Source organism: Sarcophilus harrisii, chromosome 3 (genome assembly GCF_902635505.1).
Source record: "Sarcophilus harrisii chromosome 3, mSarHar1.11, whole genome shotgun sequence".
NCBI classification, from domain to species: Eukaryota; Metazoa; Chordata; class Mammalia; order Dasyuromorphia; family Dasyuridae; genus Sarcophilus; species Sarcophilus harrisii.
In genome coordinates, this window is record NC_045428.1 from 365,445,838 (window position 1) to 365,517,926 (window position 72,089).

The window sequence follows — 72,089 nt, forward strand, 5'->3', positions numbered from 1 at the left end:
AAGCAGTTCTTCAGCCTCAGTCAGGCCTACAGTGGGCAACGAAATTGATTAGGCATTTGGGAGAGTAAGTCTGTCTGGGTACCTTTTGGGGTACCATCTGGTTCTGATTCTGATTATTCTGGTTCTGTTCTGGTCTGTTGTTAGCAACCTGTGGTGTCAGAATAAATACCGACGGGTTTAAAAGTTCTGAGATGGGTATTTTCTGGGAGGCTGGAAAATGTCCTCTGGGTATGTGTTATATGTTTATTTAATGTTGTAACTGTGTGTTCGATGTTCTGTGTGATTTGTCTATCTGCTTTGTTGGTTGACTTAGTAAAATGGAGCTCCATGTGTGTCTGTGTTAAAAGTTAGCAATTTTGTAAAAGATAAGAATTCAGCCTCTGTGTTGCAGGCTTAGAAAATATCAAGAAGTTTGAAAAATCTCTCTCTCTCTCTCTCTCTCTCTCTTTCTCTCTCTCTCTCTGTGTGTGTGTGTGTGTGTGTGTGTGTGTGTGTGTGTCTGGCTGACTGCAGCAGGCTGTGAGAAAAAGGGAGAGAAGGGAAGAAATTTTAAAAAAAAGATTGAAAGGTATTTGAAAGTTTGGAAAGTTAAAAATATATCTAGAAGAGCAGTGTACTAATATTTAAAGAAAAGAAGTTTAAATAGAATATCTAGGCATTCTCTGTGAAGGCAGAGAAAAGCACTAAATGGGCTTGGAAGTTCATTGAAGACCCTTTGGATTCTGGAAGGAAAAAAGGGAATTCAAGGTGAAACAAACTTCTCCACTGGGGCGGAGGTCTTGGAAACAGCCCGTAGTCTGTTTGCTGATGTAAAAGCTTTGTTAAGTTTTAAGAACAATGATTAAGGAATTTGGGAATTGGTTATTTGAAAATCTGCTTGTGATTTTAAAACTTTTAACCTGATGTACTAATTTTGTAAGTAAATGGAATTTCAATATTTTAAACGGACAGGAAAGTTTTTTTTCCCTTGAAACAGAGCCTATTAGAGTAAAGAGCAATAAAATTCAAAAGCTCTGGAGATAAGATGCTGTTAGAAGTTGTTAGTAGAAATGTGGTGGTGGTGGGGGGAAACTTTGAACCAAACTAATAGAGTTTGTTACCTTCTGAAATATATTGAGTTATTTGTTAACATAAGTTATACTTTAAATCCAGTTCTGCTGGACATGTGTGGATTTTATGGAAGTTTGGGCTATTCACTATATAGTGTAAATTTTACAGGTTTTTGAAGGAAAAAGAAAAGAAGGTTTGGAACTTGGTAGATTTGGGAAGAAAGTAAATAAGCTGATGGGCTAAATCTTGAAAAGGATCCCCATGTAGGACATTGAGTGGGGAACCTGAGGGAAGTTTTTTACTAGGGGGCAGGAGTGGGAGAAGGGAGTCCTCTCCCCTCTCCCCCCCGAGTATGTTCCTGCCATTTTTTTTTCTTATCTGATTACTGCCAGTGCAGCAAACTGTGATTTAAAGGAACATGCTTACTTTCAGGTTACTTGATTGAATATTTGTTTCTTGATACATAAAGGTTTTCTTGGTTGAGGAATATGGTCATAAATATGATCCATACTTTGGTAAGAATAATTCTAAAAGTTAATTGCTATTTTTAAGAAACTTCTTGAATTCTTATATGTGGAATTGGATATTCTGTATAAGTTTAAATTGATTGTATAGGGTCATCCTGAGGCTATTTAAAGGGCCTCTGAAAATAATAGTTTTTTCTTTGTCCTTTTGGAAATGTTTTTGTTATGGACAATATGCAATTTGGGATATTTTTCTATGTATTGGGTATTTTAAAAGCAAAATGATTTGTATGTATAATGTTCACTTATGTAACATCTACCTAGATATGATAATTGCTTTAAGTTGTAAACTTACTGAGACAAAATTTCTTTCTGTTATTACTATAAGGCTATGGTAAATCTTTGTTTAAGATTTATCAGAGATTTGATTAATGGAATTTGTTATTGGAGGTAAAATTTCTTGGGCTCATAGTTAATTAGTTAATGCTATTTGGGAGTTTTAAAGCTCCACCCTCTGACAGGTAGTGGGACAATTGATTGGAATAAAACTGGGTTAAGGCTACTTTATCCTGTATGTGCTGAAGGTTGAATTTTAACTGCTTATGTTATGTTATACTTATGTTCTTGCTTTTTTTCCTTGAACTGGTAATTCTTTGTTATATATTTTAAATCCTCTCTGATGTTCTTCTGCAGTCAAATGACAATGTTCTGTTTTGTTTCGTATTCTTTTTTGTTTTTCTTTTTTCTTATTGTTTTTTGAATAAATAACACACAAAAGATAGTTATTCTATGTTTTTGAGAAGTATAAAACTCTTACTAATCAAAACCAATTATCAGGGCCAACTCTCCTATTAGTATGCTGTATCCTTCTCCTCTCTTCTTCCTGTCCCAAGCAGTTAGTACCTACTGTGTCACTATATATCTCAGCTATGAATTGAGAAAAAATTATTCTGGTCCCACTTTTTTAATCGATTCTCTTCTGTATCATCCCTAGTATATTTTAAAATCACCTAAGCCACGTTCCCTTATTTTTGAGTTAACTTCAGAAGTTTAGCTTTCTTCTCTGAGCTATGTTGGGCTATAAATCATCTTAATTCAAAGAAACTTATTGACAATATGCAAAACTCTATTTTCCATAGATCTGCCACTATAGAAGTCAGTCTTTGGATAAACTGATTTCTATCTAACAATAAACTTTCATTTTGCAACTAATATTCGGGAATGAGTGAATTCTTTCACTACTATAACCTGCAGCTGATTTAATGGAGGTTCTCAATAACTTTTTCATAGCCACTAATCTCTACACCACCAGGAATCTAGACCACTCAAATAGCATCATATTATGGTGATCCATGCTGGGAAATCACGAATATCTGGACACTCAGAACCAATTTGGGTTTTGAATCGTTGGTGCAGTATTCTTCCAGGAAGAATACCTGCATCCTCTGACAAAGCCTTCTTTTGTCTTACTCTATCTCTAAGGTAAGGTAAGGTAAAAATAGTAATTATACTATACAAGTACTATCTCTAAAGATAGTGGGCACCCAGACCGGGTTTGGGCTGTGGGCAATATTCTCAGTGGGAAAGTATCTGCATTTTTAGGCAAAAAGGCCTCTTTTTATCACACTCTATATTTAGAGATATAGGACCAGGAAATCCGGAACTCTGGACAAGGTAAAAGACCTTTTTTTTCTTTCCCTATTCCCTATGCCCTACGCCCTAGTGGACACCCAAGCTAACAGTCAGGCTTTGGTTGTTGTTAGAGCTCTATGCTCGAGCACAATTCTTTCGGAATTGCTGTGGATTGACAAAAGGCCTCCTTTTGTCTCACTCTCTGTCTCTAGAGATACGAGAAATGCTGCAAGAATTTGGGAAAACTGTCCACAATCTAGAAACACCTCTGCCTCTAAAAATCCTTCCTTGAGCAGAGATACTTGGCTTGAGGAAACTCCCTCAGCCCAGCCCCTCCAGAGACAAAGGATCTTCCTTTGCATCTCAAGCTCTCACCAGAAAGCCTTGCACTCGGGCAGGAACTCCAAATCATGAGGGGAAGTATCTCTTTCAACACCCCCCACCCCAGACCAAGGAGACAGAAGGCCGTTCTGGGGACCCTACCCCTCTCGGGGGTCCCAGGCCAGCACTCTCTTTGATCTGTTTTGGGGAGATAAACAGAGAAACTTAAGAGAAGTCATGTTTGAACCTTTCTCCCACTCCACTGTTAAATATAATGGAGTCTCTAATGGTCAGGCTGTAGCCACAAGGAGAAAGGTCACTGGATTGAGGTGAGCTTGGAGAATATGTTTCTACCCATGGCTGCTACTCCCTGGACAGGGGTGAGCAGTCTCTCCTTCAGCGAGATTTGGGAGTTTATATGAGCTCCCCCTCCCTCAAGTTCCAACATGGAATTGCCAGAAGAGCCCTCGCTATTTGGGAAGCACCGGGTAAGTGCATTTTTCTCCCCTACCCTCAAATTTTCTCCTACTTTTCTTTGATTATTAGATGAGCCATCAGCATTCTTAATGCAGTCCATAAATGGCACCTGATGGATTTCCTGCAAAACGGCCCCATTCTTAAATGTCCTCATTTCCATTCTGGAGAACACCCCACTTTTAATCTGCTCCTGAGATCTGTTTTCTCTAGGTGTCAATCCAGGTGATATAGTGTATTTGAAAACATGGAAATCCTGGGGATCCAACCCTTTAGGTGTAAAGTGGAAAGGCTAGCATACAGGGTCCTTCTGACTACTGCAATAGTAGTTAAACTGGAAGGATTCCCCAGCTGGACTCATATTTCTAGAATTAAAAATGCTGCTTCTGTTACTTCTCCTTCAGATAGCCCAGAGTACTCCTGTGAGCCCACTGAGGACCTGAAGTTTCTGTTCCACAAGACTCCTGGAAAAACTCTGGAGAAAGAAGGCTCTCACTCTAATCTCCTTCCTTCCTCATTATGAGGATTCTACTCCTGTTGCTTTCTCTCCAGCTTTCCTAGTCATGCTCTGTGGGCCCTCCTTCCCCCGCTCTCCACCTGGTGCCTGACTCCTTTCAAACAACTTAAGGAAATTTGAGCTGTGCACTGAGAGAATCTTACAAAAAGCTGCCTGGATGCAAGACATCTATGAGCGGTTTCTCACCCCTCCCCAGTCCTCCTCGGGGTAGAATTCTTGGATATGGTCCCTACTGGCCCCTATACTAACTCCTCTTTTGATTATTATCCTTTTGCTCATACTCGGTCCCTGCATTTTCAGATTGCTCATGAGATTTGTTTCCTCTAGGCTTCAAGCTGCAAACTTCCAGCTTCTCTTGCAACCTGGGGATCCTGAGACAACTGATATCCACATCCACTGGATGCTTTGGCTGCTGTTTTCAGATCTCGTTTCTCTCTCCCAAGCATAACTTTCTCCTCTTCCCCATTAAGGTCAGCTCTACAGCCATTTCCAGCATGAAGTACACAGAAGACTTTTGACCCTTTTCCCAAAAGAATTTGTGCTTATTGTTTGAGGGGGGAGATGCCGAGAGCAAAACTCTAACCTGAGACAGCCCTGTAAGTTATATAAAATTACCACCAAAAAGTTATATAAACTCAAATGATCTTACATCCTCTGGAGACAGGAAGATGAGTCTCCAGAGAATGTCTCTTTTCATATACAAACTCAAATGGTCTTGCCTATTCTTGGATTCCTGTATAAAAACAAGCCTTCAGAAAATGTCTCTTTGCAAATGTCTCTTTTTCTCTCTCTTGAGAATGATACTGTCCACCAAGAAAGCCTTTATCTTGGTGTCTCTTTAACAATAAAAACCTTTTTTTTTTTTTTTTTTTTTTTATCACAGCCTTTGAGTAAGTGAATTTCCTTTGATGCAAACCTATGCCTTGGAGAACAAGGAAACTCTCACCCATTCCTGCTACACCTCTCATCATGCCCAACTCCATCTATTAAGAAAAAGCAACAGACTAGATATAAATTTTGAGATTGCAAAGAATTTTTTTTTTATGAATTTAAAATATAGTTTGGAGAAAGGTTGGATAGGCTCCCCTAGTTATCAGAAGGTTGTGAAAAACAGTTTAAGAACTTTGATGCTGCTTTGCTCCATCTCTTCTCCTGTTAAGGGGATCCACAAGTCTCTTTTGGTTCTGCTTGATCCATCAGCTGATGAGGGGAATTGTTTGAATGCTCTAAGCAATGAGGACCTAGAGGCAGTCTCAGGTTCACAGCAGGGAGAGAGAAAATTAGAGGAAATGCCTGTCTTCTGTCCTTTGCACTGCACTCAACAGAATTTGCCAATATACCATTTCATTTGAGCTTTACATCAACCCTGTGAGGAAACTGAGGCAAACAGATTAAATGATATGTCTCAGCTATGTCTGAGACTGAATTTGAAACTCAGGTTATCTTAACTCTGATAGTATCCAATGAGTAATGGAGATCACATTGTCTATTCTCCCTGACCCATCCACATATATGGAGTAAAATATTAAACCTCAATAAGCTAAATGAAAGAATACACAAAGCATTTGTCAGGGGGACTAAGCAAAGTTGATAATATCCTGGATGTATAAATTCTGGTATATTGGCCTAAAAAAAATCAATCAGTCCCTCCCAGAAAGGCTCCAGAGATCATAGTAACTTCCCAAAGAAAAATATGGGAAATGAGTGTTAACAGGATTTCAGAGGATGGAAACATGATTTCTGATTGGGAAATGGAACTAGTTCTTTATTGAAACCTCTTGGGAAGGTGCGAGGAGAGGCAGAGTACAGGGAGTTAAGGGAAGTAGAGATACTTCATGGCTGTGACAATTTCCATGAAGATATTCCTTCATGAGGAGTTAAGTGAATCTAGAATTAGTAATTCCTGGGTCCAGATCTGGTCTAAAACATTTAATAACTGTGTGACTTTCTTATTTAACCTCTGTCTGCCTCAGTTTCCTTATCTATAAAATGAGTGCTATAATAACACCTCACCTGATTCTTTTTCCTGCCAATACAAAAATTCTTCTTGTTGAATGTCCTTTGTCTCAAAGAGGACCACGACCTCAGGGAGTAATAGCATGGCAAGTAAATTGGATTTAAGTGAGAGAGAGCTGGGCAAGGTCACTGCCTAAATTTCCCCTCCAGAATCCTCTGGGGCCAGTGGCCATTTATCAAGACAGAAGATGGCCCTAGAGGCAAGGTTTTTAACAAGTCTGTTTGACTGAGACAGTTTGACCAGGAGAGGGGCATTGACAAGATTATCTTGTCTTTAAGTGGACCTTTGTTGCAATGGTCCCTTGTTGAGATCCTTACATTGATAGGATTATCTTAACTCCACAGACATTGTATCTAATCAGGAAATCAGGAAATCAGAGGATGGATGGAGGTGTTATTATAGCACTCATTTTATAGATAAGGAAACTGAGGCAGACAGAGGTTAAATAAGAAAGTCACACAGTTATTAAATGTTTTAGACCAGATCTGGACCCAGGAATTACAGGAATACAAGACTCCCACCAGGCTAAAAGAATTAGCTCTAAGGAGGAGAAGTGGGGTTGGAAAGTACAGTAGAGTTAGGAGAGATACTGCATAGCATATAGGAAGGGAAATACACCATGGGGCTCAGTGCCTTGGCAGGATGACTCAGGAGAGGCCAGTGGCCATGAGGTGGCCCATGGGTAGATTTTGTGGGGAGAATTTGACCCCAGAGATATGACTGGGATTTCTGGTTGGACAGGCAAGAAAAGTAGACTTCAGCTCCTGCTTTGTGTTTCTGGGTGTGGGGAAAAAAAAACAAAACTTGGTTCTAGATGTAGAGTTCCAGTCTCTTCACCCTTATGTTTCTGGAGTTTTTTGATTGGGATTTTAGATAAGTAATCTAAAATTTAGGATTGAAAACTGAATACTAGTTATTTTCATGAAGGCAAAGTAATTTTTGATCCTCTTTCTAAGATTCTACTGCTTAGCAATTCAAAAAACTTTTAAGAAGTTTGTTAGAACTTCAAGTTATATGAAAATGATTATTTCTACCAAGGTCTCCATCTGTCTTCAGGAAATTATTTAATTATTTAAGTGCATAATGGTTTTCTTGTTTAATGAATATTGTAACAAATATAGTCTATAGCTTTCTTAAAGTACCTAGAGCAGGATTCTAACCTGACAGTCCTGCATCTAGCTTTGACTGTGCTATACAGCCACATGGGATAGATGAGTTTAAGATCTAAAACGTGATAAGTGAAACTGAGATGAAATGTCTTGGGACTGTAACTAATATTGTTTTGAGTTTCAAATTTGAATATGATTGTCTGATGGATCTTTAAGTCAGTAATCCGCCATTTGGGGAAAACGCCCTAAATTACTTTTAAAGGCAGATGTCTTATCTGGGCAAGAGCTGGGAGGACAACTTTAGCCTCTGCTCAAGTTGGGATTCTTCTGACTCAATTTCCCAGTTCTGTTTCTTTGTTTCCCACCTGATTATTCCTGAGTCTGGCTATAAGGTGGAATTGTTACTGCATGATTGGTTGTCAGAGCTAAAGATGCTTTATCCTAAGCATATGCTTTCAGGCTAAGGCCCTGAAGGATTGATTTTAATTCTATTATACTCAGGTCCCTGCTTTTTTCTCTTATAGCAAATTTCTGTAATCAGTGGTCAGTAGAAGCTGTGGTCAGCAGAAGCCATGAGGCCAATACAAGTATATAGTTGATATCTTGATCTGCAATTCAGCCCTGAAGGCTTCTCTAACTGCTGCCATTTAAAAAAAAAAAACGCTTAACTTTCTGGCTTTTCTTTATCTGCTGGTCCATTTTGCATGCTAGCCTGTTAAGTATTTGGGCCACCCCTCCATCTTCCTTTTGTTCATAAGAGATAAAAAGCAGACAATCTTATCACACTTTGATCTGGCAAAGATTTTCTTTTTAAAACCTTGAAAACTGAACAGATTTCTTCCCTACCTTAACCCTATCTAAAACCTTTTTCTCTGTATTTTGATGAAAGGTGGGGCCAGGGTCTTGACTCAGTCCCTAGGATTTGGTCCCAGACTCTCAGCTTACTTGTCAAAGAAATGATGTCTTTGGAGTTACCCTCCCACCTAGAGCAATGGTTGCTATAATCTTTCTAACTGAGGAAGCCCCTACTATCAGTCTAAGCCAACCATTGGAGGTTCTAACACCTCACCAGGTTCAGAACATTTTTGCCCTCTTAATTTTAGAACTGGGGAAAGGAATGAGAATGAATATCTGTATTGACTCCTAATATGCCTTTCAGTTTTTACATGCTCATGGAAGCTATATGGAGATGATGTGGGTGTGGTCCCTTTAAGAACTGATTATTCCTTTCTTTCTGATTCCAACCCCTCCTAGTTAATGCATTATCAATCCAGGACCTTTTGATTCACAAATCCTGGACCCTTTGAATTCCAATAGAAGATCTGGGCCTGTCCCAGCCCCACTTGGATCTGAGCCAACTTGGGACTCCACCTATAGGCCCTTCCAGCTGAATCTCTCATTATAAAAGAGTTAAGCTGGAATACTCTCTTTGCAGATGTTCCAAACATGCCAGCCTTATGCCTGTTATGCCAGGACACTCTGTCCACTGGAATCCTGTTTCCAGTGCCATTCTTATCTCTACCTTCACCTATTTCTTTATACTTTAACCTTACTTCCAAACCCCATAATAAATCTCTTTTATCAATATAGCTTTTCAGGCCAATAAATTCCTTTGTTGGGGATTTGCACTGCTTCTAGACCTCATTAACTCCGTATCCTTGCGCCAAATCCAAAGGGGTTGCAGGGGAGCTCTATTTGACTCCCTGTACCCCGAACCTGACACTAGACCTCAATTAAACCCTAATTTCATCTAGGTACCCCATATCTAGACCTCATCAGAGACATAGGGGATTTTTGATAGCCAAACATTCCCCCCAATAAGTATGCAGGAGAACAATTACTGCAAGCTGTTTCTGGACTTAGAAAGGTTTCTGTATGTTTCCTAAAGGACAACAGTAAAGGGATTCACTTTAGGCCAAGGGAAACAGGCTTTGCAGATTCAGGCCCATGTTGCTGCCTGTTTTCCCCTGACCATAGCACCTTTAATTCCCCAACTCCTGACTCCTACTCTCCAACATATAACTTCCAGGCAAGTAAATTATGAAAAGGCTATTAAAACCCTCATCCTGAAGCCTATCTTGAGGAGGGATACATACTCAGGGGAGGATTGGCAGATGGATTTTTAACATATGCCCCTAGTAGGTGTTTAAACTGCTTTTGTTTTTTGTTAACACCTGTACTAATTGGGTAAAAGCTTTCCCTTGTAAGACTGAAATGTCTGTAGAGGTTTTGCTACAGGAGATCATACTCTCTTAAGGCCACACTGTTCCACGCATTGCCTCTACTTCTTTGAAGAAACAAAAGCAAGAATTTGGGGGAAATGTTCTTTGGTATTTATTCTGGGAAAAAATTGTCTGGATGAGAGACATTCATGATAGCCTCTTCTCCCTCCTCCCCCCCAGCCCAATCTTCTTCTGGGTGGGGTTCCTGGTTACTGTCCCTTGTAACCTCCATACTAACTCCACTTTTGTTTATTCCTTTTTTTTTTTGCTCATATTAGATTTTTTTGCTTTAAGCAGCATTATTCTATCACCCACTTGCTTATGCACTTAGAGTTGACATAATTATTTTTTTAAAAGGTTTTTCCTCCCCTTTTTTAAATATCTTTTTGGGATAGAGACCCAATGGTGGTATTTTTGAATCAGAAGTTATATATAGTTTCATAGGCCTTTGGGCAGTTTCAAAAAGCTCTCCAGACTGGAGAGCTACACCCACAGTATATTGCTGTTCCAGTTTTCCTATATTCTCTTCAAAATTTATCTTGTCCAAACGTATTTTATCATATTATCATGTTATCCAATTTAATAGGTATAAAGTGCTATTTAAGAGCTATTTTAATTTTCTTTTCTCTAATCAAAAGTTATTGTGAGCATGTTTTCATATGCCTATAAACAGCTTTGATTTCTTCATCTAATAACTGTCTGTTCACATGCTTTAACCATTTGGCAATTAGAGAATCAATTATATTCTTATAAATTCAGCTCACTTCTCATACAGTTGAGAAATGAAGCTTTTATCAGCGATATTCATTGTAAACATTTTCCCTTAGTTTTATACTTTTTTTCTAACTTCAGTTACATTGGCTTTTGTTTGGGCAAAACCTTTTCAATTTTATGTAATAAGAAATTATCCATTTTATAGTTAGTACTACTCTTTAAATCTTGTTTGGTTCTAAATTCTTTACTTATCCATAAATTTGACAAATAAACTATACCATGTTCTCTCAATTTGCTAATGGTATCACTCTTTTTAAAAAAAATTCTTAATTTTCTGTTTATTTTTTAAAAAGCAGAAGAGGAAAAAAGACAGAAAAAAAAATGAAATAAAATGAAACAATACCTTGTCAAGTGCCCAGCAGAACATCAGAGAGGATTCAAAAAAACATAACAATAAATTTCCAGATCAAGAAAGAACATATAATAGTAAAAGAAATCATGTTCATGAGAGTTCATCTTTTCTGTGTTTCCTGTAGGCTGTTCTCTGATATGCACTATTTAAACTTTACTTTCTTTTCCCCTTACATTCACTCCATCTACCCTCAGCAGTTAATAGTTAAGCACAAAGTTACTTAATTGTTACACACATACACATACACATTCACATCAATCCACAAGCTCACACACATATATGTTATTTATATACAAGCATACATTGAGCTATATGCATATATATCTACATATACTCAGACACACACATATACAGATTCATTTATCCATATGGAAACATGGATCTAAAACAATATTAATATTATTCCATTAGCACATATAATATAGATTTCTTTCTTGATTAAATCTTTAAATTTGATTTTGTGGAAGATCTATGATTAATAGTTGTGCTTTTTTTTTCTGATGAATTCAGAAAAATTCTGAATTTTTCTGACTTTGTTGTGGTTGTTTGTGTATATCTCCTTTCCTATTCCTGCTAATTCTTTTACTTTAATTCTACTTCTTAACTTAACTTACTATTACTTAACTTCCTCCACTCATGGATTCCTCCCTTGTCTCTCACCCCTCTTTCCACCCCCCCCCCTCGGCTTCCCCTCTATCCATCCCTCCTTGCTTATTTCTTTTTTTTCCCCTTGTTTATTTCTTTATAAATTTTTCAGGGTGCTATACCCTTCATGTTATATATGTAAGGTTGCCTATTTGACACATTCTCTACCTGAGGTTTTGTAGTATAGTTAACCATAAGCCCTCCTCCCCTCTCTCATACCTTTGTATTAATTATTCCTCTGCATCTCATTTGTATAAATCTTTCTTTTAAGCTATCCAATTAATGATATTAATCTTAAACATGTTATAGATTCTATGTAAAAAACTATAAATAAATGTCAGTGTTAAATTCTTTTTTGCCCCATAATCTTTTTTTCTTGGATCGTTTTTATTTTATTTCATTTGATTTTTAAATTCTTCTATACATTCTCTCTGGGAAGGAAGCCATTTAACGTTACTCTTCGGGGGTAAAAGAGGCTTTTTTTTTTTTTTTTTTTTACTTCATTGTCTTCCACTGAAGATGAACTCAGTCTTCCCTATTTCCATAGAAAATTGCTATGGTGAGGTACTTTCTTCTTTGCCAATTCAAAAAAAAATTTTTTTAAATAAGAAGTATTAGTGTAAACACTTCTAATCCATGGGATGAAGGGATGTACTTCTAGCTTCACTTCAACTCTCCCTATGCCAGGGAACCCAAACCAAAAACTCCCCATCCTGGAAGTGACCAAAGCCAACGGGATCCCTGCCCTGAGTGCTTCTGCACTCCATGGGTATGCTAGTTCAAGCACAAGACCATGTCTCTATACGTTCCTAAGAAGTGAAATTCATTCAGTCTTCCTGGACTGAGACCCCCAAATCCTGGAGTAGTTCAGGAAGTGAAAGTCTCCCTGGTTTCTTCTGAGGCTCCAGGCAAATCTAGTTACTCTTTGGGATTTCCACTTGCTGCCTATGTGGAGCTAGTCTGAAGGTGTTTGCACTTGACACTGGTTAATCATCAGTCTGGAGTCTTTCTTCTGATCCTGCATTGTGCCTAGAGAACTCCTCCTGTTCTTCCCAAGTCTTTTTCATTTATCACCAGTCTACATTTGCCCTGAGATGAAAATTTGTTCTGTTTGTGAGGAAAATCTGGAGAGCTTGAAATTTACTGATGTACTCCAACATTTTTCCTAGAATCCTCTTCTGGTATCACTCTTCACATAAATTATGTACCCATATTGAAACTTATCTTGATATATTGTTATTTCATACCTATTTTCTACCAAACCATTTTTCCTTTTTTTCCTTGAATTATGAGTTGTTCTAAAAGCTTGGATCTTTGAGTTTATCAAACTCTTCCTTACTATGATCCCTTAATAATATACATTGTATACCTAATTTCTTAGCTAGTACCAGGTTGTTTTGATAATTATTGCTTCATAGGAGTACAGCAATGTGGTATAGCTAGACCACCTTCCATTACACTCTAAATTTGATTTTTAAAAATATTTTTGACTTTTTTTTGCTTCCAGATGAATTTTATTGTTTTTTTCTAGATCTATTAAACATGGAAATAATAGAACTCCCTTAATTGTACATGGGCAGCAAAATGTATGCACACAATATATTTCTTTGAATTAATGTGATTTATGGCACAACATAGCTCAGAGATAAAAGATGAATTTCTGAACTTAACTCAGAAACCAAAAAACATGGCTTAGGTGATTTTAAAACATACTAGGAGTGATACAGAAGACAATCAACCACAAAATGGAATCAGAATAAATTTTTCTCAAATCATCAATGAGATATATAGTGACAAACTAAGTACCAACTGTGCTTTGGACAGGGAGAAGGGAATAGGGGAAGGACACATAGCATACTAATAGGAGAATTCTGATAATCACTGATTTTAATTAGTAAGAACCTGGTAGTCCTCAAAAACATAAAGTAACTATCTTTTAAGTGATTGTTGGGAACATTTTCTCATAACAATGAGAATTAGAGGCAGTTGACTGAATTTAATTTTAAAGGAAAAAATAGAAAATACTGAAGTTTTAAAAAAATGATACTCTTCTTTCAGTGTATATGTAGAGTCTTCCAGATTCTGAGAGAAGATTAAGAGGAAAATGAAATATATTTAACAAGGGAAAAGATATCTACTTATGGAATAAATAAAAATATAAATTTAGTAACCCCAATCTACCCTTTCGTAACTATTCTCAATGCTCAAGACTGGGGGAGGGGGAGTAATTTCCCCTGCCTTTTCTGCTTGTATAGCATTTGATTATAAAGGAAGAATTTTGATCTCATTCTAATTACTAGGAATATTATTGGGAGCATTATTATTAAAAGGTAGATTGCATAAATTTTCCTTCTCTAGAGATCCTATCTTCATAGACTGAAGTAATCCTAAGGGATCCACTGTACTCAGTTGTCTCCTTAGGATAGAAATATCTCCAAAGAAAAATAGAATCTCCTCTTCTCTTAAAGTGGGCAACTCAGAGTAAGAGGGTGGTTCCTTTGCTTCTTTGAACTTGCATAGTTTACTGGATAGAGCCCAGTAATAGTCAAGAGAATATGTGGATTCTTCTCTGGAAAATTCCATTTACAAATAATTTAACTAAAGAAAAAAACAAAAGAAAGCAAACTTACCCTTCAATTTCAGTGTCCTCATTGTAAGAGGACAATGGCGATTTCTGTCCTCCCCAAGTCAGATTATTCTAAGTATCAAACTATTTTAAAATAGTTTCTAAGCTAAAATTATTTGCTAAAGTAACATGTAAATATTTTAAGCTCTAAAACGTGGAGAAAATTTTTTCTTTAGTTTTCATCTCCTGAAAGCAGACCAAAATCTTCTCTGCTCTTCATAGGATTCAGGTAAGTGCCCAAATAGTATGAGATTTTTATGATATTGAAAATAAAAAATAATAATCTTGGAAAGAGAATGACATACTTACCTTTAAGCAGAGCTATCACTGTCTCAAAGGTATTTAGCTACACTTTTAACTCATTTAACAAAATGAGAACAGAGATTAGCTATAGCTTTTAGTTCATTCAAAGAAGGTTATTTGGTAACTAATATTCTTTTTCCCTTTTCACACATATCTTACAATTTGTGTCAACTATTCTATTTTTTCTGTCTTTAGACTGATAGTTCAAATACCATCCCCTTTTCAGAATATTCCTTGGAACTCCTTCTACTCTACTGATAGAATAGTAAGTAAAACTCAATATCCATTCACCCATTACTCATTTCAGTCAATGATTTCCAGGAACTAAATTCAGAATTATTATTATTTCTTCTTCTTCTTCTTCTTCTTCTTCTTCTTCTTCTTCTTCTTCTTCTTCTTCTTCTTCTTCTTCTTCTTCTTCTTCTTCTTCTTCTTCTTTCTTCTTCTTCTTCTTCCTTCTTCTTCTTCTTCTTCTTCTTCTTCTTCTTCTTCTTCTTCTTCTTCTTCTTCTTCTTCTTCTTCTTCTTCTTCTTCCAACTTCTTCCAACTTCTTCTTCCAACTTCTTCTTCTTTCTTCTTCTTCTTCTTCTTCTTCCAACTTCTTCTTCTTCTTCTTCTTCTTCCAACTTCTTCTTCCAACTTCTTCTTCCAACTTCTTCTTCTTTCTTCTTCTTCCATCTTCTTCTTCTTCCAACTTCTTCTTCCAACTTCTTCTCCCTTCTTTCTTTCTTCTTTTTTTCTTCTTCCTCCTCTTCTTCTTCTATTTCCTCTTCTTTCTTCCTCTTCCTCTGCTTGTCTAGGGCTAACTGACTTTATCAAGGGAGGTAATAAGGCTTGTCCCAACAAATATCAATAAGCAGCAGAATGTGAATCTCAATTCCAAAGAGTTTTCTAAATACCTTCACCATTGTAGAAAACCACAATGCCATTCTAATCTGTCTGAAATTCACATTCTGAAATTGGAGTATATGAATTTGATTTTAAAAATATACTTTGAAAAATGTATTTCAACATAGCTGGCTTCCTTTGTTATTCTGTTCCTTATGTTATTCAACATAAAGCCTATGTTGCTTTATTTTATATCTTTTTTTCTTTCTTCCTTTTTTTTTTTTTTTGGCTGAGGCAATTGGAGTCAAGTGACCTGTCCAGGGTTACACAGCTAGGAAGTGTTAAATGTCTGAGACCAAATTTGAACTCATTTCTTCCTTATTTTAGGGCTGGTGCTCAATGTACTGTGCCACCTAGCTGTCCCTATGTTACTTTATTTTAGGCAAAGACATATATAACATTAAAAAGTACTCTTGCCCAGAATAACATGTATAAGTACTAAAAAAAAGTATCACAGAAGCCCCTGAAAATTATTTTTAAAGGACAAAGGGCACTATAACATTAGTAGCAAGTGCATGTGGCTTATATTATAAAATAGAATGCAGGCAAATTACATTTTATAAACAAGAGCATATTTCTTTCTAAACAAAATTACTATTTCTATGAGCTGCTTGAGCTTTTAGTGTTGTTTGATTAAAAGTAACTGTGGGTTCTCAGAAATGATTTTAATTTTTATTAGTTCTCTGATATTTTTAAAATGATTAATTAGAAAATAACCAATAAAAGCAACAAAAATGTTTAAATTGAAGATGATGCATAGCAAAATTAATATTAGACTGATCTCGGGAAATGTTTTTTGGAGTCTTGACTCAGGCACCTTCTAACTATGAAACCCAGAGCAAGCCACTTTACCACACTGAGCCTCATTTCCTTTATTTATAAAATGGGGATAATACTTGGAGTACTTAGCTCAATAGATTGTTTTGAGTCAAAAGTTTTGTAAAGCTATAAGTACAAAAATTATATTTATTATCTATTTTGAATCACTTGGTAAAACACAAATGTCTTAAATAACACATTCCATAATTGATCCCTTAAAAAACAAAATTATTTCAGATACTTCTCCGACTTTCTTTCTTTTTTCTTTCTTTCTTTTTTTCTTTCTTTTGTTGGATAGGATATGTGTCACTAAGTCAATTAAGTGCATTAAAAAACTTAACAAATGAATTTCAACTTTTCTAAATGAGCACATTGTAACATAATTATTTACTTAAAACATATATATTTATATACTTACAATTATCCAGATATATATGTATATAAGTAAATATGTTACATGTTCCATTTATAATGATAGAAATCCTTTGTAACATAGTTAAAGACCTAATCCACTTGGGGATTTTTGTTATTATAAAAGGAAAAAATATCAGGAGACAAATATTTAATGAATTTTCTTCTCACACCCTCCCTCTTCACTTACCTCTCAAAATTACAGAGTGGAACAGAGAGTATAGACAAGAAGGAAAATAAAACAAGCAGAGGAAACTAGATGTAGTTGATAGAGCACCAGTCCTGAAGTAAAAGAGGATCTGAGTTCAAATCTGACCTCAGATACTTAACACTTCCTGGCTATGTGACCCTGAGCAAGTCACTGAATCCCTGAACCTCAGAAAGAAAAGAAGCACTCACTAAGTCCCTCTAATTTTCTAGGCACTGAGGTCAATGCTTTAAAAAATCTCATTTGTTCTACCAAACTTCTCTGGAAAGTTGGTGCTATTCTTATCCCCATTGTACAGATGGGAAAATTCATGCAGACAGAAGTTAAGTGACTTTCCTAGGGTCACATAGTAAATAATTATCTAAGCCTGGATTCAAATTCGGATCTTCCTGCAGCACTTTTTCCACTGCTCTGCCTAGTTACCTCTAAAAAGCAGCAAGATAAAATTACAGTTTTAAAACAAATTTTAAAAGCATTAATTTAAGAAGTGGTTCATAGGCTCTACCAGACTTCTGTAAGTTCAGACATTCAGATAAAAGACAGATGTTATACTCATTGTAGAGGTGAAAAAGCTCAAGGTCAAAAATTTAAGTACATTGGCCATATTCACCTGGTAAATAGAAACAAAGAGATAGGACTAGAAGTGATACTTAGTACATGTTTAAATAGTGAAAATGGATTGATTAGACAACATGTTTTCTCACTGATTAGGTCTTCCATCATTCCTAGTTAAAATTTTGATAAACAAATTTGTCTTTGGCACTGTCCATTCATAGCATGCTTATCCTTTCTGTGTATTAACTTCTTGTTCTCAAATTATTCTTCTGTAAAATTGGGAAATTGGAATAGAAGATTTCTAAGGAAAAATTGATTTCAATTTTTTACATCTATGATTAGAGCATAGAATATCTTTTACAATTAGAATGAACCTCTGAAGTCATGAAAGAAAAGTCTGTGCCTCATTCTTAAATGTCTTCTGAATACAACTACTTACTCCACATGTCAAGCACATCTACCCAAACACCTTAGTCTAGAGGAATTTATCACCTCATATGAAAACTTATTCTGAGCCTAGACAATTCCTAGGTTACATTAGCCAAGCACTTTGCTTTCTGTTATCTGCATGACTTTATTAGACCATAGGTGATATAATTGCCTTCTTCATGGGTTTGCTTTCTTTGCAGTTTTTTTTTTCCTTTTTTGCCCCATTTAACTTCTGAAATTCTTTATTAGAGATGTTGTAAAGGGAGTTCCATTACATGATTATTGAACTGAATGTGCTGAGATGAAGTTGTTTTCAATTTTTCAGTTTTATAATTCAATTAATATGTTCATGAGATGCATTACTTAGCATTAGTATGATAAATGAAAGGAAAGGGGAGGAGTGAGTGTGGGAGAGACAGGATAGAGACAGATGGAGAGAGAAAGAGACAGATGGACAAAGCAATAGAGACAGAACATAAAAACAATTTTTGGGTTATTAAGATGTTTCTCTTGCATCTCTGCAGACTTCCAGCCTAATTACTGGAGAAGAATAGCAATGGGAAATAGCACCATTGTGACAGAATTCATCCTCTTGGGCTTAACAAACCAAACAGAGCTCCAGATACCACTCTTCCTTTTGTTTCTAGGAATCTACTTAGTCTCCATGGTGGGGAACCTCAGCTTGATTTTATTAATCTGGGTCAGTTCTCAGCTTCATACTCCCATGTACTATTTCCTTAGTAACTTGTCATTCATAGATCTTTGCTACTCCTCTGTCATTACACCCAAAATGTTGGAGAACTTTATATCAGAGAAAAATTTCATCTCCTATTCAGGGTGCATGGCTCAATTCTTTTTCTTCCTCTTCTTTGTTATTGCTGAAGTCTACATGCTGACAGCTATGGCCTATGATCGTTATGTTGCCATCTGTAGACCCCTGCTGTATAATGTCACCATGGTGCCATGGTTCTGCTCCCTGCTGGTGACAGGTGTATACATAATGGGGGGTATTGGGGCCATTACTCATACAAGATATCTAGCCAGACTGTCATTCTGTGGGGACAATATTATCCATCATTATTTCTGTGATATTATTCCTCTTCTGAATCTCTCCTGCTCCAGCACCTACATCAATGAGCTTTTGGTGATGATTATTGGTGGATTTAATTTGTTGACTACAACTCTGCTCATCTGGATCTCTTACACTTTCATTCTTGTGAACATCCTTCGCATATCATCTGCAAAGGGCCGTTATAAAGCCTTTAGCACCTGTGGATCCCATCTGGCAGCTGTTTCTGTTTTTTATGTTTCCATCTTGATCATGTATTATATACCATCATCCAACAGTGTGTCCCAAGAAAATGTAGCCTCAGTGTTTTATACCACAGTGATTCCCATGTTGAACCCTTTGATCTACAGCCTGAGGAACAAGGATGTGAAAGATGCACTAAGAAAAATCATAAAGATCAGAATGTTTCAAGGTCCACATAGCAAATAACAAACCTTTTTTTTTTTTTTTTTGGCTGAGGCAATTGGGGTTAAGTGACTTGCCCAGGATCACACAGCTATGAAGTATCAGGTGTCTGAGGCCAGATTTGAATGCAGATCCTCCTGACTTTAGGGCTGGCACTCTATCCACTGCACCACCTAGCTACCCCACAATAACAAATCTAAAGATCATTAGCATATTGACTTCCCTTTAACTTTTCTTAAGTGAAAGAGATTCCCCTCCAGGTTAGGCCTCATCTTAGACAACACTATAATGAAGAAAAGTATATTTATTAGTTCTCTGTCACTGCTGCTGTTTCTGTACTAGACTAAGTCCAGGTATATATAGTTTCTGTCTCCATAACTGTATTTTCATCTCTCTTCCTTCCCAATTGGATTTACATTTTGTAATCCAATTATTTCAAGGATTTGCATTCATAGAAGGATTGTGGTAATAACTTTGCCTAGGTTTCAAACTGGAGATTTCAAATTCCAAATCTTTAGGGATCCTTCCAAGTTTTCTGACTATCATGCTATATAAATGCTCATTACATCTTTCTTTACCCACTGTCTTTATACATTATAGGTTTTTAATAAATACTAATTGAATCACATTTAATTGAGGAGTCACTTTATCTAAAAAGAGATATTGGATCTATTTGAAGATTTTTATAGTAATAGTAGGAAACAGATAGAAACTCAAATAACTTAACCCAACTATGAAATAACGGAAGACACCATGTTTGATGAGAAGAAGCTTTCAGTTCCTAAGGTAAAAAAGTTTCAGGAGAGCAGTAAACTGAGGGAACAAGAAGAACTTCAGAGTACTGTCTGTGAAGGACTGCTTTCACTGGCTCCAGTTCACACTTCATTGCCACGTATAAGCCTGATTCAGAGGAGTTTCGACCTTCTATAATCATCGGAAATGATCACAGAAATTTTATTATTTTGAGACAAATGCATTCAATGCAATTGATTCCAGGATCACTAATCTCTAGAGTAAAGAAATTTTTAATGGGTATCTATTTTCATTCATTTCCTTGTTAAATTTGACTTGAGATAATCATTGGACAAATAATAATCCTCCCTCATCTAGACTAAACAGCTCAGAGAAAAGGTCATTCACACTTTTGCCTGGTAGCTCTTGAACTATTGAACATAGACCTTCATTTGTTCTTATGTCCTCAAAATTGTCCAAAACTTTTCCTGAAATGTTCCAATAATCACACATTTGAAGTACTGTCATCAAAATCTTGTCAGTTGACCATTGCTATGGCAGTAACCTTTATGAATTATTCTCACTTTTTAAGAGATTGAAAAAAATCATCTGACATATATACTATACTGATGTAACTGAGAAAACAAGACAAGTAACCAAATTTCATATACTTAAACCAAAAAAGTAGTTGTTAACTGAGGAAGATATGTGTGTGTGTGTGTGTGTGTGTGTGTATACACATATATGTGTGTGTGTATGTGTATATATATATATATATATATATATATAAATTAACACTTACGTATACATTAATTCAGGGAGATGGGGTTCTGTTTCCTTTCCTGTAATGTACGCTTAGAGGATGGAAAGAAAGAGAGGCATTGCTTGCTTTTTTTCCCACCCTCTTTTTTTCCATTCCTGGAACCTAGTGAGAAACATGAGTATAGCATAATGAAGGATACTTTACAATGTTACTTTTTATAGCTGCTCAGATTTTAATAACAAAATTTCAACTCTTCATGACAAGTTGATATTAATTTTGTTGATTACCAAGGGTAATTCTAGAAGCTTAAAAAATAAAAACAAAAGTAGATACAATATTCACACCTTGTCTAGAGTTTACATGTTCCTTGAATCTCTGACCTTTTGTTCTTGCCACAAACTGGATTTAGGAAAGATTTTTTGGCTTTTCCATTGAAAAAAAATTGACATCCTTGTTCTTTTCCTGTTTCAATTAATCATAGCCAGTAAACTTTATGCTTTTAAATGAATGGATATAATAGATAAATTAAGTATTAAGGATTTACTAAACATTGTGATTGGGGATATAGCCTTGGTGACATAAATACAAAAGTAAAATTGCTGTTACCTTCAAAAAGCTTACATTCTGATTGAGGGAGTCAACATATATAAAGAAGGTAGAGGAGAAATGAATCAGGACAATCTGTACCCGAGATAACTTTAAAACTGACATTTCCATTCTGGCAGCTATTCTCAGACTGATAGTCTTTCCTCCATAATCAATTCTTCCAAGATCTTTTTGTAATGATACTTACAAAAATCAACAAGAGAAAAGATAGGATATGCCATCCCAAGGAGCAAGGATTTACATATTATCAACTATTTTGCTCCTCTGAAGCACTATCATTTTAGAATTCCTACATTTAGTTTATAGTCTGTATTTTAAATTTTATATTCTTAAAGCCTAATTTTTCTTTTTATTTAATTTTCTCCATTACATATTAAACAACAGTATATTATTTCCTCTGTCAGCCAGTTCTGATGAGAGTAATGTTCACGTACTCCCTCTCTTTTTCTCTTCTTCCCCTCCACTAGAAAAGCTTTTACTTTCTTGTCTCTTTTATGGAAGACAATGTACTCCATTCTACCTCACTCTTTCCATTTCTCCCATTATATTCCTCTGTTTACCCATTAATTTTATTTTTTTACATGTTATTCCTTCATATTCAACTCATACCTATGCCCGCCATCTATTTACATACCTTTTAATTCTAAAAGAAAGTTCTTTTGAGTTATAATTATCATACTCCCATGTAGGAGTATGAACAGATAAATATTTTTGAATTCCTTATGATTTTCCTTTCCTTAATACCCACATAGGCTTCTTCTGAGACCAATATTTGAAGTTTCAATTTTCTATTCAGTTCTGGTCTTTTCATCAAAAATGTTCAAAAGTTCTTTATTTCATTGAATATCCAACTTTTATCCCGAAAAATTATACTGAATTTTCCTGGGTAGGTGATTTTTGTTTCTAATCCTAGGTCTTTTGCTCTTCAGAATATCACATTCTAAGTCCTCTGATCTTTTAATGTAGAGACTGCTAAATCTTGTATTATCCTGACTAAATGGATTCTTTCTGAATGCTTACAGTATTTTCTCCTTGACCTTAAGAGTTCCAGGATTTGGTAATAATATATATGGGATTTCTATCAGAAGGTGATTGATAGATTCTTTCAAGTTCTATTTTATCCTCTGGTTTTATAATGTTAAAACAATATTAAGCTCTTTATTTCTTTAAATTTTGAAAAGAGTTATACATGCTTGCTAAATGCAGCATCAGTTCATATAAATTTCTCCAGACTTTTCTAAAATCAGCCTGCTCATCATTTTTTATAGAACAATAAGATTTCATAACTTTCATATGTAATAACTTATTCAGCCATTCACCAACTGATGGGCATGCACTCATTTTCCAATTCCTTGCCACCACAAAAAGAGATGCTACAAACAATTTTGCCCATGTGGGTCCTTTTCCCTTTTTCATGATTTCCTTGGGATAGATACACCATAGTAGCACTGTTGGATCAAAGAGTATTCACAATTTTATAGCCACAATATAGGTCACAATTCCAAATTGTTCTCCAAAATGACTGGATCAGTTCACCACTCCATCAACAATGCATTAATGTCCCAAATTTCCCACATTCCTTTCAACATTTATCATTATCTTTTCCTGTCATCTTAGCCAATTTGAAAGATGTGAAATTGTACCTCAGAGTTGTTTTCATTTTTATTTCTATAATTAATAATTACTTAGAGCATCTTTTCATATGACCATAGATTGTTTTAATTTCTTCACCCGAAAATTGTCTGTTCATATTCTTTGACCATTTATCAATGGGGCAATGACTTGTCTTCTTAAAATTTGACTCAGTTCTCTTTATATTTTAGAAATAAGGTCTTTACACTGATACATTGTTGATGGAATTGTGAACACATCCAGCCATTCTGGAGAGTAATTTGGAACTATGCTCAAAAAGTTATCAAACTGTGTATACCCTTTGATCCAGCAGTGTTTCTACTGAGCTTATACCCAAAGAGATACTAAAGAAGGGAAAGGGACCTGTATGTGCCAAAATGTTTGTGGCAGCCCTGTTTGTAGTAGCTAGAAGCTGGAAAATGAATGGATGCCCATCAATTAGAGAATGATTGAGTAAATTGTGGTATATGAATGTTATGGAATATTATTGTTCTGTAAGAAATGACCAGCAGGATGAATACAGAGAGGATTGGCGAGACTTATATGAACTGATGCTAAGTGAAATGAGCAGAATCAGGAGATCATTATATGCCTCAACAACGATACTGTATGAGGATGTATTCTGATGGAAGTAGATTTCTTTGACACAGAGATCTAACTCAGTTTCAATTGATCAAGGATGGACAGAAGCAGCTACACCCAAAGAAAGAACACTTGGAAATGAATGTAAATTACTTGTATTTTTGTTTTTCTTCCCAGGTTATTTATACCTTCTGAATCAAATTCTCCCTGTGCAATAAGAGAACTGTTTGGTTCTGTACACATATATTGTATCTAGGATATATCGTAATCTATTTAACATATATAGGACTGCTTGTCATCTGGGGGAGGGGGTGGAGGGAGAGAGGGAAAAAATCAGAACAGAAGTGGGTGCAAGGGATAATGTTGTAAAAAATTACCCTGGCATGGGTTCTGTCAATAAAAAGTTATTAAATAAAAAAAAAGGTCTTTATCAGAAACCCTAGCTGTAATAAATATTTTGCCACTTTCTGCTTTCCTTCTAATCTTGGCTGTATTGATTTTGTTTGTGCAAAATCTCTTAATTTAATGTAATCAAAATTATCCAATTTGCATTTCATAATGTTCTGGATTTCTTGTTTGGCCATAATTCTTCTCTTTCCTAAAGATCTGACAGATGAACTATACCTTGCTCTCCTAATTTGCTTAGAGTATCACCCTTTAAACCTAAATCATGTACCTCTTTCAGCGTTATCTTGGTATGTTATGTGAGATATTGGTCTATGGCTAGTTTCTGACATACCATTTTCAAGTGTTCCCAGAAATTTTTGTCAAATAGTGAGTCCTTATCCCAGAAATTAGAGCCTTTGGATTTATCAAATAGGAGATTACTATAGTCATTGATTATTGAATCTAATTATAAGTGGATTATTATGTACCTAATCTATACTACTGCTCCACCACTCTATATCTCAGATGGTACCAATTGGTTTTGATGACTGCTGCTATATAATAGTTTTAGGTCTGTCTGATACTCTTAGACCACTGTTCTTTTTATTTTTTTATTAGTTTCCTTTATATTCTTGACCTTTTTTCCATATGAATTTTGTTGTTTTTTTTTTTCTTGCTATAAAAATATTTAATTTTGGCAGTTTGATCGGTATGGCACTAAATAAATAGACTAATTTAGGTAAAATTTTCATTTATTATTATATTGATTTGGCCTATGAGAAAATTATACTTTATTAATTGTTTAGCTCTGACTTTATTTGAAAAATGATTTGTAATTGTGTTCATATAATTCCTAGGTTTGTTTTGGCAGGTAGACATCCAAGTATTTTAATTTTTTAGTTATTTTAAATGGAATTTCTCTTTTTATCTCTTGCTGTTGGGTTTTGTTGGTAACCTATAAAAATGCTGATTGATTTTTGTGGGTTTATTTTTTTTTCTGCAACTTTACTAAATTCATTCATTGAAGTATTTTTCGAAACAGTCAATAACTATAGCAATCCAGTGTTTGACAAATCCAGAGACCCCAGATTTTGGGATAAGAACTTGATGTTTGACAAAAATTGCTGGGAAAATTGGAAACTAGTATGGCAGAAACTAGGCACCGACCCACACTTAACACCATACACCAAGATAAGGTCAAAATGGGTTCAGGACTTAAACATAAAGAATGAGATCATAAATAAATCAGAGGAACACAGGATAGTTTAACTCTCAGACCTGTGGAAGAGGAAGGAATTTATGACCAGAGAAGAACTAGAGATCATTACTGATCACAAAATAGAAAATTTTGATTGTGTCAAACTGAAAAGTTTTTGTACAAACAAAACTAATGCAGACAAGATTAGAAGGGAAGCAATAAACTGGGAAAATATTTTTACAGTCAAAGGTTCTGATAAAGGCCTCATTTCCAAAATATATAGAGAATTGACTCTAATTTATAAGAAATCAAGCCATTCTCCAATTGATAACTGGTCAAAGGATATGAACAGACAATTCTCAGATGAAGAAATTGAAACTATTTCTAGCCATATGAAAAGATGCTTCAAGTCATTATTAATCAGAGAAATGCAAATTAAGACAACTCTGAGATACCACTACACACCTGTCAGATTGGCTAGAATGACAGGGAAAGATAATGCAGAATGTTGGAGGGGATGTGGGAAAACAGGGACATTAATACATTGTTGGTGAAATTGTGAATACATCCAACCATTCTGGAGAGCAATTTGGAACTATGCTCAAAAAGTTATCAAACTGTGCATACCCTTTGATTCAGCAGTGTTACAACTGGACTTATATCCCAAAGAGATCATAAAGAAGGGAAAGGGATCTATGTGCACAAATGTTTGTGGCAGCCCTCTTCATAGTGGCCAGAAACTGGAAACTGAGTAGATGCCCATCAATTGGAGAATGGCTGAATAAATTGTGGAATAAATTGTCATATATAAAGTAGTTTTTTAGTTGATTCTCTAGAATTCGCTATAAATCAAGTACAATAAATCAAGGTTTTATTGCCTCAGACCCTATTCTAATTTCTTCTATTTCTTTTTTTTTTCTTAATGCCAAAGCCTACATTTCTGGTATAATATTGAATAATAGTGTTGATAGCAGGTATTCTTGTTCCATCCCTAATCTTTTTGGAAATACCTCTAGCTAAGCCCCATTCATGTAATGTTTGCTTTTTGGTTTTAGATAGATGCTGCTTATTATTTTAAGGAAATCTCCATTTATTCCTATGCTCTGTAGTGTTTTTAATTGTAATGGATGTTGGAATTTGTCAAATGCTTTTTTTCTTCATCTCTTAATGTAATCATATGATATGGTCAATTATGCTGATGTTGTTTAGTAGAATTCACTTGTTAATCCATCTGGTCCTGGAAATTTTTTCTTAGGGAGTTCATTTACAGCTTGTTCATTTTTTTCTAAAATTGGTACTCTTTAAGTAATTTATTTCCTCCTCTGTTAACCTGGGCAATCTATATTTGTATAAGTATTCATCCATTTCAATTATATTATCAGATTAATTGGCATACAGTTGGATAAAATAGCTCCCAATTATTGCTTTAATTTTCTCTTCCTTGGTAGTGACGCTTTTCATTTTTGACACTGGCAATTTGATTTTCTTCTTTTCTTATTCTAATCAAATGAACTAATGGTTAATTTATTTTGTTGGTTTTTTCATGAAACCAACTCTTAGTTTTGTTTACAAAACCAATAGTTTTCTCACTTTCAATTCAATTTTCAAATTTTCAAATTCAATTCTTACTTGGGATTTTTAATTTGTTCTTTTTCTAGGTTTTTTAGTTACATACATTGATCTTCTCTTTTTCTGTTCAAGTAAGGATCTAAAGATGTAAAAGTTCCCCTAAGAACTTCCTTGGTTGCATCCCATAAATTTTGGTATGTTGTCTCATTATTGTAATTCTCTTTGATGAAATTATCAATTGTTTCTATGATTTGTTGCTTCACTGACTCATTCTTTAGGATTAGATTATTTAGTTTTCAATTAATTTTTGTTTATTTTTCCCTGACTCTCTAGAGATTACATGTGATTTTATTGCATCATAATCTTAAAAAATTCATTTACTATTTCTGCCTTTCTGCATTTGATTTTGAGATTTTTAATACCCTAATACATGGTCAATTTTTGTGCGGTTTCCATGTACCACTGGGAAGAAAGTATATGCTTTTCTCTCCCCATTCAATTTTCTCCAAAGATCTATCAGGCCTAACTTTTCTAAAATTCTATTTATCTCCTTAATTTCTTTCTTGTTTATTTTGTGTTTCAATTAATTTAATTCTGATAGAGTGAAGTTGAGATCACCCACTGGTATAATTTTGCTGTCAATTTTTTCTTCCAACTCTCTTAACTTCTGTAAGAATTTGAATGCTATACCATTTGGAATATATATATTTACTATTGATATGACATCATGATCTATGGTAACCTTTATCAAGATGTAGTTTCCTTCCTTCTCTCTTTTAATTACATTTATTTTTATTTTGTCTCAATCTGAGATCAGGATTACTACCACTGCTTTTTTTTTTTCAGCTGAAGCATAATAGATGCTGCTCCAATCTTTTACCTTTACTCTGCTTCAAATGTGTTTCTTGTACACAACATGTAAGATTCTGGCTTTTAATTCAGTCTGTTATCCACTTTCATTTTATGGGAGATTTCATCCCATTCACATCTATAGTTAAAATAATTAACAATGTATTCTCCTCTATCCTATTTTTCCCAAGTGTTATGTGATTTTAGGGAAAAGTTCAGATTCGCTTCTGTTAATGATGCTCTCGGACTCAAAGTGAAAGTAAAATTTAATTACACAGTACATGGATTAGAGTGCTTACAATATTAATTACACAATACACGGGATAGAATGGTTACAATAACAATTAATACAGCAAATAATACATAAAAGACAAAGAATAATGAGAATTATGATTAGAATAGCAGACAGAGAGAATACATCACCGATCGGGGGAGCTCCAACTGTAATTGACTTGCAGTAGCTGGGAAACCCCGATAATTGAGCCTTTGAGTCCAGAATGGGAAAATCCTAGGCAGATCGACCTCTCTGTAGGTGAGGTTTCAAATAGAGAATGCATTGACCACTTTTTATAGGAACCAGGACAAAGAAGGCTTTGAGCCAAATAAAGACATCATATAAGACAGGGAAGTGCCACCAAGGGCTCCACGTGGTTGTGATCAAGTGTTGCATCGACAAGGAAGCCAGTCCTTATCGACACCAACAGTTCCAAGGAGTGGCAGAGTTCCTGGAATTATGTAGTTGGAGCTAAAACACATGTGGTACATTCTCAGCTTATAGGTTAAAAAATGGTCAAGTTCTCCCAAGAGAAGGAGCTAAAACATATGTTCTTATGGGTTAGAGAACAGTCAGGTTCTCACAGGAGAAGGAGATAAAACATATGCTCTTAGGGGTGAGAGAACAGTCAAGTTCTCACAGAGGGAATCACATCCTACCTCGATTAGGTTCACATGGGGAAAGTCATGTCCTTACAATGATTTGAAATGAACTTACTAATAATATAGGGATTTCTTATTCACCAAGTTATGCTTATCTCTCTCCTTTCCCCCTTTCCCTCATTACCAATGTTTTGCTTGTGACCACTACCACCCTCAATCTGCTCTCCATATTTTCAGCCTTTCCCCTTTGTTATCCCTTTCCCCTTCTACTTCTCTTCTCCTTTCTATTAACTTCCCCCTTTCCTTTCCCCTTTCCCTTCCTACTTCTGTATTGGGTGAGACAGGTTTATATATCAAACTAAATATTTATGATATTCCCTCTTTGAGCCAAATCTGATGAGATCAAGGTTCAAACAAAGCTCACCCCTCTTCCTTCTTTACTTCAAGGTAATAGATTTTTTTCACTTTTTTATGTAATGTAATTTACCTCATTTTACCTCCCCTTTCCTCTGCTTTCAGTACAATTTCTTTTCTACCTCTAGTTTCTTTTTTATATCATCATAATGTAGTCAAATTATACTTATACCCCCTAAGTATGTCCCTAACAAATATACAGTTCTCAAAAGTTACATACATCATCTTCCCATGTGGGGATGTAAATATTTTATCCTTTAAAGAGCGTATTTTTTTTCCTTCCCTTTTTTATCTTCTTATGCTTCTCCCGAGTTCTGTATTTGAAGAGCAAATTTTCCGTTCAGCTCTGGTCTTTTCATCAAAAATAATTGAAAATCCCCTATTTCATTGAAGCCCATCTTTTTTCCCCAGAAAAACAATGCTTGGTTTTCCTGGGTAGTTGATTTTTGGCTGCAGTACAGCTCCTTTGCCCTCCAGAATATCATATTTTGAGCTCTTCAGTCCTTTAAAGTGGAAACTTTTAAGTCCTGGATAATCCTGATTACGGCTCCTTGATATTTGCATTGTTTCTTTCTGGCTTCTTGCAGTATTTTCTCCTTGATCTGATAATTTTGTAATTTAGCTTTGATTTGGAGTTTTTATATTGGTGTTTCTTTCAGGAGGTGATCAGGGGATTCTTTCAATGACTATTTTACGTTCTAGTTCTAGGATATCAGAACAGCTTTCCTTGATGATTTCTTGAAACATGTTGTACAGGCTCTTTTTTCATCAGGGTTTTCTAGTCCAGTAATTCTTTGATTGTCTCTCCTAGATCTATTTTCCAGATCAGTTGTTTTTTCCAATGAGGTATTTTACATTTTCTTCTATGTTTTTCTTTTTCTTTTTTGGTTTTATTTGACCAAATTTTGATATCTTATTGAGTCATTCACTCATTTGTTAAATTCTATTTTCAGTGAATTATTTTCTTGAGTTAGCTTTTTTACTTCCTTTTGCATTTGGCCACTTGAACTTTTAAGTCAGTTTTTTTCATTTTATGAATTCTATTTTTTATGGAGTTGTTTTCTTTTTCCAATTTGTCAAATCTATTTTTAAGTGATTTTTTTTCAGTATGTTTTTTTTTTTTCCATTTTGCTAATTGTATTCTTAAGGAGTTGTTTTCCTGAGACAATTTCTGTGTTTCCTTTTCCACAGTTCTCATTTCCTTTCCCCATTTTTCTTCTAATTTTCTTTTAAGATCATTTTTGAATTCTTCCAAGAGAGCCTTTTGAGTTGGAGATTCATATCTCCCTTTGAAGCTTCATCTGTAGAGGTTTTGCCTTTAGTGCCCTCAGAGTTTGAGGTCTGTTCTTCCCTGTCTTCATAATAGTTATCTATTATTAGAGCTCTTTTTGCTTTCTTTTTCCTCATTTTTAAAGGTTGAGTTCTGCTCTTAGAGAAAAGGGGAGATTATTTCAAGCTTCCTCTACAGGCCACATGGGTTTTATTTTGCCCAAGGGTCATGTTATTGGCTTCCTTCTTGTGTTGGAGAGGCATGGCCAAGTCCCACTTGTTATGCTGGGCTTAGGGGGCTCACTGGTTTCCTTTGTAGTTGCATCAACTAATCTGCTGAATTACTGGCTTCTTCTGAAGCAGGACAGAGTAGCCAACCCTGCTTTATTTTGGCTAAGAGCCTTCAATTGGAATTTGTGCAAGCTGGGACATCTTCAACTGGGTCTCCTTGTGCTGGGCCTGCACTGGACCATATCTCCCCCTGCCTGATTGAGGCTGATCCTTCATGAAGTCCTTCCAAGATATCTTCTGCTGGAAATTTGTTACAATTCAAATATTTATGGGTTCTCTTACTCCAAATCAATTTGGAGGCTTGATCTGGAGTTGATTCTGAGGGAAACCAGAAAGAGCTCAGGCAAAGATTTGTGTACTCTGCCATATTGGCTCTGCCTTGTACTTGTATTCTATTGTACTACTACTGTACTTGCATCTTGTACTTAAAATTATTTCAAGGCTTTGCTCTCATAGATCATAATAATGACTGTTTTGATTTCAAATTGGAAAAGTAAACAAAGTCAGCTTTAGGAATTATTGCAAGTTCTCTGATTTTGATACAATTGTTTTAAGTAATTTATTTGACTATTCTCAACAACCTAAAAGCCATTTTACTACACTTATACTTTTAATAGGCAGTATTTGATAAATCAAATGAAAGTAAAAATTGATTCCCATCATAGTATTTAATAGTGAAATCATATACATTAAGTCTTTAAGATATTTTTATTGGATTCAATTGAGTGACACACAGTCATAATGTGTTCTATATATCTTTCTTTCTTCTTGTCTTTGTCTTTGTTTTTATTTTTAAATTTACTTGTCACCACACACTTTTTCCTGAGTAGAAAGTAGTCATTGAGGACAGTGCCTATTTTTTTAATGCATACAGCTAGTAGCACAGTAGATAAGAGTTCTGGGTTTAGAATCAGGAAGACGAGTTAAAATTTGGCCTAATTCACTAACTGTTTGATCTCCACAAGTCATTTAGCCTCTACTCAACTCAGTTTTTTCCACTATAAAATATGCATAAAAACAGCACTACCTCCCAGATTTGTTGTGAAAATCAAATGAGATAATATTGAGTAATGTGTATAACACATTTACTGGTTACTATTCAAATGCTTATTCCACCTTCTTTCAATCCCTAGTGCCTTGATACATATTAAACTTTTAATAAATACTTTCTGAATTGTAGTTAATTGAAGAGCAACTTTATCCAAAAGGAAATGTCATACTATTTGAAGGTTTTTGTAATCCAAACAATTAGATCCAATTGTGAAAGAAAAAGTGAAGAGAACTTATGCACAGGAGATTGTATGTTCTGCATAAAAAAGCCTTCAAATATATGTAGGAGAGCAGTGAGCTAAGGAACGTCATAAATCTATCTGAGGAGATTTTTTTTGCTGACTCCCTTCTACAAATTCACTATCACTTATAAGCCTGAGCTCTTCTCCCCTTATCAGGAGAGGAGTTCTGTTCTCTAGTGAACAGAAATACTCATGGGAATGTCATTATTTAGAGACAAAAATAATACATGCAATTGTTTTTTTCCCAGGGACTCCAACCTCGGGAGTGAAGAAATACTGAAGAAGCATTTTCTCATTCATTTCCCTAGGCAAATTTTCCCTGAAATAGTAAGGCAAATAAAAATCCTCTCTTATTTAGACTAAGCAGCTAAGAGAAAGGATTGGATTTTTCTTTTTTGCTTGAGCCTGGTAGATCTTGAGCTATTGAGCTGAGACTTTTTTTTCCCTTATTATGATCTTAAAATTATGCACCATTTTATCATCATCAAAATCCTGCATTTGACCATTGCTAAAGCAATAAAAAATTATGAATTTTTCTCACATAATAAGAAATTGTGGGAAATCATCATCACTCCTTTGAGTCTTCTAATCCTGACAGGAATAAGGTGAGTAACCAAATTTCATATGTTTGAACTAAAAAGTGGTTGTCAACCAAAGAGGCTTAAGAAAGCCTGAGACACACTGATGATTTGCTTTAACTAACTTAATAAGATTGGATTAGAATCAAATTCCTTTTGAAAACCTTTTGTGTAGTGTGTGCTTAGATGATGGAAAGAAAGAGTCGTCCTTCTTGTTTCTTTCTTCCATCATCTTTTTCATCCATACTTGGAATGTTATGAGAAATATGTAGATCGCATAATGAAGGACATTTTACAATGTTAGTTTTTTAAAATGCCCAAATTTTAGTAACAAAATTTCAGCTATCCATGTTGATGTTTATTTTGTTGCTATCCAGACTTGAGTGTTACTGTGAAGGCTTTAAATCAATAGAAGAACAAAACAAAAATTTACAATATTGACACTTTGCCCTGGCTCACAGGTTCCAGGATTGCCAACAGATATACTTCTCTATATTCCCTGTGAGAAGCTGCCTTTTTTTCTTGCCACAAACTGGACTCAGGAACACATTCTTGGCTTTCACATGGCAGATATAATATCATATGTCTTTTTCTATTTCAATTGATCATAGTCAGTAAGATCTAGAATTTCAGATGAATGATTAAAGGGATAAATCAAACATATTAAGCATTGTGTTTAAAGAGTACAATGCACTAAGAATTTGAAATCAAAAGTAAAATATTCCCTGCCTCTAAGTAGCTTACAACCTAACTGGAACCATCAACACATACAAAGGAGGTAGAGCAGGGACACAGAAAGACAATTTGTCCTGATAGAACCTTAAGCCTGACAATCCTATCCTAGCATCTATTCTTAGATCAAGTCTTTCCTCCAGACACAGTCCTGCCAATTGTATTCCTTTACTGTTACTTCCAGAAATCATTAAAGGAAATAATAGAATACCCCACCCAGAAAGTTAGGGGCCACATATCATTAAATATCATTAACTATTATACTCCTCTCAGGCACAATCATCTCAAAGCTCCTACCATCAGCTAGCAATATGCATTTTAACTCTTTAAATTTTACAGGTCTGATGATTCTTGAAAGGTGAAAGTCATCCAAGCATTATTATTGGAACTTTTCCTCAATGTATACAATAAACTTATTCCTAAAATATTGCCTATAAATTCTGATTGTTTTTTCTTAATTGCTTCTTACCCTCTCGTGTGTCTGTATATGTGTGTATACACACACATATATGTTATAATGTTATATGTTCTGACCTATCTCCTTTTCTTTCTCCTCATCTCACATTAGAAAAAAGCCAATATTTCATATGCATAAACACATGCACACATGTCACATGCATGGACATAAAGTGGAGTTTATTGAATAGGGCTGGGTGATATGCTCAGACCTTTATTTTAGAAAAATCACTTTAAGAATTGGGTGGAGGATGGTCTAAGAGGAAGTAGCTTGTGGCAGGTAGAACAACTAAACGTATATAGGAAATGTTATAAAAGTAAAGGACTTGGCAACATAATAGATTCACACATATAGACACATATATAATATATACATGCATGCACACATGCATATTTGTTTATTTAAACCATACTTAACATACTTCTATGTTTCAGTTCTTTCTCTAAATTGAATGGCATCTTTCTTCATTAAACTTTTGTCAAAATATACAGAATATCTTGGTCATTCACAATTATTCTTTGAATAATATTGAGGTTGGTTAAATGATTTTGGTCATTTCACTATTATTTCATGCAAATCTTTTTATGTTTTTCTAAAATCATTGTGCTCTTCTTTTCTTACAGCAGAGCAGAATTTCATCATAATCATATACTACAACTTTTTTTTTTATTATTCCCCAGTAGATGTATATCTCTTTAATTACCAATTCTTTTCTATGACAAAAGGAGCTGCTATAAATATTTTAGAACATAGAGGACTTTTCCTATTTCTCTAATCACCTTATGAAATAGACCTAATGGTGGCATTGCTGGATTAAAGGTGCTAATGTTTTAGAAGTCTTTTCCTATCAGAAGTAATTAGAATTGAAGGATATTTATAAATGACATTTTTTTAAGTTTTTATTTCATTGGCTTTTTATACCACAGATTTAGAGCTGAAAAGAAATTAAAGTTAATTTAGTCTAGCTTTGTTTTTAAAAATGAGAAAACTGAAACCTTCAGAGGTTATTTGATCATCCAATGTCACTCAAGTACTAAGTAGCAGGATTAGGATTTGAATCTAGATACTCTGCCCTTGGCCTTTTTGAGATAGCAGATTTTTTTTCTCAATAATTTTGAGACACATATGACATTAAGGATGGGATCCTTTCATTCTAGGTACTTTTATCTCTACCTACTAGAAAACAGAGTGTAGATACTTAATAATAACTTGTTGGTTTATTGATTAATTCAATGTATTTTATCTAAATTCCAACATTTGCTGGGTTCTGCAAATACTAGCTACTGAATCAATGTTTTCTGAATAATGGAGTAAAATAATTAATATTTTAGGTGCCTTTTAGTTTGGAAAGAAAATGCTTCCAAACTTTGGGTGACATTGATTGCTAGGCAAAAGTATCTGAAATTTACTCACTGTACAATATTGTGTCACTAACAACTTTTAAGGAAAGCAGAAACATACCCAGATATATGCTTTAGAAAGATGATTTTGAAAGTTTTTTAAAAGCAAAATTGGAGGGGAAAGAGAACAGTAGAATTTTGCAATAATCCAGAAAAGCAAATTTTTTGGCTTATATTCCTATGGGAGCAATGAGAATTTCAAAATGAGAAGTACCCTGACAGAGAGGGCCAGCCTCCTATTTCTGATAAATTCCAACTCTGAGTGCCTAGAAAAGTCATTCAATTTCTTTGTGGCCTAAGCAATCTTGAAAAGAACAATTTGCAGATTAGTTGCATATTTATTTTCTCAAAGGAAGTCTCAGTCAGTTCTCCAAAGCTATAACTTCACAGGTCTGTAAATCTCCCAGAAGTTGGAATAGGAAGGAGAACTTTAAAAATATTTAATTACTGTTCTTTTAGTTATTCACATTTTTTTCCCTGCAAAAATATCATGAAATGGATTTGTCCATTTTTGGGAAACTATGCCTTTATTTTTTGGTGAAAATAATATTTTCACATCATCTACAATTTGCAAGAGCTATTCCTTTTTTAATGTTTTTTTTTAATTTTTCAAAATATAAGCAAAAATAGTTTTCAACATTCACCCTTGCAAAACCTTGTGTTCCAATTTTTTCTCCCTTCTCCCCCACTTTCCCCTAGAGAGCAATTAATCTAATATTGGTTAAACATGTGCAATTCTTATAAACATATTTCTACATTTGTCATGCTGCACAAGAAAAATCAGATCAAAAGGAGAAAAAAAACATGAGAAAGCAAAAAAAAAAAAAAAAAACTTCAGGGAAACAACAAAAAAGGTAAAAATACTGTTTTGATCCAAATTCACTCTTCACGGTTCTCTTTCTCTGGATGCAGATGGCTTTTTCCATCACAAGTCTACTAGAATTGGCTTGAATCACCTTATTGTTAAAAAGATCCAAGTCCATCACAATTGATTATCACATAATCTTGGTACTATGTATATTGTTCTCTTAGTTCAACTCACTTCACTTAGCATTGGTTCATGTAAGTCTTTCCAGACTTTTCTAAAATCATCCTGCTCATCATTTCTTAGAGAACAATAATTTTCCATTACATTCATATACCATAATTTATTCGACCATTTCTCAACTGATGAGCATCCATTCAGTTTCCAGTTTCTTACCACTAGAAAAAGGGCTGCTACAAACATTCTTGCACATATGAGTCCTTAATCCTTTTTATCATGTCTTTGGGATACAGAGCCATTAGTGGCAATGCTGGATCAAAGGGTATTCACAGTTATATAATTCTTTGGGCAGTTCCAAATTACTCTTCAGAATGGTTGGATCAGTTCACAACTCCACCAGCAATACAGTAGTGTTCCAGCTTTCCCACATCTCCTCCAACATTTATTCTTATCTTTTTCTGTCCTCTTAGTTGATCTGAGAAGTATGAAGTGGTACTTCAGAGTTGTGTTAAGTAGCATCTCTAATCAGCAGTAATTTAGAACATCTTCCCATATGACTAGAAAGGGTTTTACTTTCTTCACCTGAAAATTGTCTGTTCATATCCTTTGACCATTTATCCATTGTATTGTTATAAATGAGTCAATTCTGTATATATTTTTAAAATGAGGTCTTTATCTAAACACTAGATATAAAATTTTTCCTTAGTTTTCTGCTTCCCTTCTAAACTTAGCTGCTTTGGTTTTGCTTGTACAAAAACAAAAAAACTTTTCCAGTGAATAATAGAGAAGAAAGAGAGAATTCAGCAAAACAATAATGTAAAAAACTTAGCACTAACACACACCAATAGTTTCCACATATTAAAGAAGGCAAAGAGGTATTTTCTCATGTTTCATTATTGGGACTGGACTTGGTCATTAGAGTTACACATCATTCAATTTCTTTGCAGAAACGTTGTAATCATTGTATTGCGTGTGCATGTGTATTCTTTCTTTACTTTGCAAAATTTTATGTCTTTTTATATTTTTCTCAGTAGTCATCATATTTATGATACCTTTGGTCTTGAGTGCTATAATATAATTAACTTGTTACTTTTGTGTCTTGAAGAATAATATTTTGGATTCTCCACTGACATTTTATGTAATATGTTTAAGTTATTACACCACTTAGATTTTATACAAAATATACTTTTAGATTTCTTGAAATGTAAAAGTTAGATTTTTCTCACAGTTTTCTGCAACTCCAATAACTATTAATTTTTCTCTGTCTTTTTATTAGATCTGTCATAATTGTCACCACTATTTATGAATAATTCTGTTTGAGTAATTTTTTGATTTTCCTTTTTGTTTTGATAACATTTCCATTTCTCTGTTCTCCAGAAAAAGCTTACTTTATGTAATATTCATTATCTTGTTTTATCATCATCTTGTTCTGAAATGCCTTAATTAGATGCAGTTCTTGCTTTATTTCATCAAAATGTTTGTTTTGGGAGTAAACAAAATTTATGTGATAAAATGGATTAGATGATAAAATATCAAAAGCTCCCTCAAACTTATAATCTAATTTTATATTTATAGTTTATGACTTTTGGGGGTCATAAGAAGTACAAGAAGTTATTATATTTTTGTAATATCATAGGTCAACAGCATGGGCAAATATTTGTTTAATAGTATTATTTTCTTGCATCTCCACAGATTCCCAACTCAAATTTCAGAAGACATGAATACAGGGAATCATTCTACAGTGACAGAATTTCTCCTTATGGGATTAACAGACCAGCCAGAACTCCAGATCCCCCTCTTCTTACTTTTCCTACAAATATACATTGTCTCCATCATAGGGAATTTGGGCTTACTTTTACTTATCAAGATAAGTTCTCAACTTCATACCCCCATGTACTATTTTCTCAGTAACCTGTCTTTTATTGACTTCTGTTTCTCCTCTGTCATTATCCCCAAAATGTTGGTGAACTTTGTATCAGAGAAGAACATCATCTCCTACTCAGGGTGCTTGACCCAGTTCTTTTTCTTCTGTACTTTTTGTATTGCTGACTGTTTCATGCTGACAGCCATGGCCTATGATCGTTATGTTGCCATCTGTAGCCCCCTGATCTATACCACAACCATGTCTCAGAATACTTGCTTCTTGCTAGTGGTAGGAGTATATATTATGGGGATCTTTGGAGCCATGACTCATACAAGTGCTCTAACCAGACTGTCCTTTTGTGGAAACAATGTAATTAGTCATTATTTTTGTGATGTTCCTCCCCTTTTGAAGCTCTCCTGCTCTAGCATTTATATCAATGAGCTTTTGGTGATGCTTCTGGTTGTGGTTAACTCATTGATAACCACATTACCTATCTTGATCTCTTATATTTTCATTCTTTCCAGCATCCTTAGGATCCATTCTTCTAAAGGCAGGTCCAAAGCCTTCAGTACCTGTGCATCCCACCTGGCATCTGTGGCTGTCCTGTATGGCTCCATTATTTTTATGTACTGCCAGCCTGCTTCGACCAGCAACATCACTCAACAGAAAGTGTCCTCAGTGATCTACACCACAGTCATTCCCATGCTAAACCCTTGGATTTATAGTTTGAGGAACAAAGATGTGAAGAATGCACTGAGAAAAACCAGGAAGGGCTGGACACTCTCCTGGTGTGAGTGGCACAATTAAAAGTCACTGAAACATTAAACTTATTTTCTGCTCCTTCACACTAGTCAAGACACACATCAGATGTGAACAACATTGCAAAGATAGGGATATCATATTTTTTCTTGACAATTTCCCTTCCTAACTTGGTTACCTCCTGCCCAATTCCCAACAATTTATGGCACTGGGTTTTTTCTCTTTAGAATATCCTAAAGTAATACAACACACCATGTTTTCTGCCTAAATTGGCCTATTCCATATCTCACTGTCTATGATCTCCATCTCATATTGTTAACAGTGTTAAAAATCAACTTGACCAACTCTTCCTTGATAAAATAAAATACAGAAGATTGAATCCTGAAATTCAAAGATAGCTAAGTAGAAATTTTACTCACCTGTAATGTAGAAATGTGGGCCATAAGGAGTACTGTGATCCCAACATTTAGCTAAGGAAAACCAGTCACATATCAAGGATAATGTTTGAACTGCATAAAATTTAGGAATTTTCCCAGAATTATGAAATACCTTTACTTTTATCCAATTTTCTCTGGGATTCAATGACAAATTTCTAAAATATATAATTTGTATCTTTTTCTATTAAGATTCTTTTTATAAACCTTTTTATCAACAAAAGTTGTGTGGAGTTTGCTACAATCCAAGACAACTCAGAAAGTCAAAAAGAAAGATATATGAGGCTTGGGTGAAGAATGGACTGCACCACAGATAATGGAAAGACTAGATATAGGCCCTGGATATAGTTGCAATGGTAGTAATACAATTTTGGGTGCACTCCTATCATAAAAACTTAGGGGATTGGAAAACTGGTCTGAAAATTACTACAAGGGATCCCAACACTGAGTACAAGGCCAGGAACTGATAGGTGATTACATGACTCACATCCATTTTCAGGTCACAATTCCAGGGATTGGAAAGGAAAAGAAGATGCTTGTAGTTTCTAGAGAGAAAAAGTTCTTTTTGGGCAAAATCCAAAAGGTAGACTAGAAGAGTATTGGCCATAACTTTACCTCTCATTACACAACTTTGGAAAGCTTTAAAAAACTCCTTAAACCCCCACTGAAGGGTTCATGAAAATAGCAGCATGAAAAAAACTACTCAAAACAGCAATTTCACTTTCTTCAACCAGATGTATGCAGAGCTCAAATATATCAAGAAAGAGGCTAGAAAAATGAAGAAACAAAATATAAAAATGAATCTGAGCATACTATGCTACAATGGTGATAGGAGAAATCAAGGCAGAAACTCAGAGGATAACAATGACCTAGAGAGCCAAAGTAATAGAGTAAAGCCGGGAAGCTACTTGAGCTATTCTAATTTCCCTTGACAGCTACATGAAATCAAGCCTCTAAACAGAGTCTGATAGAATGAAGCCATTCTCTAGTTCAAGATAAATTGGAAAATCTTCAAGAAAGGTCTTCACTGGGGTGAAAAGGAAACTCTTTTTCCTTTGCTTCTGAAACCTCAGAAAAATTCTGGGAAACCAAGCTGTTTCCTTGAAAGAGCAAGTAAAGAAGCGGCACTTCTGCTCAAAACCAAGGCTCAGAGCTGCACAGGAAGGATGGTAGAGTGTTCCCTTTACTTCAGGAGCAGAGTAAAAATAAAATTAATCAGAACAAATACTAACTGAAGAAAATCACACATTAAAAACTAGAGTAGGGCAAATAAAAGCTAATGTCTATATGAGATATCAAGAATCAGTTAAACTAAAAAGAATGAAAAAATGGAAGAAAATGTAAAATATCTTACTGGAAAAACAACTGATCTAGAAAATAAATGTAGAAGAGACAATTTAAAAATCATCGGTCTACTTGAAGACCATGATCAAAAAAAGAGCCAGGATAGCATTCTTCAAGACATCATCAAGGAAAACTATACTGTTATTCTAGAAACATAGGAGGGAATAGTTAATGAAAGAGTCCACTGATCACTTAAGGAAAACTTTAAGAAACATCTTGCAAAACTCCAGAACTACAATTTCGAGACAAATATACTGCAAGCTGCCTGACAAAAGCAATTCAAATATCAAGGAACAATAATCAGGATTACCCAGGATCTGGCAGCTTCTAAAATAAAGTATCAGAGAGCCTGGAATATTATATTCTGGAAGGCAAAGACTCTAGAGTTACAAAGAATTAACTACCCAATGAGACCTAGCATCATATTTCAGGTGAGGTGATGGATCTTCAATGAAGTAAAAGACTTTCAATAATTTCTATTGAAAAAAAAAAACAGAACTAAACAGAAAATTTAATCTACAAACACAGGACTCAAGAGAAGCATAGAAAGGTAAAGAGAAATATATATATATTATATATAGTATTTAAAATCTGTTTACATCTATAGATGGGGAAATGATATCTTAACTCTTCAGAACTATATCTGTCACACAGCAGAGGGGGAGCATCACATGGATGAAGGATGTGGTTGTGAATGGAATCTGATGTGATGATATCAAATAAAAAGACTAAGGACTGGAAAACAGTGTGTACTGAAAAAAAGAGGAAAGGGGAGATATGATGGGGCAAATTAGATAACATGAAGAGACACAAAAGACCTATTACTTGAAGGAAAGAAGAGAGGAGGATGAGCATGTTTTGAAGCTTGATCTCATCAATTTAAACTCTGAGGAAATAACTTAATCATTAAGTTGGAACTTAATCACTCCATTAAAATTAACTCACACAAATCATCAGCATTTCTATATATTACTGACAAAGCCCATCACCAAGAAATAAAAAAGAGAAATTCCATTTAAAATAACTATAGACAAAATAAAATATTTGGGTGTCTACCTGCCAAGAATAACTAAAGAACAATATGAATACAATTACAAAACACTTCTTGAACAATTAAAGGCAGATCTAAACAACTGGAAAAATATCAATTGCTCATGGACAGGTCAAGCTAATATAACAATTACAATTCTGCCTAAATTAATCTACTTGTTCAATGCTACACCAGTCAAACAGCCAAAAAATTACTTTATAGAACTAGAAAAAAAATCATAAAAAAATTCATCTGGAAGAACAAAAGGTCAACAGTATTAAGGGAGTTAATAAAAAGAAAAATCTAAAGAATGATAACTTAGCAGTGCCAGACTTAAAACTATATTGGAAAGCAACAGTCATCAGAACTATTTGGTCCTAGCTCAGAAATAGAGTAATGCATATGTGGAATAGGTTAGAGACAACACAATGATCAACACCCACATTAATGTAGTATTTGATAAGCCCCCAAACCCAAATCCCAGCCTCTGGGATAAGAATTATTTGACAAAAACTAGTGGGAATACAGGAAAATAATATGTCAGAAATTAGGCATAGACCTACAAATCACATCCGTCCCAAAATAAGGTCAAAACGGATACATAATTTGAGCATAAAGGGTAATGCCATAAACAAATTATGAGAGCAAGGGATAATTTACCTATCAGAGCTTTGGAGAAGGGAGTAATTTATGACTAAAGAAGAACTTGAGAACATTATGAAAAGCAAAATGGACATTTTTGATTATATTAAATTAAAAAGGTTTTGCACAAACAAAAGCAAAGGAAACAAGATTAAAAGTGAAGTACAAAGTTGGGGAAAATTTTACAACTAGTATTTTTGATAAAAGTCTCATTTCTAAAATATATCGAGAATTGACTCAAATTTATAAGAATATAAATCATTCTTCAATTAATAAATGATCAAATCCAGACATATGGAAAAAATGTTATAAATCACTACTGATTACAGAAATGCAAATTAAAACAACTCTGATGTACCACTTAACATCTCTCAGATTGGCTAACATGACAGGAAAAAATAATTATAAACGTTGCAGGAGATATGAGAAAACTGGGATACTAATGCATTGTTGGTGGAATTGTAAAATGATCCAACCATTCTAAACAGCAATTTGGAACTATGCCCAAAGATCTATAAAACTGTGCATTCCCTTCGACCCAGAAGTAGTACTAGTGTATCTGCATCCCAAGGAAATCATAGAGGAATAATAACCCACATGAGGAAAAATGTTTTTAGCAACTCTTTTTGTGGTAGCATACAATTGGAAAATCAGTAGATACCCATCAATTGGGGAATGGATGAACAAGCTGTGGTATATGAAGGTAATTGAATATTATTGTTCAATGAAAAATGATGAACAAGCTGATTTTAGAAAGGTCTGAAATTATTTACACCAATTCTGATTCTGAGGAAAACAAGCAGAACTAAAAATTAATTGTAAACTAAATAATCTAATCCTAAAGAATGAGTGGGTGAACACAAATCATAGGAACAATTGATAATTTCATCCCAGGGAATAACAATGAGACAACATACCAAAATTTATGGCATACAGCCAAAGCAGTTCTTAGAGGAAATTAAGATTTAGAATTTAGCAGTTTTTAGAGGAAAGATCAATGAATTGGGCATGCAACTAAAAAAGCTAGAAAAAAGAACAAACTTAAAAACCCCAATTAAATAACAAATTTGAAATTTTGAAAATAAAAAGGGAAATTAATAAAATTTAAACTAAGAAAACTATTGAACTATTAAACAAAACCAATACTTGGTTTTATGAAAAAACAATAAAATAAACTTTTTAGTTATTCAATTAGAAAAAGGAAAGAAAATCAAATTGTCAGTATTAAAAATGATAAAGCAAGAATTGGGAGCTATTTTGTCCAACTCTATGCTAATAAATCTGATAATTTACTGAAAAAAAGATGAATATTTACAAAAATATAAGTAAGATTGCTCAGATTAACAAAAAATTATTTAAATAGTTCCTTTTTAGAAAAAGAAATTCAACAAGTTATTAATGAACTCCCTAAGGAAAAATTTCCAGGGCCATTTGGACTTACAAGTGAATTCTACAAAACATTTAAAAAATAATTAATTCCAGTACTATACAAACCACTTGGAAAAATAGGAAACGAAGAAGTCCATGAATTTTTTTTATGACACAGATATTGTGTTGATACCTAAACTAGGTAGGGTCAAAATTGAGAAAGAAAATTATAGAGCAGTGTCTCTAATGAATATTGATGCAAAAATCTTAAATAAAATATTAGCAAAGAGATTACAGGAAATTATCACCAAGACAATATATAATGGCCAATTAGGATTTATATGAGAAATGTAGGGCTGCCTTAATATTAGGAAAATATTAGTACAATTGACTATATCACTAACCAAACTAACTGAAATTATAGGATTATATCAATAAATACAGGAAAAGCATTTGACAAAATCCAACACTGAATTCTATTAAAACAGTAGAGAATTTAGGAATAAATGGAATTTTCCTTAAAATGATCTGCAGCATCTATCTAAAACCACCAGCAAGCATTATTCTCTCTAAAACCATCAGCAAGTATTATCTGTAACAGGGATGAACTAGAATTTTCTCCAATAAGATCAAGGGTGAAGCAAAAAGGCCCAATTTAGCCCCTGTCACCCAATATTGTTCTAGAAACTCTAGGTACAGAAAAAAAGAAGAATACAAAATTTAAGGAATTAGAATAGGGAGTTAGTAAACAAAACTATCACTTTTTGCAGACAATATGATCATATACTTAGAGAATAAACTAAAAATCTGGTTAAAATGATGAGATGAACTTCACAAAGTTAAAGAGTAAAAAAATAAACTCACATAAATAATCAGTATTTGTATATATTACCAATAAAGTCCAATAGGAAGACAAAAAGAGAAATACCATTTAAAATAACTACAAACAAATAAAATATCTGACAGTCTAATACATTAAAAAAAAAAACAGCAATATTGAACCATAATCAACTATAAACACTTCAGCTAGTCTTAGAAAAACAATGTTACAAGACAAAACACAAAGAATTTTCAAAGAAAAAATGATCTCTGCATCCAGAGAAAGAATTGATGGAATCCAAATGCAGATCAACACATAATTAAGTAAACCTGGTTTTTAAATTAATTATTTTATTTGAATATTCCTTTGCAACATAGCTAATATGCAAATTTTTGTAGGATGGTACATCTGTAATCTATATCAAACTGCTTTCCCTGTCAAGGATGGGGCTTGAAGGGAAAAGAAAAATGAACTTTAAAAAAAATTTCAAAAAATAAAGAGAATGTTGAGAGCGTCTTCTTCTTATTATAGCTTTTCAAAGGCGGGGGCAGTTGTCATTTCATTGCCTTTATCACAAGTTGAAAGAAGAGGGGAAAGAAGTAAATGATACTATGTTATATGTTTTATTGCCTAATTTCCAAGCAAGGGTCAAAAGGAGATAATGTACTATGCTAATATAAGATGAAAAACTTTTAGCTGTAAAGACACTTCAAAATCCCTTCTTAAGTTTTTAATCTTTTTATAATTTAAACAGACCAAAGACTCCTCTTTTCTTCATAGTATTCAGTTAAGTAAATAAATCCTAAAAGTTTTTCACCATATTGACAATTTGCACATGGGAATGATAAACATGCATACATACACATACATGCACAAATAAAGAAAATGAAAAATAGTATGCTTCAGTCTACATTCAGGCTCCAGCACTTCTTTTTCTATATTGGGAAAACATTTTTCATAATATGTTGCTTGGAATCGTCTTGGATTATTGTATTAATAAGAACAGCTTAATTATTGAATGCGGGGTGGAGCCAAAATGATGGAGAGCAGACATGACTTTTAGGGACCTCCTCTGATCTTCTCTCAAACCAACAACAGATTAAGCCTCCAAACTGGTTTTGGAATGACAGAACCCACAAATATTTGGAGTACAACACATATCCAAAAGAAGATACTTCGAAGAACTTCAGAACAGATCTGTTTCAAGCAGGCAGGGGAACAGTCTGCCAAGCCCAGACCACAGCATAGGGAGTCTGGAACAAGGAGCTGAGGCAAGGAGCTAGGGAGGGGAGCCAGAGCTTTTTAACATCTGGGCACCAGGTAATCTTCTGTAAGGCTCTTAGGGTACTCTGTCCAAGTTGCAAGTAAGTGGTTTAGTAGATTTGCTGTCAAATACCTAAAAGCAAATACAAAAGGCAAATTGCAAAGCCACAGAGCTTTGTGGCCCTCAGGATGTGGCCGTGATTATCCAGAACTGGAGGTCAGTCAGAATCATCAGCTCCAGGGCAAACTAAAGTAGCTCTTACTCCCTTTGCCTTAAGAGCAGATTTCAACCCCTAAAAATGAGCAAAAAAGCAAAAAGAACTCTGACCATAACAACTTTTATGCAGAGAGAGAACAGACCTCAAACCCTGAGATTCCTAAAGGAAAATCAACTCTAGATAAAGCCCAAAAGGGAGATATGAGCTGATCCCCATGTCATAAGGCTTTCTTGGAAGATTTCAAAAAGAATCTTAAAAGAGAGTTATCAGTAAAATGGAGAAAGGAAATGAGATCTTTGCAAGAGAGTATGGAAAAGAAAAATAGAAATTATCTAAAGAAAACACACTAAACAATAGATGTGATGAAATGGAAAAGGCATATAACTCCTTATAAAATAGATATGGAAAAAAAGATACCAATTTGTTGAAAAACAGAATTTGTGAAAAGGAAAAAAATGCAATGAACAAAACAATTCAATTGGTCAAATACAAAAGGAGCTAAAAAGGTAACTGAAGAAAATAATACACTAAAATTGGAATTTAACAAATACAAGTGAATGATTCAATAAGACTTCAAGAATCAGTTAAACAAAACCAAAAATAGAAGAAAGTATGAAATATCTCCTAGGAAAAAATGACTGACCTGGAAAGTAGATTTAGGAGAGATAATCTAAGGATTATTGGACTTTCTGAAAGACATGATGAAAAAAAGAGCCTAGAAATCATCTTTCAGGAAATCATCAAGGAAAATTGCTCTGATATTCTAGAACTTTCAGGAGGTAAAGTAGCCATTTAAAAAATTCACTGATCATCTCCTGAAAGAGAGCCCAAAATGAAAACTCAAAGAATATAGTAGCTAAATTTCACAATTATTGGATCAAGGAAAAATTATTGCAGGCAGATAGAAAGAAACAATTCAAATAATGAAGATAAAGATTACCCAGGATCTAGCAGCTTCCATTTTAAAAGATCGAAGGTCCTGGAAACCAATATTCTGAAAGGCAAAGGAACTTGAATTACAGCCAAGAATAAACTATCCAGATAAATTAAGCATTATCTTTCAGGGAAGAAAAATGGACATTCAATGATACAGTTGAAATTCATTTATTTCTGATGAAAAGACCAGAGCTGAACAAAAAATTTGAGTTCCAAATACAGAATTTAAGAGAAACATAAAAAGGTAAAAAAGAAAGAACTCCTGAGAACTCTATTTCTGTTACCAATATACTTAGAAAATGCAGAAATAATTTGATTTTATTATGATAATATGAAAATGAAACTAGAGGTATGTAATGTACATGGCATGAAGGGGCCAGAGGACCAGGATATGTGCATTAAGTAAAGACAGAAAAGCAGCTCTAAGAATATGTTTACCCAGAAATTGATGATTAACTCCTAGTGGCCTGTAACTTATCAAGGCAATCCAGGTGGGGAATAATACAGATGGAGTCTACATAAGTAATTGAAACCACCCCATAGGGGATATATATAAAAAGAAGAAGAAAGCAGGGGAAGGGGGAATTGCAATAAACGCTGGCTGTGCTTAACAATCTGGTGTGACAGGTATTCTGTGAGGAAAAACGCAGCAGGGTGGTAGCCGTGCTGGAGACTTCCAAAGACCTGGAATGGTAAGGAACCCAGTTGTAAACCCTCTGGGTGAGTAGAGGGAAACAATAGAGGTAGAAAAGGGATTTTACTGGAAAAAGAGGGAATTGGAGGCAAAATGAGGGAAATTGTATCTCACAAAGAGGCAAAGAAGACCAATTATAATTGAGGGAAAGAAGGGAGGGACATAAACATTGTATGAATCTTACTTTCATCATATTTGGCCCAAAGAGAGAATATCAGACATATTTGGTTTCACAGGAAAACTTGTTTCACCTTCTAGCAAAGTGAGAGGGGAAAGGTGAAAAGAAAGGGGAAAGCTAATACAAGGGAAAACAGAAATAGTAGGGAAAAGGTGTAAGAAAGGGGGAGGGACTCTAAAGGGATGGGGCTGTTTAAGGCAGTTGGTGGTCAGAAGCAAAATACTGAGGAGGAGGGAAGGTGAAAGGAAAGTAAAAAGCATAACTTTGGGTAAATAAGATGGGAGGAAATACAGAATTAGTTATTTTAACTCTGAGTGTAAATGGGATGAACTCTCCCATAAAATGGAAGTGGATAGCAGAATGGATTAAAAGCCATAATTCTACAATATGTTGTCTAGAAATATTTTTAAGAAGAAACACATTTAAAGCAGAGTGATACCACTCAGTAAAAGTAAAAGGCTGGAGCAGAATTTATTATGCTTCAGGTGAAGTAAAGAAAGCAGGAGTAGTGTTCCTGATCTCAGATCAAGTAAAAGCAAAAATATATCTAATTAAAAGAGAAAAGGAAGAAAACTATATCTTGATAAAGTGTATCATAGATAATGAAGCAATATCAATACTAAACATATATGCACCAAGTAGTGTAGCATCCAAATGCCTAGAGGAGAATTTAAGAAAACTACGAGAACTATAGTAGCAGGGGAATCTCAACCTTACTCTCTTAGAACTAGATAAATTGAACCAGAAAATAAATAAGAAAGAAGTTAAGGAGGTGAAGAGAATCCTGGAAACATTAGAGATGATAGATATTTCTAGAAAATTGAATGGAGATAGAAAGGGGTATTCACAGCAGCAAGAGATACAAAAAGAAATTCCATTCAAAATAACTATTAATTGTATAAACTATTTAGGCATCTATCTTTCCCTGGAAAGCCAGGAACTATATGAACACAACTACAAAACACTTTCCACACAAATAAAGTCAGATCTAATCAGATGGAAAAATATCAAGTGCTCATGGGTAGGCAAAGTAAATATAATAAAAATGACAATACTGCCTAAATTGTTCTACTAATTCAGTGCCATACCAATTAAACTCTCTCTTTTTTTTTTCATTTTTTAAATTTTATTTTAATAGCCTATTATTTACAGGTTATATATATGGGTAACTTTATAGCAATGACAATTGCCAAACCTCTTGTTCCAATTTTTCCCCTCCTTCCCCCCTCCTTCCTCAGATGGCAAGATTACCAGTAGATGTTAAATATATTAAAGTATAAATTAGATACACAATAAGTATACATGACCAAACCGTTATTTTGCTGTACAAAAAGAATTAGACTTTGAAATATTGTACAATTAGTCTGTGAAGGAAATCAAAAATGCAGGTGGGCAAAAATATAGGGATTGGGAATTCAATGTAATGGTTCTTAGTCATCTCCCAGAGCTCTTTCGCTGGGTGTAGCTGGTTCAGTTCATTACTGCTCCATTGGAACTGATTTGGTTCATCTCATTGCTGAGGATGGCCAGGTCCATCATAATTGCTCATCATATAGTATTGTTGTTGAAGTGTATAATGATCTCCTGGCCCTGCTAGTTTCACTCAGCATCAGTTTGTGTAAGTCTCTCCAGGCTTTTCTGAAATCATCCTGTTGGTCATTTCGTATAGAACAATAATATTCCATAATAATCATATACCACGATTTATTCAGCCATTCTCCAATTGATGGGCATCCACTCAGTTTCTGGTTACTACAAAGAGGGCTCCAACAAACATTCGTGCACATATAGATCCCTTTCCCTTCTTTATATCTCTCTTTGGGATATAAGTCCAGTAGTAACACTGCTGGATCAAAGGGTATGCACAGTTTGATAACTTTTTGAGCATAGTTCCAAATTGATCCCCAGAATGGTTGGATGTATTCACAATTCCACCAACAATGTGTCAGTGTCCCTGTTTTCCCACATCCCCTCCAACATTCCACATTATCTTTCCCTGTCATTCTAGCCAGTCTGACAGGTGTGTAGTGGTATCTCAGAGTTGTCTTAATTTGCATTTCTCTGCCAATCAAACTCTCAAGAAATTATTTTACAGATTTAGAAAAAATAATAAAGATCATCTGGAAGAACACAAGGTCAAGAGACTTTCAAGGGAATTAATGAAAAAAAAAAAAGCTAATGAATCAGGTGGCCTAGCTGTGCCAGACCTAAAACTATATTAAAAAGCAGTGATCTTCAAAATCATTTGGCACTGGCTAAGAAACAGAGTAGGTGATCAGTGAAATAGATTAGGTTCACAGGACAAAATAGTCAATGACTATAATATTCTTGTTGGTTTTCTGGAGGTCTTTGCAGCAGCCTTTGTTTCAGCAGAGTAATCACCACAAGAATAGCCAGGGATAAAGTCCAAATTCTTTATTGTCTCCTTGCTTGGGGCTGGGCAGTTTTCTGGAGAACCTTTCAGACTGGCCTTGGTCTCAGTAGGGGAAGTACAGGAGGCCAGCTACCACAGTGGTGTGAGATGAAGTGAATGTCTCAACTCTGAGAGCTTGAGCTCCCATCTCCAGTCCTCTTGTCTTCTCTGGCTTTCACTCTGGCTGAGTTTGTCCCTGCTTTATATGCTTTATTTTAATTACATCATCATAGGTGTGGATCTTGTAGAATAGGTATCAATCTTGTAGAACTATATTAAGTACTAAGTACATGTACTGAACTAGAGAACTATTAATCACCATGCTAAACTAGATAACCATTGTCTTATCAATTTTACTGACTTAATACCTTGTAAGAATCCTTGTATTAAGTACAGAGTTCTGGTCCATAACAAATAACTATATAGCAATCTAGTGTTTGACACAGCCAAAGACCCTAGTTTTAGGGACAAGAATTCACTATTTGACAAAAACTGCTGGGAAAATTGGAAACTAGTAAAGAAGAAAATAGGCATTAGCTCATACTTAACACTATATACCAAGATAAGATCAAAATCAGTTCATAACTTAGATATAAAGAGTGATATTATAAGCAAATCAAAAGAACATAGTATAGTTACCACTCAGATCTGTGGAGAAGGAAAGAATTTGTGACCCAAGAAGAACTGGAACTCATTAATGAACACCAAATAGATAATTTTGATTATATTAAGATAATTTGATTATATAATATTTATTTATATAATATATAATCAAAATATATTTGATTATATATTAATAGATAAATTTGATTATATTGTTTTTGTACAAACAAAACTAATGTAGACAAGATTAGAAGGGAAGCAATAAATTGGGAAAACATTTTTACACTTACGGGTTCTGATAAAAGTCTCATTTCTAAAATATATAGAGAACTGGCTCAAATTTATAAGAATTCAAACTTTTCTCCAATTGATAAATGGTCAAAGGATATGACCAGGCAATTTTCAGAGGAAGAAATTGAAATCATATCTAGTCATATAAAAAGGTGCTCTAAATCACTATTGTTCTGAGAAATACAAATTAAGACAACTGTGAGATACCACTACACACCTCTTAGATTAACTAAAATGACAGGAAAAGTTAATGACGAATGTTGGAGGGGATGTGGGAAAACTGGGATACTAATACATTGTTGGTGAAAATGTGAACGGATCCAACCATTCTGGAGAGCAATTTAGAATTATGCCCAAAGAGTTATCAAACTGTGCATATCCTTTGATCCAACAGTTTCTACTGGGCTTATATTTCAAAAAGTTCTTAAAGGAGGGAAAGGAGGGAAACAAAAATGTTTGTGGCAGCCCTTTTTGTAGTGGCAGGAAACTGAAAACTGAATGGAAGTCCATCTGTTGGAGAATGGCTGAATAAATTGTGGTATATGAATGTTATGGAACATTATTGTATTGTAAGAAAAAATAATCAGAATGATTTCAGAAAGACCTGGAGAGACTTACATGAACTGATGCTAAGTGAAATGAGCAGAATCAGGAGGTCATTGTACATGGCAACAAGAAGATTATATGATGATCAATTCTGATGAATGTGGCTCTCTTCAACAATGAGATAATTCAAAGCAGTTCCAATGGTCTTGTGATGAAGAGAAGCATCTATACCTAGAGAGAGAACTGTGGGAACTGAGTGTTTACAATATAGCATTTTCAATCTTTTTGTTGTTGTTTGTTTGCATTTTATCTTTTCTCATTTTTTCCTTTTTGATATGATTTTTCTTGTGCAGCAAGATAATTGTATAAATATGTATACATATTTTGGATTTAACATATGTTTTAACCTGTTTAACATATATTGATTTACTTGCCATCTAGGGAAGGGAATGGAGGGGGGGAAGGAGGGGAAAATTTGGCATACAAGGTTTTACAAGGGGCAATGTTGAAAAACTATCCATGCATATGTTTTGAAAATAAAAGGCTTTAATAAAAATAAAATATAATAGAATTCATTAAAAACAGCTAAGTTATTCACAAATGAGCATCAAACAATATTGTTATTACTTTGGACAATATTGTCCTGTTTGTGCTCACTTAATTTTGCATCCATTCCTCTAAGTCTTTCCACAATTTTTGAGAGCATCCTACTCATCATTTTTTATAGAACAATGGCATTCAATCACATCATACTTCACACCTCGATTAGCCATTCCCTGAATGTTAAACATCCTCTCAATTGTCAATTCTCTGCCAATGTAAAAAGAGCTGCTACAAGTATTTTTGCATATTTGTCCTTTTTTCTCTTTAAAAAATGTCTTTTGGATACTGTCCAAGTACTACTATGGCTGGATCAAAGGATATGCTTTTTCCTCAAAAGAAAGTAAACTCCTTGAAGACAAAGTTTATTTTACTTTTGTCCTTATGCAACTAGTAGAGTAGTGGATAGAATTCTGGGTCATAAATCATGAAGACATGACTCCAGTTTTGGAATCAGACACTAGCTGTGTGACCTGAGTTCTTAACTTCTTTTTACCTACTTCAATATCTTCAACTGTAAAATGGAAATAATAATAACACCTATTGTACAGGATTGTTGTAAGGATTAAGTGTATAACACACTGGCTGACAATTAATGAGTGCTAGAAAATGTTTATTGCCTCCCTCTTTATAGCCTTATTGCCTTGATATATATGATTGATGCTTGATAAATACTTGCTGAATTATATTTAATTGAACAAGTTTAATCTAAAAAGTTGAAGATATTTTTATCCTAATAATAGAATAGAGAAGAAAAATCTAAACTGTTAAGTTTAAATGTGAAACAAGGAATACAGTGTTTAAGGAATAAGAACTATTATACTCTAAAGACAATCTCAGTTCCTTAGTTGTGTAAATCAGGGGAGCAATAACCTGAGGGAAGACCTCAAACAAATGTCTAAGTGGATATTTTTTCTGATTCCACTCTTTACTTTCACCACCAAACAACCATGACTGGGTGCTCCCCCTAATAACAAGGAAGTTCAATTCTCTAGACAATAGACATACTCATGGGAACATATTTAATTAGAGACAAACAGACTTTTTGCAATTGCTTTTTTCGCACAGACACCAATCTCTGTGATGAAAAAATGCTGAAAGATCAACTGTTCTCATATATTTTCTTGGAGAAATTTTCCTTGCGGTATTCATTGGACAAATGAATATCCTTTTTCTTCTACACTAAGCAGCTCAGGGGAAAAAATGGTTATTTCTCATGCTTCTGTCTCATAGTTAATTGAAAATATTATTTTTATTTTGTTTTATTTATTTTATCCTTTGTCAGAAATTTCCAACAATTCCACCCCTGAAACACTGTCATCAAGATCCAATCAGTTGACAATTGCTGGGAAAGTAATCTGTGTGAATTAATCTTACAATAGAAGAAGAGATTGAGGGAAATCAGTCCACTGATTCTTCTGATCCTGACAGGAATAAGGCAAGTAACCAAATTTTATATGTTTGAACAAAAAAGTAATTGTGAACTCTTCAGTTCACAATATAAGGGTGCCTGAGACACATGCTGATGGTTTATTTTCATTTAGTGAGATGAGACTAGAAGCAACTCCCTTTGTAAAGCCTCTCCTGTACATGCTTAGATAATGAAGAGAAAGAATGGACCCACTTTCTTATTTCTTTCCTCCTCTTTTTCATGTACAGATGAAACTTATTGGAAAATTGTAGTTATAGTAATGAAGGATAAATTACAAAGAAAAATTGTATAAATATCCAATTTTTAATAACAAAATTCCAGCTCTCCATGGCAAATTGGCATTTATTTTGTTGATGTCAAGGTATAAGAGTTACTGTAAAGGCTTAAAACAACCACAAGGCAGAAACAGTGATGGATTCATACCTTGCAGAGAATTTGCTTGCTTTCTCCCCAGGCTAAGGGAGTCCTTTCTGGCAGGATCACAGACAGACATTATTCTTTCTCCCTGCCCATCATTGCCTTGCTGCAGATAAAAGTTGAAATGAAGAAGCAAAAAAACCCAGCAAGTTTCCAAATATATTAATTCATTAATTAAAACATGCTAATTACTCTACAACCTGGGATAAAGCCTCTTCAGCTTTGGTACTGGACCTGGAATTCAGGGTGAGACATATTTTCAAGCATTAATTGAATGAATCAAATAGCAACAATTAATTAAAGAACAATTAAGCAATATACACAATTTGGTAATCTGATTTCTAATTGAAGGAAAGAGGAGAGCTTTCCAATTTGGGAGGGAGAGAGTGAATAGTTATAATTCCCTGAAATCATAAAAAGAGGAGTCCCACTTTCCCCAAGTATCTTTAAGTGACCAAAGGAATAGGAAACAATAAGTGAATGATCAATACACATATGAGTTGCTTGAGATATATAATGACTAAATTCCTTGCATCAATCTTTGGATTTGAATGGGTTTTTGGTCAGCATAATCTAGGTTCTTAATTAAGCTTTCTCTGAAATGCATAGGGGTGGTCTAGCTGCCTAGACATGCAAAACTAGATTTAAACAATGCAACGAAGTTTTCTCACAGTTCCCACAATTCAATAAAATTTTTTTTACAAGATAGAAGTTGGACCACACCCATCATTGACAGAGAACAGAGGTAACATCAAAATTGTCACAAGACAGTCATTGAGGTCAAAAAACCAGATCTATGTATTACTACCAATTTTGCTTTTTTGGTAGCATTATCATCTCAGAGTTCCTCTATAGTCTGTATGGCAATTCTCTCAGGAAATCCTTAGACTTCTCAGGTCTAATGATTCTTAAAAGAAAAAAAGTCATCCTAGTGTTAGATATTATTGGAGCTTTTCCTAAGACACAAGGATTTTTTTTAAATGACTTTTATCCCTACTAGACTTATGAGGTATAACATTGGTTCCTTTGAAATAGGGATTGTTTTAACGTTTTGTCATATAATTTGTTGATTGATTAAGATTTTGTGTCATATAAATTTCAATAATATTTCCTGTGCTCTAGAAAGAGCTGCTATTGTATAATTTTTGACAAAGGAAAGCGCAAGAGAAAAAATAAATTTTAGAATGCATAATAGGAGATGGGAAATCGATTTGAAAAGGTAATTGCCCCCATATTTTATTGACAGGCAATGATATCTGATATTTGCTTAACGTAAATTGTAAAGCTGCTAGTGACTTTTGAGAAAAGTAATAACCTAACCAAATCTATACTTAAAAAGTTTATTTTGGATATCATTTGGAGAATTCATAAGAGGGGGAGAGAGAGAGATCAGGAGGAAGGACCAGCATTAAGCTTTTGTAATAATCTAGAACTATTATCATTTCAACTTATATTCTTGTAAGAGCAAAGAGAATTTCTCTCTCTCTCTCTCTCTCTCTCTCTCTCTCTATATATATATATATATATATATATATATATCTAGATATGTATATTGATATGTATTTGATATATGATATATGACAGCAATATAAATGGCCAGGCTTGGAGTCAGGAAAACCTGAGCTCAAACTTATCTGTAATACATATCAACTTTGTGACTGATTTCACAATGGCTGCAGGAAATGTTGTAAAAGAATTTACAGATTAATTACTTATTTGCTTTGATGAAGGAAGTCCCTGACTCCCCTTCACAGCAATGACTTCATACCCCTATGGGAGCAAATACATATATTTCTGGAAAAATATTGTACAATGGAACTGACATTTTAAAAATACAATGCCTTTATTTTTATGATAAATTTTGTTGATAATTTTTATATCACCCACAGTTCCCAAGATAATACTTCCTTCTACCTCTTTCAAAGAACCATTATTTGTAATAAAAATAATAAAGAGAAAGAGAGGGAGAGCTCAAATAAATAATCAAAATATTAAAAAAAAATCCAACCTAGTTATTTACCCTTAATTCTAGCATATCCAAAGAAAATGAGTCGCCATTTTCTTAGATTTCTTCTTTGGGGTAAACTTGGGCATTATAATTTCACATTAATCCATTTCAATTATTTTATGTTTGCTTTTTTAAACACTGTTATAATCTTTGCATATATGATTTCCTTATTTCTTCTTTTGGTATTAACTTTGCATAAATTTATTTCTTCTTCTATGTCTCCTTGTTACTCATATTCATGTATTTATTTTATTATGGTCTTGAAGCTTGATACTCTTATATCTTGAAGAGTTGAACTCTGGAATATTCTCCATTGAATATGAGCAAGCGATCACTTAGTCTTATGTTTTTTGAAATGTAGAGATTAAATTATTTTTTTTCCATAGTTCTCAGGAAATTTAAAAATCATTGAATTTTCTCTCTTTGATCTTTCTGCTAATTCTGTCTCAATTGTCATCATTGTTACTAAATTTTTCCATCTGAGGGATTTTAAAGTTTCCCTTTTTGCTCATGATACTATTGCCATCATTTTGTCCTCAGGAAAAAATAAATTTATTTGATGTTATAAGAATTATTTTGTTGTATATTCATCTTTTTGTGAGATTTCTTAACTAGATGCAGTTCTTTATTTCAGCAAATCATTTTTATTGTTGACAGAAGTTTTTGCTTTGGTATTAATTAGATTATTGGTCTTTAAAATTATTTTCAAATTTTAGACTTAGTTTGATCTAAGTTTATATTAATAGTTAAACTTTTTGCAGTAGCTGCTGCTGTTGAGTTCAAGAAGAAATTATAAAATTCATTTCAAATCGTGTCATCAGACATTGGCAATTAGTTATCTCTGACTAATTACATTTTTTCCCATTTCCTCAGATTCAATCTTCCTCAACTTCCAAAGGATAATGGATACTGGGAATCATTCCATAGTGACAGAGTTTATCCTTATGGGATTAACAGATGAGCCAGAACTCCAGCTCCCTCTCTTCTTATTCTTCCTGCAAATATACATTATTTCCATTATGGGGAATGTGGGCTTATTGCTACTTATCAGAACTAGTTCTCATCTTCAAACACCCATGTATTATTTTCTTAGTAACTTATCCTTCATTGATCTTTGCTACTCGTCTGTCATTACCCCCAAAATGTTGGTCGGCTTTGTCTCAGAGAAGAACATCATCTCCTATTCAGGGTGCTTGACCCAGTTCTTTTTCTTCTGTACTCTTGGTATTTCTGACTGCTATATGCTGACAGCCATGGCCTATGATCGTTATGTTGCTATCTGTAGCCCCCTGATCTATATAAGCACCATGTCCCAGAATACTTGTTTCCTGCTAGTGGTAGGAGTATATACTATGGGGGTCTTTGGAGCCATGACTCATACAAGTGCTCTAACCAGACTGTCCTTCTGTGGAAACAATGTAATTAATCATTATTTTTGTGATGTTCCTCCCCTTTTGAACCTCTCCTGCTCTAGCACCTATATCAATGAGCTTTTGGTGATGCTTCTGGTTGTGGTTAACTCATTGATAACCACTCTACCCATCTTGATCTCTTATGCTTTCATCCTCTCCAGCATCCTTAGGATCCAGTCTTCCAAAGGCAGATCCAAAGCCTTTAGTACCTGTGCATCCCACCTGGTATCTGTGGCTGTGCTGTACGGCTCCATCATTTTTATGTACTGCCAGCTTGCTTCAACCAATAACATAACTCAGCAGAAAGTGTCCTCAGTGATCTACACCACAGTCATCCCTATGTTAAACCCCTGGATCTATAGTCTGAGGAACAAAGATGTCAAGGATGCCTTGAGGAAAATCAAAAAGGATCGGACAGTATTCTGGTGCAAGTAGCTCAATGAAAATCACCGAAATCTTAAGTATATTTTCTGCTTCTTCACACTAGCAGTTTGTTCTTTTTGAGACTCAAGTCAGATGTGGATAACATTGCTAAGTTGGGAAATCAATATTTTTCCTTGTCAGTTTCCATTCCTAGCTTTTTGTCCCTCCCATCCAGGTTTCCCCATTCATGTCACCAGGATTCTTCCACTCTAGAATATCCTAATCACCACTCATGTCAGCCTTCCATAAATTTGTGTCTTCCATCCAAAATTTATCTGTGTCATACCCCATTATCTGAGATCACCATTTTTGACAGTATTAGAAAGCAAACTTAACAAATGCTCCTTGATAAAATGAAGTGCTGAGGATTGATTGAACTTTCAGGTTCAATGGTAGCTGAAAAGGGAGTAAACCTCAAATGTGGAATAGGAATAGCTCCACAAAATTATTCTGGCCACCACATTTAGATGAATAAGATATCAATTCCAAATAAAGTGGAATGTTGTAAATTGTCTAAAATTTAGCATGTTTTCTTGAGTGTTGAAGCATCTGTACCTTAATATAACTTCTCCAGGTTCAGACTAGCTAAAAATATAAGCTAGTTCTGATTTGAAAGAATAAAATACAAAGAGAATCAAAGGAATGAATGAAAAATATGTAAAGAAAGGAAATTCAACAGTACCAGAATTTAAATTATAAGGCAGAAATTATTAAAACCATTTAGTATTGGCTAAAAAATAGAAAATTAGAACAATGAAACAGAGTAGACATATAATTTATAACAGAAAATAAATATAGCAGAATTAAGATTGTGGGATAAGAATTCATTATTTGGGGAAAAAACCACTGCAGAAACAGGAAAAAAATATACCAGAAATTGAACATACACCAGTATTTTATACCATTTACCAACATTATGTCAAAATGGATACATGACCTACAAGAAAATTAGAAGAGTATGAAACATTTTATTTATCAGACTTATGGATAGGTGAAGAATTTAAGAATGAACAAGAGATGGCAAAGTTAAATGTAAAATGGATAATTTCAATTATATAATATTACGTTAAAAGTTTTTGTACCAATAAAACAAATGCAGCCAAAATTAGATGGAAACTAGAAAATTGTAGAGAAATTTATGAATACTTTTTCAGATAAGAAACTTTAGGAAATCTATAAAAATACAAGTCAAATACAAGTCATTCCATAATTGATCAATGCTCAAAGGATAAGTTTTCCAAAGAAGAAAACAAAAAAACAATTATAGTCATATGAAAAATGCTCTAAATCATTATTGATTAGAGAAAAGCAAAGTAAGACAACCTTGGGATTTCATTTTAAACTTATTGATTAGCTAAAATTATTGAATGGGAAAGCAAAATTTTTTAAAGTGATAAGGAATATTTAGGACATTAATTCATTATTGGTGGAATTGTGAATCAATTCAACTATTTTGGAATGCAATCAGGAATTATGCCTAGAGTTATTAAACTATCTATATTCTTTGATCCAGCAATGTCAATAGTAGGTCTATTTCAATTCAATTCAAATAATCTCTGAAATATTTTTAACATCTCTCTCAGTGCCACCACCGAGATGGGCAAGGATGCCCATCAACTGGGGACTGATTGAACCCAAGTTGTGGTAAATGATTGTGAGGTAGCATTGTGTCATAACAAATGGTGAACTTAATGATTTTAGAAAAGGCTGAAAATACTTTCAGGGAAAAATGAAAAACAAATGAGTAAACCCATGATAATAATGCATACAGTAACAGTAATATACTTTTAAGAATTATTTTGAATGAATCAGACTATTTGACTATTCTAAATATCCAAATTAACTTTAAAAGAAGTATGAAGCAAAATATTATCTCTATCCAGAGAAAGAACTGATAGATGTATGGCATAATTTTACATATATTCAAAACATTATCTGGTATATCTTTTGCCTTTAAGATTCTCCTTTACTTATCAACCTCAAATGATGCAGAAAAGTAAATGACCACCCAGTACAGTACAGAATTCATTTCCTTCAAGAAATCAACATTTTAAAAGGAATAATTAAACTCTAAGGGATAATGTGTTGTTCAAGTTGAGTCAATCATCTTTATGATCAGAAAAAGATGTCATGTTAATAGTCAAATTCACATAATTTTTTTCCAAATTACCATGTAAGCAGCACCATTTTATCTTTCTCTTTTTCATCCTATGTCTTCAATAGTGATGATCAAATGAAAATGCTTCTTACATAAGTTCTTTCAGATCTCTATATTCAAAATATCTCAGAAAAAGTATTGAATTCATCTCACTGAAAGCTACAACCTGAGGGCCTAAGAATTAAAGGCATATTGACTTTGGTTTCAGGCATAATGTCCAAACCTTTAACAGATTTTAGACTGACCTCTGATCTATGGATGAACCAGAATCAAATATAAAGATGACAGAGGTGTTCCACCAAGCAAACACTACTATACCTGCACTTCTCTGGCATCGTTCTCTGATCAATGGATCTCTCTTTCATGTGTTGTAGCCAGGCGTGGGTTGTCCCAAACCTGTTTTTTAAAAATGTTATTGTATTATATTCTTCTGTATATCAAAAACACAATGAGCCAGAATATTGAAATTCAGCAAAACTTAGTGGTATTCTTATAATAGGAAAGGGAAGAGAAAGATGTTCTTCATATTTCAGAAATAGTCTCCTACTCTTATTGAAAATAGCACATACTTATTCCTCTTGAATGTGGAAGATGAAATTTTGGAAGAAACAAGAAAAAACAATTCAAATATACTGAAACTACAATTGGAATTGTACAGGACTCATCAGCAATCACAATAAAAGTCCGCAGGACCTGGAAACATACTGGCAACAAAAGGACTAGGCCTGTGGCCAAAAATATACCCAGCAAAATTATCCATAATGTTGAATGAAAAAAAAAAAAGCTATTTAATGGATTTGCAGATTTTCAGGACTTTGTCTCAACCAAACCCAAACTGAATAGAAAATTTAACATAGAGCCAATATCAAAGATTAATTTCAAGGAATTTGAGATAGACAAATTGTTTATGTTTTTTTAATGTGGAAATGTATACCATATATTTAAGATTGACATCAGTAATTGGGTAGTAACTGGGACAGAAATAATTCTGATCTGACTTTAAAAAGCAAAACTGTTTAAGAAAAGGTAAAAATAGTAAATATGCTATACAAATAAGCCACAGAGGCATAGTAGTTACAGAGGCATTAAAGGGAAGAAGAGAGTTGATAGTTCTGAAAACTTACTCACATTGGAATTAGTTAAATAGGCAACACTATTTTCATTCATATATATATATATATGAATATATATTCTTCTCTAAATTATAATGTTCTCTGAGAGCAGATTTCTTGGGGGCTTCTGGAGGCAGCCTTCATTTCAGTTCAAAGTAATAATCACCTCAAATGCAGCCAGGGATTAAAGTCAAAATTCTTTATTGTCTCCTTCATTTGGGGCTCGGCTAGTTTTCTGGAGGCCTTCTGTAGTCTTGGTTGCGAGAGCTTAAGCTGCCTTCTCTGGCTTGTGAATTTCTTGGACTCGTGAATCTCCAAACTGACTCCTGGCTCTGAATCTCCCCAAAGTCCCCAGCCAGCACAAAGGTAGAAGTTGGAATGAATCTGACTCCGCCTCTGAGAGAGTGGGCTTGTGGGAGCTCCTCCTTATAATATGTTCTCTTAGAGGTGTGAACTCTTAAAGGTGTGAAAGGTGTGAACTCTGAACTAGAGAACTGTTAAGTACCACAAAATTAGATAATTATTGTCTCTATCAATTCCAGTGACTTAGCACCTTATATATATATATATATATATATATATATATATATATTACACACACACACACACACACACACACACACACACACACCATGAAGGGTATAGCACCCCCCCCCCAATCTATAAAGAAATAAGGAGAGAGAAATGGGCAGAGGGGGAAGCAAAGAGTAAAGAAAGAAGACAAGGGAGGAATCCATGTGTAGGGGAGGTTTAGTAATAGCAAGGCTAGTTAAGGAGCAGAATTAAAGTAGAAGAGTTAGCAGGGATAGAAAAGAAGAGATATATACAAACATTACAACAAGGATTAGGAGTAGCATATATTAGAAAAAAAATTCTAGTAATCATTGATCTTAGACAAAGTCAAACTTAAAGATAAAATCAAGAAAGAAATCAACACTATATGTCAACCATAATAATACTGTTTTCGATGCATGGTTATATACGGGTAGATGTGTGTGTTTCTGAGTATATGTAGATATGTATGCATATTGCTTTATGTATATGTTTCTATAGGTATACATATATTTATGTATATTGGAAATGTATATATATATTTCTGTACATTTATATGTATGGTTCTATACCTATGCATGTTTATATACAGATATACATATGATTATATAGATATACATATATGTATATTATATATACATATATACATACACATATATTTATATATGTGACAGTGAGTAGTTGTAAATATATGTATATATAATATACATACATATATGTATATATAAATATATCTGTGCTTAACTATAATCTGTTTGGAGGAAGTAGGAAGGATGATAAGGGGAAAAAAAGAATAAATTTTAAAAGTGTGCAGCAGAGAAGAAAAAGACAACCTACAAGGAAGAAAAGAAAAGCTGGAAACTCACATCTATAATTTCTTCCACTATTATATATTCTTTCTTGAACTGGAAATTTATTGTTACATATTTTGAATCTTCCCTGATGTTCTGCTGAGTACATGATAATGTTCTGTTCTATTTTGTTTTATTTTTCTTTTCTGTCTTTCTGTTTTCTATTCTTTTTTTAATAAATGGAAAATTTTAAAAATTAGAATCCTGATACAAATAAAAAAACCCCGACAACTTGGTATTTCCAACAAACACAAATGAATAAGAGAAACATATATATAAAACATAGGGCTGTAGCAGAATTTATTTTGCTTCAACTGACATAAAAAAGTAGGGGTAGCAATTATGATCTCAGACAAAGCAAAGACAAAATAGATTTATTTAGAAAAGATAATCTGGGAAACCATTTATTGCCAAAATTTAGCATAAACAATGATGCAATATCAATATTAAAAATGAGAAAATGGCATAGCATTCTAATTTTAAAGAAGAATTTTACCCTATTAGAGAAGCAAATAGACAGTAAAGCTCTGCCAGTGGAAGACCTCAACATTTGCTTGTTAGAATTAAATAATTCTAACCATAAAATAAATAAGAATAAAGTTTTAAAAGCTGAAAATTAATTTAGAACATTTAGATATGATAGAACTCTAGGGAAAATTAAATGGAGTTAAAAAAAATATATGCTTTTTTGGTGATAAATGGCACCTTCACAAAAAACTGACAATTTATCAAAATACAAAAACCTTAATAAAATAAGTCAGGAGAATAGACAGGTTAATATATCCTTTTCAGATCATAATGTAATAAATATTATAATAAAGGGGCATGAATGCTAAATAATAAAAACACAAAAGAGCAAATAATTATATAGTAAATAATTTCATTAAAGGAAATGACAGCAATGAAAAAATATACCGAAATTTAGGATGCAGCTAAAGCAGCAAATGAGGGAAATTTTAACAACTTTAAATACTTGTCAATAAATTAGAGAAAGAGCAGATCAGGAATTTGGCTTGCAACTTAAAAATAAAATTAGAAATAAAAGATCCTTAGTTAAAGAACTGGAAATCCTGAATATGAAAGAAAAAAAATTAATAAAATTGGAAGGAGAAAAGCACTGAAGTAATAAATAAAAATAGGACATGGTTTTGTAAAAACTAAATAAAATAGATAAATCATGTGTTTTGTTTTATTTCCCTAAAACAAAGAAAGAAGCCAAATTAACAAAAATATATAAATTACCTTGCTTACCAGAAGAATTAAATACATAAATAACTCAATCTTAAAGAAATTTAACAAGGAATCAATAAGCTCCCTAAGAAAAACATTCCAGAACTGGACTGATTCATGAATGTAGTCTATTAAACATTTAAAGAACAATCAATTTCAATATTATTATAAACTATTTGGAAAAATAAGCAAAAAAAAGAGTCCTCACAAATTTTATTTACATTATAAATATGGCTCTAACACCAAAATCAGAAAGAGCAAAAATGGAGAAGGAATGGATAAAATGCCATGGATAAAATTCCCTAAGGAACATTTTAAATAGTAAGGCGATTACAGCAATAAATTACAAAGACCAAACAATATGACCAGTTGGAACATATAATAGGAATTTAGAAGTCTTCAATAATAGGGAGGCAGATTTATTATATTGACCTTTTCAATAATATATCCAATAAAAACCATATGATAATTTAAATCCATCCATTATATATTTTTGATAAAATACAATATTTAATCCTATTAAAATATAAGAAAGCAGAAGAATAAGTCAAACTTTCACTAAAATAATAAGTAGTATCTCCCTAAAACAAGTAGGAGGCATTATCTATAATGAAGATCAACTAGAAACTTTTCCAGTAAAATCAAGAGTGAAGCAAAGATGTCCATGTTCATCCCTATGATTCAATATTCTTGAAGAAATTTCAGCAATTGCAATACGAGAAAAATAAGTGAAAGGAATTACAGTAGAGAATGGAAAAACAAAATTATCACTATTTGCAGAAGATATGATGGTATACTTAAAGAATCCTAGAGAATCAACAACAACAACAATAAAATCATTGAAATATTTCAGTAAAGTTGCTAATGATACAAGATAAATCCATTTAAATCATCAGCATTTGTATGCATTATCAACAAAGTCCAGCAGGAAGACAGAGAAAGAGAAATTTCTTTTAAAATGATTGCAGACAAATAAAAACATTTAGGAATCCAATTGCCAAGACAAATCAAATTGAGCACAATTATAAAACCTTTCACACAAAATCAAATTTTAATTAATTGGAGAAATATACATTCTCATACCTGGGTAAAGTTACCATGATAAAAATGATAATTCTACCAAAATTTATTTATTTATTTATTCTGGGCCATAGTATTAAAACTACCAGAAAATTATTTTATAAAGGTAGAAAAAACATAACAAATTCATTCCAAAGAATAAAATCTAGAATTTGAAGGCAATCTTTTTTTTCATGTAAAGGAAGATGGCTTAGTAATACTATATCTCAAAATGTATTACTAAGTGGTAATCATCAAAATAATGTGATAGGGACTAAGAGACAGAGTAACATATCCATGAAATAAAGGCAACACACAATAATAAGTCAAAGATCTTAAGATTTTTGGTATAAGATATCACAGTTTGATGAGAATTTCTGGGAAAACTGGAAAGGAGTTTGGCAAAAACTTAGTATAATCCAATATCTCATGCATAAACCAATATGAGGTCAAAATGGAAACAAAATTTAGACATAAAGAATGATATCATAAACAAATTAAGAGAACATGGAGTACTTAATTTTTCATATTTCTGTAAAAGTGAAATTTTTATTACAAAACAGGAAATAGAAAGCATTACAAGATATAAAATGGAGAATCTTGATTAATAAAATGTCTTTGCCCAAACAAAACTAATGCAGTCAAGATCAGAAGAAAATAAGAAACTAGAGAAGAATTTAATAGTACATTACCTGTTAAAGGCCTTATTATATGGCTCTAGAGAGAACTTTGTAAGGCTACATGTCATTTTTGATTTGATAAGCGATGGAAGGATATGAACAGTTAGTTTGCAAAAGAAGAAATCAAAGCTATTATTAATTGCTTCTTTTTCTTTATTAGAGTAATGCCAATTAAAACAGCTTTGAGAGACAATCACACATTTCTCAAATTGACTCATCTGATAACAAAAGGAAAATGACAAATGTTAGAGGAGATGTGAGAAAATAGGGACACAAGCACATTGTTGGCTAAATTGTGAACTGATCCAAACATTCTGAAGAGCAATTTGAAATTATGTCAAAAGAAATATAGAGTTGTGTGTATGATTTGGTTTAGCAATACCAATACTAGATCTATATCCAGAAGAGATCTTTTTTTTAAAGGAAAAAGGACCTATTTGTACAAAGATGTTTGTAATAACTTTTTGAGGTGGCAAAGAATTGGAAATTAAGGGAATATTCATCAATTGCAAAATAGCTGAACAAATTATATGATTATGATGAAATTTTGTGATGTTATAAGATAGGATGAGTAGGATGATTTCTGAAAAACTTAGGAAGACTTACATGAACTACTACAGAGTGAGAACCAGGAGAATATTGTGCATAGTAACAGTAATATCACACACTTACCAAATGTGAATTACTTAGCCATTCTCAGCAACATGATGATTGAAAAAACTCCTAAAGAACTCACAGTGAAAAATACTACCTATCCCCAGAGAAAGAACCAATGGCATCAGAATACAAAATATAGCATACTATTTTTCATTATTTTTCTTTCTTTTTTCTTCCTTTCATTTTCTTTCTTCTTTAAGTTTTCTTCCACAAAATGACTAATATGGAAATGTTTCACATGATTTCACATAAATAACTAATTTCTTATTGTGTCAGCACTCATTGTTTCAAAACTTTTAAATTAACATAATTAAAATTATCCAGTTTATAACTCTCAATGTTCTTGATCTCTTGTTTGGTCAAAAATTTTTCTCTCATTCATAGATTTTATGATAAAAATATTCCATGCTCCCCTAATTTGCTTGTGTATCATCCTTTATGTCTAAATAATGTATCCTTTTGAATTTATGTTGCTATATGATGTAAGATATTGGTCTATATCTAATTTGCCAAACTACTTTTTAATTTTCTTAGTATTTCTTGTCAAATAGTGAGTTTAATCTACCAAAACTTAATTTTAACTTTTCTCCCTACTAGCATTCATAATATGCTCATGTGGTGAGGTTTATTGTCAAATGAACCAACAAACATTCTTTTTTATTGTAAGAAATTCATTCTGACTTTGTATAAATTGCTTTTTAAAACTTTTTTTAAATCATGGTGCTTCATTGTTATTCTTAGTATTGTCCCTTAATCAAAAATATTTACATTTGAATTTTAATTTTAAAAACATTTTTTTTGAAAAGATGGCAATTGACTGACTTTTCTTACTACTGTGTCCTTAAATTAATGGCCATTTCTGTCAAATTTTTCCATAATGAAAAATGAGAAAGAATGATGGAAAGAGACAAAGAGTGAAACAGATAGAGACGGAAGAAGATAGATCAAGTGATTGAGAAAGAGAATATAGAAATTTTTTTGTTAATTAATCATTTTTTTATATTTGTTTATTTCTCTAGCGAACCTGAGCATTTCCTACCGAATTGTTGGAGATAATTGTTGGAGAAAGGCAAAGGGAAATGCCACATTATGTCAGAATTTATTTTTGTGGGCTTAACAAACCAAACAAAGCTCCAAATATGATTTTCTTTTTCTTTCTAGACATCTATTTAATCCCATTCTGTGGAACAGAGGCTTCATTTTATTCATCTGTCAGTTCTCTGTTTCACACTCCTATGTACTATTTCCTCAATGATATACCATTCCTAGATCTCTAATAGTTTTCTGTCATTACATACAAAATTTTAGAGAACTAATTTTAGAGAATAACATTATTTCCCTATCCAGATTGCATAATTTATTCTTTCTCTTATTCTTTGTGATTGCTACCTTGGACATGCATATAACTATGAACGATGATCACTATGTTGTCAAATGTGAACTCGTGCTCTATAATGTCTCTAATGTGCCATGAATTTTTTCCCTGCTGCTGGCAACTGTGTACACAATGGTGATGGTAGTGGGAAGACATTGGGGCTATTGTTCATAGAATTTATTAGCCAGACTGTCTTTCTTTGGGAAGAATATTATCTGTCAGTATTTTTGTGATGCTCTCTCTACTTTTGAAGATCTCCTGCTCCCACACCTACATCAATGAACTAATTTGATTCAGTAATCAAATGGTTTTGATGGTAATGATTGCTGATGGATTTAATTTGGTGGTCACAACTGTGCCCATCTTGAACTTTTTAACATTTTATTCTTCTAAACATCACATAAAGTTGGTAAAGAGCTGTTATAAAGTCTTCAGAATCTATGATTCTCTTTTAAAAGCTGTTTCTGTTTTTGTGATTCTATCAATGCCATGTATCATATACCTGCATCCAATAGCATGGCCCAGGAGAAAGTAGTTTCTGCATTTAATACAAGAGTGATCCCCACACTGAACCTCTTGATCTATAGCCTGAGTTACAAGGATATGACACCTGCATTAAAGAAATTCATGAAGGACAGATCTATAGATTATTAAAATATTGATTTTTCTTTCTAATTCTTCCTAGACTTTAGAGGTTCCCATTCAGAATAATTCTTATCTTGGAAAACATAGTAATGAAGGCAAATACATGACTTATTTTCTAGTACTGCTGATATTGGTGAGTGTTCTCCACAGGCTGCTTCCAGATACATAGAGCCTCCTACTGCATACCTAAGTCAGCTTTCATCCTTGCTCCATATTGTACTTCTATTGAACTATTGTAATTGTATCCTATTGTGCTACCATTGAACTGCTATATTGTGCTTCAAATTATTTCAAGGCTCTGTTGTCACAGAAAGATCATGGTAATGACTACTTTGATTTCAAATTAGAGGAATAATAAAATCACTTTTAATAACCCTTCTAAGTTCTCTGATTATATTGCAATGATGTCAAGTTATTCATTTGGCTTTATTATTTATAAAATAAAGACCTGTTCCCTATTTTTCTACTTTCAAGAGAAGTATTTGAACCAAAAAAATTGATTTTTTTAATATTTAATAGTATGTTCATGCATATTAATCCTTTAAGAATGTTTGTTGAATTCAGTTTAATGACACACAGTCATATTGTGTTCCATAATTTTTTGCTATTGTCGTTGGAAATTTTTTTATATCTATTTATCTGTAACCATATACTTTTTTCTGAGCAGATAGTAAAGTCCTTGAAGATAGTGCTTTTCTTTCTTTTTGCAGCTGGTAACACAATATTTAGAATTCTAGGTTTGGAATCAGGAAGACCCAAATTAAAATTTGATCTAACACATGTCCCAGCAATCCAACCTGAGTAAGTGAAGCCTTTGCCTACTTCAGTTTTTTCAGCTAAAAAATGAGAATAATAATATCAACTATCTCCCAGATTTGTTATGAGAATCAAATAATATTTGTTAAATATGCATAACACATTGCCTGGCCCATAGTGGTTACTATTCAAATGTTTATTACCTTATTCTTTATATCCCTATGCCATGGTGTATAGTAGACATTTAATAAATACTGAATTATATTTAAAGAACAACTTAAACTAAAAGGAAATATTGGTCCTATCTAAAGGTTTTTATAACCCAAACAGTTAGACTTAATTGTGAAGAAAAGAATGAAAGGAGTTAAGCAACAGGAGATAATATATTCTGCAGAAAAAAGTTCTAAAATGCTAAAATTAAGAGAAGCAGGAAAGCAATGAGCAATGAGGAGCACTTCTTAAAACTGCCTAGGGAAAGACTTTTTTTTTTCTGACAGCAGTTCACAACTTTATCACCACATATAAGCTTGACTCCTCTTCCCACTATCAGAGAAGTTCTGTTTTTCTCTCTTTACTAGAAATTCTCACGGGAATAACATCATTTGTAGAGACAAACATATTTCAGGCAATTGCTTTTTTCCCAAAAACACCAACCTCTAGAGTGAAGAAATCCTGAAGAAGCATCTATTCTTACTCATTTCCATAGGGAAATTTTCTCTGAAACAATTGTTGGACAAATAAAAACCCTCCCTCATATAGATCATGCAGCTCAGAGAAAAGGTTATTATTCCTGCTTGTGCCTGGTAGCATTTGAAGTATTGAAGAGAGACCTTCTTTTCTTCTTGTGATCTTAAAATAATCCACAATTTGGTCAAAAATATTCAAATAATTTCACCCTTGAAGCATTATCATCAAAATCCCATCGGTTGACTACTGCTGTAGCAATAACCTATATAAATTTTTCTCTCATTAAAAGAAATTGAAGAAAAGCATCATCAGTCCTATGACTCTTCTAATCTTGTCAGGAATAAGGTGAGTAATCAGATTTCATAAACTTAAACTCAAAAGCAATTGTGAACTGATGAGGCATAAGGATGCCCAAGACACACTGATGCTTTGTTGAAGAGATGAGACTAGAATCAAATTCCTTTTGCAATACTTCTGTATGTCCTTAAATGATGGAAGAGTGGCCCTGCTTATTTATTGATTCTACTTTCCTTTTTATAAATACTTAGAACATTGTGAAAAAATATATAGGTAACATAATGAAAATATTTTACAATATTAGTTTTTAAACTGACTAAATTTTAGTGACAACATTCAGCTCTTGGTGTTAATATTTATTTTGTTGATGTTCAGGTTTAAGTGTTTATTGTGAAAGCTTAAAACTAAGAGAAGAACAAAACAAAAGTGTGTATAATATTCATATCTTGCTTACGGCTTATATGATCCTGGATTATAGACAGATATACTTCTCTATGTCCCCATTCATTGTCTGCCTTTTGTTCTTGTCACAAACTAGGTTCAGCAAAGCTCTCCTGGCTTTTCTAATGCAGATGTAGCATCCTATGACTTTTGCTACTTCAATTTTTCATAGTAAATGATCTCTAGGATTTCTGGCAGATGATTAAAAGAATAAAGTAAGTGATTAGAACATGTTAAATTCTGGGTTTAGGATACACAATGCACTGATGTACAAATACAAAAGTAAAATAGTCTCTTCCAAGGAGCTTACAATGTAACTGGAACAGTAATGCATATAAAGGAGATAGAGAAGAGACTCAGCAAGACAATTTTTGCCTGATCTAATGTTAAGCCTGACATTCCTATCCTGGAAGCTCCTGACATTGCTATCCTGGCAGCTATTGTTAGATTGACAGTCTCCTCCAGAACCAATTCTATCAATGCTTTCTTTGTTGATGTTTCCAAAAGTGATTAAGGGCAGTGATAGAAAATGTCATCCCAGAGTGCCAGGATCAACATATAATCAACTATTTTATTTCTCTGAGCCATTATCATCTACACTCAACCTGGAATCTGCATTTTAAATTTTTAAACTTCCCAAGTCTGTTGGTTCTCTAAAGATAAAAGTCATCCCAGTATTTTTTATTATTGGAGATTTTCCTCAATATATACAGTAAATTTATTCCTAAAATATTGCCAATCAATCCTGTTGTTGTTATTAGCTGTTTTTTATTTGTTTTCCCCCTAATCTTTAAAAAATTATGTTTTGTATATATATATATATATAATATTTTTTCATGTTTGTTCCATTTTCAGTTCTGAACAATCTTTTTCCCTTCCTCCCTACCCCACATTGGAGAAAGCCACCATTTCACATGCACACACTTATACATATTTGTTAATTTAAACCACACTAACCTTGCTTCTACTTTTCAGCTGTTTTTCTGGAATTGGATAGCATCTTTCTTCATGAATCCTTTATCATTTATTTCATATTTAAAATATTCAGAATATCTTAGTCATTCAAAGTTATACTTTGAACAATATTGTTGTTACAGTATACAATGTTATCTTGGTTCTGCTAATTTTAGTCTACATTATTTTGTTCTTTCAGTGTTTTTCTAAAATCATTATACTCTTTGTTTCCTATAGCAGAGTAGTATTCTACCACAACTATACACCACAACTTGTTTTTCCATTTCCCTATGGATGGATATCCTTTCAGTTTCACCTTCCTTGCCTCCATGAGAGTTGCTAGACACATTTTAGAATATAAAGGTTCTTTTCCTTTTTCCCTGATCACTTTGGTAATTAGACCTAGCAGTGATATTGCTGGGTCAAAGGATATAGACACTTTTATAACTCTTTAAGCAACCTGTACTTTTTCTCTCCCCTCTTTCATTTGTTAATCTCATCAATTCTAATGTATTTAATTATTTCTTTACACATATCATTCTCAAACTTACTTATCCAGCCCTTATCTTTCTATTGACTTTCAGTTTCTAATCTTCTACTGCCAATTAGACATTTTCAACTAAATATTCACTAGATTCAACAAATATAACATGGAATTCATTAATTTTTCCTCCAACAATTTCTTCTGAACATCTTTTCCTGTTAAGGGTATCACTCTCCTCCTAGTCATCCAAGTTGACAACTTCAATGTTATCCTTGACTCCTCTCTCTCTCCCATGTCTATTATGTTGCCAAGGCCTTTACCTTTATAATTTTTCTTACAAATGCCCTTTAGTTGTTCTGCTTGCTAAAAGTTTCTTCCTCTAGTCCATTGTCCAACCAGTTGTCAAAGTGATCTTCTGAAAACACATATTTTATCACATAACTCAGTCTTAATAAACTCAATTGATTCCCTGTCATCTTCAGGATCAAATGTATTTCACCACTTGGTGTTCAAAGATCTACATAATTATACTACATACTTTTTGATCTGGTTAA

The 72,089-nt window shown here is 33.6% G+C and overlaps 3 protein-coding genes across 3 annotated transcripts; all 3 read left to right on the forward strand.

Annotated features, from left to right (window-relative positions):
- Window positions 1-18,366: 18,366 nt before the first annotated feature.
- Window positions 18,367-19,314, forward strand: LOC100925687 (olfactory receptor 8D1-like). The gene has a single exon (XM_031961336.1). The coding sequence runs from the start codon at window positions 18,373-18,375 to the stop codon at window positions 19,312-19,314; it is 942 nt and encodes a 313-aa protein (XP_031817196.1). The 5' UTR covers window positions 18,367-18,372.
- Window positions 19,315-37,619: 18,305 nt separating this feature from the next.
- LOC100925166 lies at window positions 37,620-39,505 on the forward strand. Its single transcript, XM_031960220.1, has one exon. The coding sequence runs from the start codon at window positions 37,620-37,622 to the stop codon at window positions 38,571-38,573; it is 954 nt and encodes a 317-aa protein (XP_031816080.1). The 3' UTR covers window positions 38,574-39,505.
- Window positions 39,506-56,649: 17,144 nt separating this feature from the next.
- On the forward strand, window positions 56,650-57,614 carry LOC100925425 (olfactory receptor 8D1-like). The gene has a single exon (XM_012544911.3). The coding sequence runs from the start codon at window positions 56,665-56,667 to the stop codon at window positions 57,607-57,609; it is 945 nt and encodes a 314-aa protein (XP_012400365.1). The 5' UTR covers window positions 56,650-56,664; the 3' UTR covers window positions 57,610-57,614.
- The last annotated feature ends 14,475 nt before the right edge of the window (window positions 57,615-72,089 follow it).

What these genes read in the sequence shown, in the direction of transcription:
- LOC100925687 (XM_031961336.1), top strand. Translation starts at nt 18,373, where the DNA reads ATGGGAAATAGCACCATTGTGACAGAATTCATCCTCTTGGGCTTAACA.
- LOC100925166 (XM_031960220.1), top strand. Translation starts at nt 37,620, where the DNA reads ATGAATACAGGGAATCATTCTACAGTGACAGAATTTCTCCTTATGGGA.
- LOC100925425 (XM_012544911.3), top strand. Translation starts at nt 56,665, where the DNA reads ATGGATACTGGGAATCATTCCATAGTGACAGAGTTTATCCTTATGGGA.